Source organism: Arachis hypogaea, chromosome 18 (genome assembly GCF_003086295.3).
Source record: "Arachis hypogaea cultivar Tifrunner chromosome 18, arahy.Tifrunner.gnm2.J5K5, whole genome shotgun sequence".
Taxonomy (NCBI): Eukaryota; Viridiplantae; Streptophyta; class Magnoliopsida; order Fabales; family Fabaceae; genus Arachis; species Arachis hypogaea.
In genome coordinates, this window is record NC_092053.1 from 65,886,838 (window position 1) to 65,958,926 (window position 72,089).

Sequence of the window (72,089 nt, forward strand, 5' to 3'; positions counted from 1 at the left end):
GGAGTGTTCAAGGATCATGCGTACGCACAATCATGCATGCATACGCATGTTTGTAAATTTGTGCAACCATGCGTACGCATGGTCCAGCGTGCATACGCACGAATGGGATCACATGACTTCATTAAATGCAACATGTCGGTCGCGATTTCAGCCCTTCCAAAGCACAATCTAACTCATTTCTGAAGCTATTTGAAGTCAAATTCAAGAAGGATGAAAGGGGAGCAATTAAGGTAGCTTAGAAACATGTTTTAGGGTAGTTTTCTAGAGAGAAAAACTCCCTCTTCTCTCTAAAAGTTAGGGTTCTTAGTTTAAAATCCTATTAGATTTAGTTTTGATGCTTGTTTTGATTTAGTTTCCTTTACTTTTCCTTGTTCAATTGCTTTAATTCTTTTAGTTTCTCTTGTTAATTTCTCATTTGTGCCACTTTTTAGTTTATGAATCCTCTTGTTAATTTTGATTCGTTTAATGCAATTTGATGTTTTCATGTTTATTGATGTTTGTTTGAGTTGTTGTTATTAATTTCTTGCATTTGGTAGATTTAAATTTTATATTTCTTGACATTTCACCATGCTTTATTTTTGTGCCTTCAAGTGTTTGACAAAATGCCACTTTTAGTTTTTGAGTAGATTTCTACATTCTTGACTTGGAATTGAGTGTTTGAGATGATATTGAGTCACAAATGTCCAAGTTGATTAACAATTTGGAGATTTTAATTAATCTCGTTCCCATTAATGAGTAAGACCTATGGGTTGAGATTGATTAAGCCTGGTTGACTTATCTCATCATTAGAGGTTGACTAATTGGGTTTGCTCTTATAATTGTCATGTCGTGGTTACTGACACAAGAGTCGTTCAAGTCCAATATTGATTGGTGACTTAGGGTTGTTAGTTGTTCTTGTTTTCATTGACGAGTAAGACCTATGAATTAAGATTGACTATGCCTATTTAACTTTCTCCCAGTGTTGGGGATGACAAAATGGGATTAACTCTAGGTAATCACCATGTTTGTGGTCAATGACTTGTTAAGTAAGCTTTGATTCTCAATCCATGCCAGGAGTGTCTTTTAGCATTTACATTTCCTTTAGTAGTTAGCTTTATTTTCTTGTCATTTAATTTCTTGCCTGTTTATCTGCAAACCCCCTGATGCTTATAACTGATAACTCGCATACCTCACTGTGACATCTTTGAGAGACGACCCGAGATCTAATACTCTCGATTTTTATTATTTTACATTCGTGACAAACAAAATTAAATTTTGATTAAGGGTTACTTATCGATCTGGACGATGCTTGCAACGGAATTATTTTGTGAAATTCCAAACTGACGTAATGCTTAAAAGCCTCGACGCAGGGTGGAAGGCCCAAAATACCTTGTCAAACAGTCACGCACCATGAGGTGCCCATCATAGTAGGGTGCAATGCTGATCTCACATATAGTTCCAGAACAACAACTCTACAATGCTTGTAGCAACCTCGGCACCTTATTGTAAGACTCCTCCCAGTCACCGTATATCTGTGCAATCGCCTTTTGCTTCGCCATCCAGACATTCCTGTACGAGGGTTTGAAGAGATAGCTCTACCTAACTGCACCTTGTAGGACTGAGATGCTGACAGACGGGTTTGATTGTATCAATGGTAGGATGACACGGTAGATGAGACTGCTGTCTAACTGTCGGTGGTCCTGCGACATTGTGGGTACTAAACACGTGTGCACTCCTCCCACCCTAAACCCTAGCAAAATAGAACAACAGTGGTAAACAGGTTCAACAAGCATAACAACTACAACTGTCAATATAGAAGACAATGAATCTTTAACATACCAGTATCTGAGATTCTGTCAGAGAGGAACACAGAGACTCCAAGGGCAGCCTGCTCTATGTTGTTGGCAACGCACATGGTACTTTAATCGATTCGACTCTACTACTCGATATTCAGCACTTCTGCGAATGCTGTAATTCTTAACACCCTATATTACTGCATCTCTGTTTTTGAATCTGTGACCAACAATAAACTCCACCCCACCGTCCAAGTTGTAATCTTCCTCACCCGTGTTGGAAAATAGGTTCTTCTCTTGCATCACGTCCAGATCCAACGTACCATAGTGACTGGGTACAGATGACAAGGCTAGAATTGGACGTGAGAGAGGCAGAAGATACCTACGTGATGCCTCAACTGGGGTCTCCGGTACAAACTCTTCCTCATCATCATCCTCGGAGGAACCGCTCTCGTTGCTATCCGCAAGATACTCCTCGTTGGAGTCCTCACCGTTGACCTCCATGTCTACCACTGAACTGGCAACATGAATCGATGGTGGTGCGGGAGGTAGGTCATCCTAGACGAAGTCTGACGACCCAGATCCACCGCCACTGACGTCGCCAACCTCCGCAGAAAGCTCCATCACTTGCTCCGCCATAATTTTCCCATAGATGTCAAATATCAGGCGCACATGCTCGTTGCCATGGAGCCAAAATAGATGAAACTAAAAAATTCCATTTTCTGTCGGTGCTAGCAACCTATACCTCATCCTTCCGATCTCTTTTTTCCACTACCACTGACGCTATCTAATATCAGACTCTTCAATTCTGCCAATGAATTTACTGACCAGGTACACAACAGAATGAGATTCTCACACTCAAATGTCACCACATTATCACTATTTACCATACAGGAATTCGGATACACACTTACGACCAAGAAATCACCACTACTATATATTTTGGCTTATTTTTGGAAGGAATATGTAGCAAAGAAGTAGTGAAATATTTGTGGAGAATACAAATGGTTGCACATCCTTTTATAGCCGCTAAAAATTTGTCTTAACGTATCTCGTTTACAGTGTAAACGTCATAATTATTCTCTTATCTCGTTTACATTGTATTAACATATTTCGTTTACATTGTAAACGAGATAAGAGATGTGATGCTTTTCAGTAAAACGCTGTAAAAGGCATATTTCGGTAATTAAAACAATTATTTTATTTATTTAAAAAAATTATTATATAATGTATTCTAATAAGTGTTATATTATTTAGAGATTGATTAGATAATATGTAAACTGATGTTAAATTTAAATTGTTTTATATTAAAAATATTTTATTTAATAATTTATATATAATTTCATACAATTATTCAACTAAATGTAATATAAATTAAATTATAATTTATTATTTTAAAAATTTGAATTTATTTATTTTTAAAAAAGCATAGGTCTTTCATATTAAAATGGTATAAAACGACATCTTCATTTGTTACTTCTCTTTTTACATTTACTTTAGTTGTCATACTTTGTCTTCTCATGCGGTATTCTTTGGGTTACAAATAATTAAAAAAAATTAAAAACAAATGAAAATCAAAAACACAAAATATAAATTAGTTTTATAATAATGATATATTTGAATATACCTAATAAGGAGATGTGCCAAATTTAAATTTATTTGGGTTTAGAAAAATGAATGAGAATGAAAAATATAAAAAATATAAATATAAAATTATTAATTAATTTTATAATTATGATATATTTAAATGTATTCAATAAGAAAATGTGACAAATTTAAACTTACTTGAAAGAGTTTTCGTAAATTGGTATGAGAGATTAAGAATAAAGAATAATGGAGTCTTATGTAACATGTATAAATAGACCAATTAATATAATAGTAAGTATTAACATGTATAAATTATAGAATTTGTTATAAATATATTTATTATGGATGTCCTAGATTGTTACAATAATTTAAATTTCAAGTAGATAGATTCAATTATAGATGTAACCTAGTTGAGTTAATTAGAAGTTGGGAATAAATAGCCTTCTTATAATGTTCTATATACAATATTAATAATTAATAAAGTCATCTCTTTTTTTTTTATTCTCTTTTATCTTTCTTCTCTTTTCAAATCCTAATCTTTATTTTCATAACACTTTATTAGCACGATATTTTTCTATTTTTTTTTTATTTTCTACTTCTCTCTCACGTCGTTGTTATTTTTTCTTATTTCTTTTACACTACACACAAACTATTTTATTCTGCATCAATTTTTTATTATTATCTATGTGCCGTGCTTCGTTGAGTTCATTCTATATGCATATATATTCTTATATACATTTTTTTTTTCTATATGTCTTTTTTTTTTTTACTATATGACATATGATCAATTCCATGATATACTTATTTTATGCATGACTAATTGTGGGTTTGAACGCTGGGCCATAATATTATTCTCATAATAAATTTTTGTGTATTTTATATGTTTGAGATAAATTATATAATTTTTTTTAATACATTAATTTTTCGTGTATTTCATATGTTTGAGATAGATTATATAATTTTCTTTTAATCACATAAATTTTGATTTTGAGTATATAATTTTGTTTAGGTTAATAAATACATACATTTTAATTTTGAGTATATATATATATATATATGTTCCAAAAAAATGTGATAATGTAAGAAAAAGGTTTTAGAATAGAAAAGAATAAAAGATATTTTGAGAAGAATTAAAGGAGAGAGATAATTTTATCAAAAAAATTTTTAAGAAGAAAAGATACAATTACTAATTTTTTTTTTTGTCAATTATATTTCTATTAAAATTAGTAGTATCAAAAAATATTTCAAATTTAATATTATCAAGAAAAAATAAAAAAATAATTATATAAGGACTAATTTGATTAATTTTTTAAATTTTAGAGATGAAAATGACTTATGTCTGAACTTTCAACGACTATTTTGATTATAAATAACTTTTTTACATGTCAATGCCACGTGTCACTGATTTGACACGTCAACCAATCATGTTGTAATACGAGGCATCAACCCACCACGTCATCATGTGCCACGTGGCACTTAATATGACACGTCATTATCCAACTGATGGAAGGACTAACGTGACCAAGTCGTGTATCTTTCGGGGACGATTTCGATTAATTTTATCTTTCGAGAACCAAAATGAAAATCGAGGTATCTTTCAGAGACGATTTTGGCTATTAACTCACTTATCTTTCTTTCCTTCTATATAAATTATTAATATTATTATTCTTAGCTATTTACTTACTTTTATTTATTTTTATTAATAGATATATCATGTCAAATTCGCAAAAGCTTGAACTTGCCGTTCTTGATTTAAAGAGCAAAAATTATTTAGAATTGACACATGATGCTGAAACTCATTTGATATCCAAGAAGTTTGGGGATATCATAAAGAAAGAACTATAATCTTCAAGCGAAGATAAGGTTAAGGCACTTATTTTTCTACTTTTTCACCTTTATGAAGGGTTGAAAGTAGGATACTTGACTGTTAAAGATCCACAAGAATTATGGGCAAATTTGAAAGAAAGGTATGAACATCAAAAGATTGTATTATTGTCTAAATCTCGTTATGAGTGGATACATTTAAGGTTTCCAGATTTTAAAATAGTCTGTAAATACAATTTTGTACTTTTTAAAATAAGTTCTCAACTAAAATTATGTGGTTAAGAAGTCACCGAAGAGGACTTAATAGAAAAAAAAATTTCACATTCCATACTTCCGATGTGCTGTTACAACAACATTATCGCAGAAAGAGTTTCAAAAGGTATTCTAACCTAATAGGTTGTCTCCTATTAGCAGAACAAAATAATGAATTGTTAATGAAAAATCATGAAGTCTGTCCAACTGGCTCAACCGCTTTTTCTAAAGTGAATGCGGCATCTCGTGAACATAAAAGAAACTATGGTCAGAATAACGGTCAAAACCGTGGTCGTGGCCGTAGACGTGGACGTGAAAAATGGAACAATGGAGTTTTTCCTCAAAACCAAAAGTGGAATAAATATGAGAAGCGTGCTTCGAGCCATAATGTGAAAATTTTGTTCTATCGATGTGGATTAAAAGGTTATTGGTCGCGTATATGTCGTACCGCTGAATGTTTTGTCAATATATATCTAGAATCTATCAAAATAAAAGGACAAAAACAAGAGACCAATTTGACTATATAAAGAGATGAAGCTGAAGTTAATGGTGTTGAAATGGAACTGAAATCCACTGATGATATCTTTGCAGACCTTAATAATATTCTTGATAGCAACCCATACACGTCTAAACCAACTCATTTTGGTGACCCAAGTAATGTTACTCATTTAGATGAATCAAATTTTTTTAGTAGAATATTAATTAGAAATCTATCCCTTTTTTTTAGGTGTTTTTCTTTCTTCATAGTTAGTTTTTTTTTTCTTTTGGTTGCAGCTTTTATTTGCTTTTGAAACTTTGGTATTTTCTCTTTATTAATGGTAATTTATTTTTATTTTTGTAATGAAAATATGGATATTTCTCACGCTTCGCTCAAATTCAATAATAAAGAAGTATGTCTTGCTAATAGTGCTTCAACACATACAATACTTAGAGATAAAAGACATTTTGTCTCTCTTGTTACAAAGGAAATAAATGTACGTACAATTATTGGTAGTGCAAAAATGATTGAAGGCTCCGGAAGAGCTACTATAATATTACCTAAAGGAACTAAGTTCTTTATAAATAATGCATTACTATCAAGTAAGTTTCATAAAAACTTACTATGTTTTAAAGATATCCGCCAAAATAGATACCATGTAGAAACCGCAAGAGAAAAAAATAATGAATATCTCTATATTACAATTATGACGTCAGGAGAAAAATGTGTATTATAAAAATTATTCGCTCTCTCTTCTGGTTCATATTACACCACTATTAACAATGTGGAATCACATGTCATAGTAAACCAGAAGTTTACAAATATAAATGTTTTTAGAATTTGGCATGACCGGTTAGGACACTCGGGTTTAATTATAATGAGAAGAATCGTCGAGAATTCATTTAATCATCCTCTAAAAGAACATAAAATTCTTCGATTTAATAAATTTTCATGTGCTGCTTGTTCTCAAGAAAAATTAATTACAAGACTATCACAAGAAAAAAGTGAAAATATATGTTGGTTATGAATACCGTCAATTATAAAATACCTTGAATCAATGACGGGTGATTTATTTAAGACAAAATTTTCTGATTTCACTTTTATGAAACAATTTTTTCAAAATTAGAGGAAGAAAACAAACAGTTGAAAAAAGATATTACTTAGAATACATTGTCATTATTTCATTTAGATCCTTGCACTAGACAATGCGAGCTAGAAGGATAAAAGTTATATTTCAAATCATTTGCCAAACATATTTACTGACCTAAAGAGAGTAATCAAATCTTACATTCCAGCTACAAATGCACCAATAAGAACAAATGTCTTAGAAGGACAAGTTGTTACTGCAATTACGTTAAGATATCTTATTAGTCAACAGTGCATAAAAAACTTGTCATGCATCTAATGGATGTTATTACAGTCTATTTATACGACTCAATTGATAAAGAAATTTATATGAAAATTTCTGAAGAATTCAAAGTGCCTGAAGCATATAATAATTCTCTGAAAATTTGTTCAGTAAGACTTCAAAAATTCTTGTATGGATTAAAATAATCTGAGCTTGTGTGGTATAAACTATAGTTCTGAAAATCGAATCGGACCGGCCGATTCAACCAGATTAACCAGAAACCGATCACCTAACCGGTCCGGGTAAGACCAGAAACTGCTTGGCAAAAAATAGGTGAAAAAATCGATCGAACCGATAGTTAACCGATGAACCGGCAAAATCGTCTGATTTTTTAGCGGGTTTTTTGGTTTAAAAGTAAACCCCCTAAACAGCGTCGTATTGTCTCTTAAAAAAAAAAGAAAGGCTAAACGTAAACGAAGTTGAACCCTAATCAGTAATCACCCAGAAGCCAGAAGAGGAATCAACACCCACAGCAACTATCTCTCCTCTCTTCGCAGTTGCATAGCCACCACCACCAATCGAGCAGCCCACCGCCATCGCCACCGCATCCCGCAACCACAGTAGCGATGACTTTGACCACCGCAACCACCACTGTGTCCTCTTTCATCGCCGAGCTCGCCTCCTCTTTCGTCGTCGTTACTCACCGCCGGTAAGTAATACTCTGTTATTCACTTATTCCTCCTCGCTGCCTTCTGATTTATTTATTTGTTGGATTCAAGATTTTGATTTATTTGTTATCTGTTCATGATTTATTTGTTTGCTGGATTCATGATTTTAATTTTTGATTTTCTGAGGTTATTTGTTCATGATTTATTTATTTGCTGCTTCATGATTTTGGTTGCTGAATTATTTACTTGTTCATGGTTTTCTGAAGTTATTTTTTGTTTTTGATTTTCTGATTGTTACAGATGGAACAATCACAAAGTAACCCACAACCACAAGATAATGCTGTTCAAGATTCTCAAACTAGTTCATCTAGAGGTAAATCTGATCCAGCTTGGCAATATTTTACAGTGAAGTATGACAAAAATAACAAGGCTCAATATACATGTATTTTCTGCTTGAATACTTACAATGGAGGGGGGATATATAGAATGAAATATCATCTTGCAAAAATTCCTGGACAAATTAAAGTTTGTACAAAGTAACTGAAGATGTTGAACTTCAATTCAAAAGGCTTTTGGAGGAAAACAAAAAAATAAGACAGAAAAAAATTTACAAGTGATTGTTATGATGTGGAAACACAAGCGGAAGAAGAGTATGAATCGCCTAATCCTCTACAACCTCCGGCTCCTGCAACAATGGGAGACAAAGGAAAGAAAAGAGCGATTGTTGCTACTCCAATTGGAAGTTATTTTAAGGGAAGGACTACGCCAGGCTCTCAACCAACTTTGAAAAGTGTCTTGGCCAGCAAATTGTGCACAAGGTTAAGTTGGGACTTGCAAAATGGATAATTGATGCACGGATTCCATTCAATGTAATTCAATCGCCTTACTTTCAACCTGCCTTGGACGGCGTTGCTGCAATTGGACCTGGTTTCAAGGGATCGTCATATGATGAAATGAGAGTTCATTTGCTGGCCGATCTTAAGAAGGAAAGTCAGTTTCTTGTTGAAGGATATAGGAGCTCGTGGAAAAGCACTGGTTGTACACTGATGGCAGATGGCTGGACTGATCAAAGGCAGCGTACGTTAATTAATTTTCTAGTTTATTGTCCTGCTGGTATGTCATTTGTTAAGTCTGTTGATGCTTCTGATATGATAAAAAATGCCGATACCTTGTTTAAATTGTTTAATGAGGTTATTGAGTGGGTTGGGTCTAGTAACACTGTGCATGTGGTTATGATAATGCTGCGAATTATGTATCTACTGGAAAACTCATTCATGAAAAGTATCCAAACATTTTTTGGTCTCCTTGTGCTGCTCACTGCATCAATCTTATTTTGAAAGACATAACAAGTATTCCTCACATAGCTGACCTTGCCTCTCGTGCTTCAAAAGTGACTGTGTTTGTTTAGAATCATATGATTTTCTTGTCATGGCTTAGAAAAAGAAAAGATTGGAAAGAAATTTTTCGACCAGGAGTTACACATTTTGCTACTGTTTTCATTACTTTGAAAAGTATATATGATCATAAAGAAGACTTGCAATCATTGGTGGTGGACAAATATTTCACTTCTCATAAATTATCCAAGAGTGTCAATGGGAAGATGGTTAGCTCAATTATCTTGGGTAGTAAGTTTTGGGATGATTGTCTTACTACTGTGATGATTGTTGGTCCTCTTATTAAGTTATTGAGACTTGTTAATGCGGATGAGAAACCTTCTCTGGGATCCGTGTATGATGGCATGCAAAGAGCCAAAATTGCTATCAAGACAATGTTTAAAAATAGAAAAGCTGCATACACACCTTATAGAAGTATCTTAAAAATGCGGTGGGATAACCATTTGAAGCGTGACCTCCATGCAACAGCATACTTTTTGAATCCAGATTGCTTCTATAGTGAGGAGTTTGTTGAGAAGGCAAATATCTTGAGGTCTTTACTTTATTTATTTGATATTGAAACTCTTTGCGATGACTCAGTTGCCGCAATGCAAGAAATACAGTTGTATCGAGATCGAAAAGAAAGTTTTGGAAGGGAAAGTGCTTTGAAAGCAATTAAGAGACTCGAACCTGGTAGGTTATTATATTTCTATGTTCAAACTTCAATTTACTTTGAAAGTTTTTTAAATATTGAATGAGAATTGATGTTTGACTTTCATATCCTGGTAGGTGAATGGTGGAGGTTACACGGTGGGAGTGCTCCTAATTTGCAAAAAAATGGCGATTCGTCTTCTTCATCAAACATCTTCATCATCCGGATGTGAGAGGAACTGGAGCCTCTTTGAACAAATCCATTCAAAGAGGAGGAACCGATTAGAGTATCAAAGGGTAAGTGACATTGTTTAGGTGACTTATAATCTACGCCTTCAATCTAGAATGTATCGCAAGAAGAAGAATTATGATCCAATTGACATTCAAAGTATTGACACAGTAGATTTTTGGGTAATGACGGATGAAGATGATCCTGAATTTACTAATGGAGCATCGAAGGCATTGAAAATTTAATTTACACGGATAATGCTATGCCTTCATATCTTAAAGGTGATTGAAATAGCAAAACTTGTTTCATTTACTAAAGATATCTGTTGTAAAGTTATAACTTTGATTTTTTCTTGGTTTTTTATTTTATTTTATTAGATGGAGATGTGAAAGTTGATGTGGATTTGTCTGATGTCGCTGATTCTTCAAATACCGCTTCTTTTGGTGGTACTTCTGATGATGGTGGCTTTGGATTACCTGTTTATGATGGAGATATTGGAACACTTAATGATAATTATGATTTTTGATGAGTTGCACCTTTGATTAGTTGAAAACTTGCTAGTAATTGTTTCTTTTGAATGTAGAACATTATGGGTTTGTCATTATGTGCGTTTTTTTTGTTTAGTTATAAACTTTGATTTTTGAAGTTGTTTGTGAACCTCTAATATTAAGTTATGGATAATTTATTATGTGAAATTTTAAATTTTATTAAGTTAGAAATTATTTAATTTATATATTTAAAATTATTTTTAGGTTTTTTAATAATTTTATTTAATATTTAATTAAACCGGTTGAACCCCGATTGAACTCCGGTCGAACCAGTGAACCATTGAACCAGTGACCTCATCGGTTTATTGACCGGTCCGGTTCTCGCAACCTTAGTATAAACGTCTCAGTAAATACTTATTGAAAGATGGGTACAAAAATGACCGTGTATTTCCATGTGTGTTCATAAAAAGGTTTGAATCTAAATTTGTTATTATTGCAGTATATGTTGATGATTTAATCATTGAATCTCCTGAAGAAATTCAAAAAACTGTAAATTATTTAAAAAGAGAATTTGAAATGAAAGATCTTGGCAAGACAAAATTTTGCCTTGGTTTACAAATTGAACATTTGAAGGATGGTATATTCATCCATTAGTCAACTTATACTGAGAAACTTTAAAAAAAATTTACAAAGACAAGGCACACCCATTGAGTACTCCAATGGTAGTGAGATCACTAGATGTGGATAAAGATCCATTTCGACCTTGTAAAATTAAAGAAAAACCCCTTGGTCCTGAAGTACCTTACCTTTGTGCTATTGGTGCATTAATGTATCTCGCAAACAATACAAGACCAGATACAACATTTTCAGTAAACTTATTATCGAGATTTAGTTCTTATCCAACTAGAACTAGAACACACTAGAACAGTGTTAAACATATATTAAGATATCTTCAAGGATCTATTAATAAGGATTTATTTTACTCTAATAAAATAGTATTTCAATTAGTTGGATATGCATATCCAGGTTTTTTTTTCTAATCCACATAAAGGTAGTTCACAAACAGGTTATTTATTCACAAGTAGAGGAACAACTATATCTTGGCGCTTAACAAAGCAAACCATAGCTGTAACCTCCTCAAATCATGCAGAAATATTGGCAATTCTTGAAGCAACTCGAGAATGTGTTTGGCTTAGGTCAATCACCCAACATGTTCAAGATATATATAGTTTACCTTTGAAGAAAATACTAATAGTCATATACAAAGACAACTCTACTTGCATATATCAACTAAAAGAGGAATACATCAAAGGAGATAGAGCAAAACATATTTCACCAAAACTCTTCTACTCTTATGATCTCCAACAAAGTGGTGATATAGATGTTTAACAAATTCGTTCTAATGATAATTTAGTAGATTTGTTCACTAAAACACTACCTACTTCAACATTTAAGAAGTTAGTATATAAGATTGGGATGCACCGACTAAGAGATATCAAGTGATGTAATTATCAGGAGAAGTAATACGGGCTGTACTCTTTTCCTTAACCATGGTTTTTATCCCACTACGAATTTTTTCTGGTAAAATTTTTAACGAGACAACTATCTAATATATTATATGGACATCTAAGGAGGAGTGTCATAAATATATTTATTATGGATATCCTAGATTGTAACTATAATTTAAATTTCAAGTAAATAGAATAAGTTATAGATGTAACCTAACTGAGTCAACTAGAAGTTTGGGCCTTTAGCTATAAGGTAGTCCCCTTATAATGTTATGTGTACATCACTAATTAACAAAATCATCTCTTATTCTTCCTAATCTCTTTCATCTTTCTTCTCTTCTCAAACCCTAATCTTTATTTTCATAACAGAATTTTAATATTTATAACTAAAAATTTTTATAATTATTATCATGACACTTTTAATATATTTTTATTGTATTTAATTAGTACTTTATGTTTTAATTGAATAATAATAGATAAACTTTTCTTTTGATTCTTTTAAAATCATTTATTAAAAGATGATTGGTTGATTTTCAAATTTTACCAAGTAAATAAAATTGCTGACATGACATCACTAAAAGAAAAATGACTTAAGAGAACTAAGATATCAACTTTTATTAATGACTTAAGAGAACTAAGGTATCAACTTTTATATAATAAGAATAGATAGATGGGTGTTTTGTTTTAGAAAATTATATTAACTAATATCTACATATTCGTACACTTCATCTAATCTTGAGCGATGATAAATTGAAAATTGTAACATCTTGCACATGAAATCGCCGGAAAAACTCGAGAATAATATCAAGCACCATGAAAATATACAACTTTCGTTGGATACTTTTTAGAAGGGTAACAGGATTAAGAGCACATTTTTGTAGTAAGAAATAAGCAGTTAACAAGAAAACTGTAACGTTAAAGGTACATTCCATGTAGATATCAGGAAAACTCAAAAATTCGAAGGCAATTTTGGAGTTTAACTCCCCTTGTAAACATACCGGTATTCATAAAAACAAAAACACTTTCCCATATAAAAACACTTCCACGGAAGAGTCCAAAACCAACTGCTCAATCATTAAATTCTGAATATTCCTTAACCCAAAAAAGAAAAATCCAAATATTCCCTGTTGAGCCATCAATCACAATGATAAGCAAAAAATAACACGATTATTGGAAGCCATCGTTTAAGCAAAATTCGTGAATAGTAAATAGTACTATGACAACATCAATGTAATCTTAGATCAGATACACATCAATGCAGAGGTAAATAATTCCAAGTACAACCCAGAGACCGAAACAAGAATAGATAACAAAACTTAAAAAACTAAGAAAACAGTTTTTTAATGGGTAGGAACTCAACTAAGACCATAACATGTAATAGCATAAGGAAAATTTTAAAGCTTGTCCTCGTACTCAGAGAGGGGAGTCATTTGCTCCTTCAGACCTTTCCTCTTACGGATATCCATAACAAGCTGTGCAGCTTGTGATCCGGACTCCAATGGGTCTGAAGACATCATGTCCCAGTGATCAAAGACGCATTGTGGGAAAGCTTGACCGGAAGTTGCAGCTCTCAAGGTGCTGGAGAATCCAAAGGACTCGATGACAGGGAGGTAGGCCTTGATGTTGTAGAGGGGAGTTCCCGGCCTCTGCATTTCCTCAAACACATGTCCACGCTTCTGGTTCAGGACACTGTAAATACCACCAAGAGCCTGCTCAGGAGCTTGGATTTCGACCAAGTAGACAGGCTCGAGAAGTCTGGGCTTTGCTGTCAACTGGGAAGCATAGAAGACTCTCCTGGCAGTAGGGATAATCTGACCACCACCTCTGTGGATAGCATCAGCATGAAGGACAACATCACAGACTTCAAAGCAGATGGCTCTCATGTTTTCTTCAGCAAGAGCACCTTCCTTTGATGCCCATTGGAAACCGGCAACCACAGAGTCCTTGATTTCATTCAAGTATTGGACTCCCTTGCACATATCAACAACCATGTTGGGTCCAGTGGTCTCAGGGCCAAAACACCAGATTTTCTTGGCAAGATCCTTGTCCCAACCATACTCTTCAGACAAGATCTTGGAGCGGACTTTGGGGTCATCCCTTGGTCCAATCTTGCCATCATCAATGGCCTCTGCAAGACCATCCTCCATTGGCCTAGCTTCCATGTAGAGACGGTTGTGCTTGTTGGGTGACTTGCTCATCACAGTGCGGCATGACCTCTCGAGAACAGTCTCACGGAAAGACACAACAGGGTCAGATTTGATAATCTCAGCTCCTCCCATGAAATCTTCTTGCAAGTCCTTCAAGCAAATTTCCAAATGAAGCTCCCCTGCACCAGCAACAATGTGCTCTCCAGATTCCTCAATAGTACAGAGAACCATAGGATCAGATTTGGCCAACCTCTTGAGACCTTCAACAAGCTTAGGAAGATCAGATGCAACCTTACACTGAACAGCAACACGCACAACAGGTGAGACAGAAAACTTCATGGCTCGAATGTGGTGGGCATCAACTTCCTTCTCATTTGTCAATGTGGCATTCTTGGTGATAAATTGATCCAACCCAACCATGGCAACTGTGTTACCACAAGGAACATCCTCCACTGTTTCTTGCCTCTTTCCCATCCAAATGACAGTCCTTTGCACACTTTTAACATACAGGTCTTTCTTCTCACCAGGAACATAATTTGGTCCCATAATTCTGACCTTCAGACCAGTTGACACTCTCCCAGAGAAAACACGACCAAAAGCAAAGAACCGACCCTTGTCAGAAGCAGGAATCATCTTAGAGACATAGAGCATAAGTGGACCCTCAGGATCACAGGCTCTAATAGCAGCAGCATATTGATCATCCAGGGGACCCTCATACAAGTTCTCAACACGATACTTTTGGGCCTTAGCTGGAGATGGAAGGTGAAATATCATCATTTCCAAGAGTGCAGTACTTGCTGGAAGCCACGTTTGCATGACACGTTTCATCAATGCTTTACCCATCAAGTCCTTTTCATCAGATTTCATGGTGACTCCTAACTTCTGCAACATAGGCCAGAGCTTATCCTTCTGATCATTCATACAAGTGTTGATAATCTGCTTGATGGGCTCATAACAGAACTGTACAAACCCACGCTTGCATGTGGCAGTACCTGTGTTCTTGCTGGTCCATTTCTTTGTAGCAGGATCAAAGAAGTTTTCACCCCAGAGCCTTTCCATCATCTTTGATTCATCAACACCAAATTTTGAGGCATACATTTTTGCAAAGTTCGTCAAGGTAAAGGCCCAGCCATGCAAACCAGCAGAGAAAGCAACTGTTCCTTTCTCTGGGTACACCTGGCAATCACCAAGCAATGGATCTTCATATGTAGCCATGATCACATTGGCATTCTCAATAACCCTTGAGAATGTCTGGTATGCCTCCTCTCCATCCACCTGGAGCTCTAGGAAGCATCTGTCCATCTTGTTGACAGTCAGAACAGGCCTAATCCTTTCTCCAAGGGCCTGTCGCAGCACAGTTTCGGTTTGCACACAGACACCTTCAATACAATCTACCACCACTAGCGCTCCATCAGTAATACGGAGTGCAGCAGTAACCTCAGATGAGAAATCAACGTGCCCGGGAGAATCAATGAGATTGATGAGATACTCATTTCCTTGGCGCTCTCCCTTGTAATTCTTGAGAGCCTCATCACTCATTTCATAGTAGAGAGAAATACCAGTAGACTTGATTGTAATACCACGCTCAGCTTCATCTGCCCGGGTATCAGTCATGCGGACATCCCCTGCCACTTCTTGTGCAATAATTCCAGCAGCAGCCACCAGAGAATCGGTGAGGGTTGATTTTCCTGCAATTTGTTTGGAAAACTATATATAGTGTAGTTCATATAAACCAACCATAGAAACTATATAATATAACAAAACAATACATTACAACTCTTATAAAAAGGAAAAACAGTAGCAACAGATGTGACAAAAGCATTTGTTGATGTTGTATACACACCAAAAAACACACACAAGGAGTATTAGAAAAAAACATGTTTTCTCTATCAAATATCCAAGTAAAAAAGTTAAAAGTCGCTACATAAAGGCATTGTTTGTGTTTGCAACAGTATGTTTTGGTTGAAAAATATATGCCTGATTTTTGTTTAAGAAAACATATTTTTGGTTTAAAAAAACCTAAAGAAAGAAACTGATGTGGTTTAAATCACGTAAAAAATAACTTTGAAAAATAAAAAGAACTTGGACAAATTTCATATATCATGAAAATAACATTTTAAACTTGATCAAACACAAAATACCAATACATATTAAATACGCATAGAGGGGGAACATCATGTAGATGCTGAAAGTGCACCACAGAGGAAGTAAACATAACAAAACAAGCTATCGAAAGAATCCATACCGTGATCGACATGAGCAATCACAGACATATTACGAATGTTGTGTTTGTAGTCCATAATACGACGGAGCTCTTCAGCTGTGAACTTCACCTGCAAATACATAAGCAAAAACACAGTTAAGATATTAAGCAAATTCATCCTATAGAGATGAATAAATCGAATGTTAAAACCCATGTTAGTATTCAACTTACCATCTTGACTAATCTTTATTTCCCACAGAAGAAATCCTTCAGAGCTGAAACACCAAAGTCAAAAAATCATTAGCTAAACAGTAAGACATCACAGGCAAAATAAATTAAACGAAAATAAACAATTTATGGTACACTTAAATATGACTCTGCTGCGGTCTAACAAAACTTAAAACACAGATGAAGGAACTATACCTAGTTTCAAAGATATTTTATATGAAAAAGAAAATCATCACTTCCAAAGACGCAAGTGAAAATACTTTGTCAAAGGCTACATATCATATACGTATATCCAACCACAATCTATCACTCACAATGAAAAAGAAAAAAAAAAGTATTAACAATCAAAACAGTGAAATTACAATAACAGAAAAAAACAGATCTTGTAAACTACAGAGAGCTTTTAAGAAAGTCACATCGGAAAAGGACGCATGTAAGAACTGAATCTACAAAGACAATTCAATTTAAAACATAAGAATCGAATCGACACAAATAAACACATTCGGAAGAGGCAGGAAAAAAAAAAACAAAATGAATCAGTATGAAAAGATGGAGAAAGCATCGAAAAGTAAGAGAAAAAAAATGGAGAAATTTTGTAGGGAACGAACCTGAAAGAGTGAAAGCAAAAATTGAGAAGAGAAGAAGAAGAAGACAATATAGAGCGGCGGCCAAGGGTTACGGCTTGGCCTCTCTCTAAATTGCGTTGAGAACGAGAGAATAGTATGAAGTGAGGTGTGTGAGGAGGCTATAATGTCTACCAAGAAAACATAATCCACTACTTTTGGGCCTTGGGCTTTTTATTTTATTGGGCTTTTCTTTTGATCCGTCGGTTCTTAATTTTTATTAGGACTATAACTATTAAAAAAAAATAAACAACCACTTTTATCTACAAATATTTAGAGCTTGTTTGGGTGAGCTTTTTAAAAAAGATCTTTTTTTTTAGTTATCTTTTTTTAAAAGATCTTATGGAGAAGTAAAAGTAATTTTATGTTTGGATATCTCATGTAAAAAGGTCTTTTTATCAATCAATTATGTTTGGGCATAACAATATAAAAGTACTTTTTTGTTTATTTATTACATGAAAAACATCTTTTTTTTTATTTTACTAGTGTTTTTACTTTTACTACTAGAAATTTGCCAAACACGTTAAAAAATAAAAATAAAAATATCTTTTTTCATTGAAAAAAGATCTTTTTTTAACAAAATAATGGCGCCTAAACATGCACTTAGAACACTAATAAATTTATACATAAAAATACAAAACTGACTTTATACCCATAAATGATAGATTTTCGCCGACAAAATTATCCAAATCTTAAAAATTATTTAAAATACGGTAATTACCCCTCTTAATCTAATCTAACCTAACTTGCTCTGTCCCATTTTTAATCCTCCACTCACCAACACCATTATCGCCATCCCAAACCTCAACCTTTTATCATCACCCCACCAAATCTTCTTTCCTCCAACTCTCATCCCATTTAACACTACTCACACGGCCACTGTCATTTGTCGTTACCATTCCTACCACTACACCACTTCTTTCTCTTTACCATCACCATTACTAATTTTTTTTAGGAAATTCTTTTGCGAGTTGAACTATTTGTAGAGTTGTACATAAAATAATCAAATTGTGATTAACCAATTAAAAAATCTTAATCAATTTAATAAAATAATTTTAAAAATTATATCCATATTATTAAAAAGTAGTTAATCAAAACTAAATTTTAAAAACTAGTTTTTAACTGATTAACCAAAACTAAAACTAAATTTTATGTAATTTTTGTGATCAAATTAGTTAATTGATTTTTTTATAAAAATTGATTTTTAATCGGTTAAAATCAGTTTTTAACCAATTAAAAACTGGTTTTTTATTTTAATTTTTAAAAAAATCTAATTTTTTTTATAAAAAAACCATTTTTTTAAAAAAACGATTATTTTTTAAAATTAATTTTTATTTTTATAATTAATTAAAAACTATTTTTTAAATTTTTTAATCTATTAATAATCAATTTTATCATATAAAATTAATTTAATTAGTTAATTAAATTATATTTTTGATTAATAAAAAATAAATTTAATTTTTTAGATTAACAAACAATGTACCATCCTAATTCTATTTGTGCAGGTTGGACCTTACGAGGAGTTTAGGAGAGTCTGAAAACGACGACAACATGGTCTTGAGGGATGCGATGGGGTGATTTGGTGAACTCTGTGGGGATATGCGGGATTTTTTCTGCTGCTTCATTTCCTATAAAGCAGCCAGGTGTCCATTGTGCTTCAAAAGCACAAGGCCGGGCCCAATTATGATGAGGGGGGTGGATTGCACACGCATTGCACCTAGCCATGTCTCGCCTTTGGCACCCTCACAGTCACTAGGTACTTTGGCGTTGAACAACTGGTTCATTAAGATGCCCCTCTTTTCTTTTTTAATTATTGTTTTTCTTACATAAAAAGTAGGGCTGTCCATGAATCAGATCATATCCGCAGATCCGCGGTATTTATCCGCATACGATCCGATAATTGCGGATATGATCCGATCCGCACCTATTAAGAATCGGATCGCGGATTTCTGTACTGTATCCGCGTATCCGATCCGCGGATCTGCAGATCCGCACAAAATAATTAAAAAATAAAAAATAAAAAATATATATACGTTAGTTACTTTGTGTTGCAGCCACCTAACCTAACCCTAATCTCATTTTCACATTTTGCACTTCACGTCTTCACCCTTCGTCCCTTCCCTTCCAGCCTTCCTTGTTCCTTCCTTCACGGCGCTGAAATGTGAAAGCCTGGAACAAAGTGAAACCCAAATCTCCAGACCCCAATCTCACCCATTCACCTCCAATTTCTGAAACCGTTCACCCTCTGACCCCCAATCTCTCAGACTCTCACCTATTCTGTCGTTCACCCCGCCGTTCACCCCCTGACCCCCAATCTCTCAGATTCTCACCTATTCTGCCGTTCACCCTGCCAGATCCCGCCGTTCACCCCCGCCGTTCCTGCCTGCGCTGGTCGGTTTTCTCGTCAACGTTGACGACGATGTTCAGATTCTTGAGCAGGCTGTTATGGCGTTGAATCTTGGATATGGATCCGGATAAAATCGAAGACGGCGAGCTCTAGTGGAAAACCTTGATGCTCAAGAACCAGAGCAACACTAGCAGCAGCTGCTTGGATTCTCTGGTGAAAAACCCCCAATCTCTCACCCTTAGGCCCTAATCTCTTCACCGTGTTCAGGACTTCAGGTAATTTTCATGAGTAACCTGCTGAATTGAAATGCTCTATTTCTCTGTTCTGTATTTGGACTCAATTTTTTGACTTATTTTCAATACATAATAGTAACTTGTTGTAATTACCCTTACTGTTATTGTGTTTTTTTAAAGAATTCTACTCATGTTATTGTTTATATGAATTATGTGAGATGCTGGTATTCTATTCTATGTTTATATGATTTATGTAATTATGTGAGATGTTTCTTGTAGGATTGTGTTGCTTGAAATGGCTGATAAGTAAGCAGTTACAAACAATACAAGTGGATCTGAAGTAGGGAGCATTCCTACTCCACCAAATGTTGCTGCATCGACACCTACTGAGTTAGCAAGGGGAGGAGAATCAGTGACTAATCCAACCTCAAGTGATGCTCCTACTGCTGGGACAGAGACACAGACAGGCCAGCCAGGTAAACGAAAGGCTAACAGGCCCCCTTCTATTGTTTGGGATCACTTTAAAAAAATGCGGAAGAAACTAAAGCTCAATGTAGACATTGCTTGAAATGGTTACAATGCCATAGTCGTAGGGATGACACCTCTAATCTAAAAAAACACATTGGAACTTGTGCGAAGAACCCAGATAATCATGTTGATAAAAAACAAAAAACCCTTGTGTTCACAAATTCTAATTTAGATGAACCACTAACATTGAAGGCAGTAGACTTTAACCAGGAGCGGTGTAGGCTTTTACTTTGTAAGATGATAATAATTGATGAACTCCCACTTAGGTTTGTAGAAAATACTGGATTTAGGGACTTTTGTGGTGATATGCAACCTCAATTTAAAATCCCGAGTCGTCAGACAGTTGCTAGAGATTGTATGTAATTGTATATAGAGGAAAAGACCAAACTTAAATCCCTCTTGGAGTTGAACCATCAGATGATTTCCCTAACCACTGACACTTGGATGTCTGTTCAAAATATGAACTATATGTGTGTAACTGCTCATTACATTGATGATGGATGGACGTTGAAAAAGAAAATATTGTCTTTTAACTTGATTGCTGATCATACTGGTGCTACCATAGGAAAAGCGTTAGAGAAGTTCCTGAAAGATTGGGGTATTCTGAAGCTTTGTACTGTAACTGTAGATAATGCTAGTGCCAACTTTGTTGCTGTGAATACTTTGGTTAAAATTATGCGAGAATGGAATGGTTGTACTATGTTGGGTGGGGAATTTGTCCATCTGAGATGTGCTGCCCATATTTTGAACTTAATTGTTTGCGATGGTTTAAAAGATTTAAGCTCTTCTATTGCTAGGATAAGAACTTCTTGTAAGTTTGTGAATTCCTCTCCATCTAGATTAGCAACCTTTAGGAGGTGTGCACTTGAGGCAAACATTACTAGTCGTCAAATGATTATTCTTGATGTGCCAACTAGGTGGAATTCTACTTATATAATGTTGGAAGTGGCTGAAAAGTTCGAAAAGGCATTTGCTCATCTTGCGAGAGAATATGCTCATTTTGAGAGATATGTTGACGATGAGGGGGCCTCCTAGTGATGAAAATTGGAGTAGAGCTCGTATTTTCATGCGATTTTTGCAAATTTTCTATCATGCAATTCTTTCATTCTCTAGTTCTTTGAATGTCACTTCAAATACTTTTTTTCATGTATTGTGTAAGATATTATGCACTTTAAATAAATGGATTGTAAGTGATGATTTGGTGTTGCGTGAGATGGCATCAGCTGTGAAAGCTAAGTTTGATAAGTATTGGGATGATTCTGATCACCGTTACTCTTCTTCTTCTTTCACTTCAAGTGACAAAGTCAATAAACCATCTTTAAATTATTTAGTGCTTGTTGCTGTGTTCCTTGATCCCCTTTATAAGTTGGAATATATTCAGTTCACTTTGTCTGAGATGTATGGTGAAGGTGAAAAGTCTTCAAGGATCTTCAAAAAATTGAAGGATATTATTACTAAATTGTTTGAGCAATATACCATATGGAATCCTCGCCCCCCTGAAGATACTCAAGATACTAGCTTTTCTTCCGATACTACACCAAATCCTAGTTTAGACACAAGTGACATTGATAGCATTATGATTGAAGACTCTATGAGCAAGTGGAAACAAACACAAAGGATAAAGTTAAGTGAGCTCAAGAAGAATGAGATGGATAGGTATTTGGAAGATGAAGTGGCAGAAGATTTTAGTGGATTTGATATATTGAGATGGTGGAGAGGAAAGACTCTGAGGTATCGAATTCTGTCTTGCATGGCTAGAGATATATTAGCCATTCCTATTTCTACTGTGGCGTCTGAGTCAGTTTTTAGCACCGGAGGTCGTGTCCTTGACCTTTATCGTAGTGCTTTGAGTCCCACCACTGTAGAGACTTTAATTTGTACTCAAAATTGGTTAAAACCTACTAAGATTTTGGTTGAGCTTGATGAAGGAGATGCTGCGGTTGATTCAGGTATATAATGAATTGGTTCATTTATTTTTCGTCATTCTTTATTCTTTATTTTATCCCATTGGCTTTGACATATTTGGTTGTTTAATTGAATAGAATTTTCTGGAGTTACTAGTGCTGAAGATCCTGAAGTTCAAAGTCAATTACATCCTCTTGAACCATCTTAGGTATTATAAGTTTATAACTAAGTACTTGTATTAGTGTATAATAACTTAGACTGTTTTTTTGTTCAATTTATTCTAACATGTTTAACTAATTTTTCAATATGTATTATTTTAATAGGAATACACGATTCATGGTTGCCTGATGTCTGCTGCCTGCTGATTTAAGAAGGGATGAATCAAGTTGTTTTATTTTTAAGTAGCAAGAAACTTCATTCTCAATGTTCTTTCAACAATCTTAGATTTTAGTGTGTTATAATCTTGGATCAAGTTGTTTTATTTCTGCTAATGGTTGATAAGCATTTGCAGATTGTTTAGATTTTAGTGTGTTATAATGTTGCTGTTTTATTTTAAATGAGGCTTTTAGTATTTTAGTGCTTGTTGTTTTCACTTATTGGAAGTGTTTGTTGGAAATGTTTGTTATTATATTTACTTATTTGTTAGTTTGTATGTTTTAGTTAGTAGTTGTTAAACTTGTTATTTATGTGTTGTATTATTTTATTTTTGTTATTTAGAAAAAAATTGATTAAAATTATTTTAGGAACAAATAAATTTAAAAGTGTGAAAGAAACATTTTTTATTGAATTTTTTACTTAAAAAGATAATAAAAAAAGAGCTTAATCATACGGATATATCCGCAATCCGATCCGTTCTGATCCGACACTAAAAAACGCGGATATTGTATCCGATCCGATCCGATAGAAATTATGTAGATCGGATCGAATTTTCGGCCATATCCGATCCGATCCGTAGACAGCCCTAATAAAAAGTAACAAGATTTGGATATTTATTTTTTTTTACACATCATTCAAACCCAAATCTCAATTCTTTCATTATATTAATATTTATTATTAGGTAAAAATTTTGGTGCAGTTAACTTTACATAAAGTTTATAATTAAAAATTATTAAATAATTTAATAAATTTAATTAAATTATCATCTAATAACTTCCAATTATTAACTTCACATAAGGCTAATTGTACTTGAGTTTCTATCTTATTATTATTGAAATGAGAACAAAAAAAAGATGGAAAAAACTTGTCAAGTAGTTTATTTACTAATTATTTCTCGTCTCTTTTGGTTCGGTGTCTTTCTAATTTTGCGTGAACAAATCATATATTTTTCTGAATTTTTAGAATTTAGATTGTCGCTTGTTAGAAGAATAGGAAGGTCTGACTTTTTGGAAATGGAGAATTACTGATGGTGGTTGTGGTAGTAAAGAGAAAAGGACATCAATAATGGTGATGAGGTAGCAGTGATGGTAAATAAAAATGGAAGTTTGATGAGAAAGAAGTTGGATGGGGTGATAAGAGATTGAGGATTGGAATGGTGGTGCTGAAAGGTTGAGCATTAAAGGTGGGTTAGATTATGCTAGGTTAAATCGAGATAATTTTAGAATTTAGGATAATTTTTTAGAATTTACATAATTTTGTTAATAAAATTTATTTTTTATGAATATAAAATTAATTTTATTTTTTTGTAAATAAATTTATTTGCGTTTTGAACATTCGTTCATAGAAATAATAGTTTACTTTAATTATAATTTATAAATTTCTAACCATGTGAAAAATATGCCAAAATTTTTTTCACTAATTTTCTGACATTATTGGGCAAAAATGTGGCCATTGCCATCAACTCGATTTTCATTGATTTAGAGGGAATAAAATAATGACTCTGTGGTTTAATTGTTTATCAAATGGTTCTTTCTTCTAGTTTATTTATTTATTGATTCAACTATGGTTTAATTGGAATAATCATTATATAAAAAATAATATATAAAATACAAACACACAAAATGTTATTATATTCTAATAAAAAAAATATTTATATAAGATCTATGAAGTATAAACACTTTGTTAAATTTTCATATTCACGTGTCAGATACATTTTGGATACGACACTCATCAATATTTGTCTAACACGCGTGTTTGCTGTGTCCAATCGTATCTTAATAAAAATAAAAAATTCTTTTTCGGACACATTTAGACACAAATAAATTCTATTAAGCTGCGTTTGTTTTCAAAGACAGGACAGAACATGACACTGAGACACAGAGACAAGAAGACGGAGACACTAAAAATTATTGTTTGTGTATTGTGTTTGGATACGATGTACAAAACACTAATATAATGTCCAGTGGACAAAACTAAAATATTATATGAAATGACTAAAATAATCATATGATTTCAAATTTTCTACATCAAGTACAAACTAATTTAATAGATAATAAGAATACGTAGGAGTACAGACGAAACTTGAAAAAATGTTTGAAGAGACAAAAAATTTTAATAAAAAATATATATAATAGTATTTATATTAAAATAAAAATTATAAATATATTTATTTTATTTTTAAATTTATTATTAATATGTAGGAATACATATGGTTAAGATTAATAAAAAAATAGATCTAAGTTTGATTAATAAAAAATTTTGTTTAGGTTAATAAGCCAAATTAATTTTAAATAAAAATTAATTTTAAAAAAGAATATGTTTTTACATGAAAAAAAATATTTTTTGCACATAAATTTTTTTTTTATTTAGAAAACTAATTTTTTTATCTAAAAACTGATTTTTTTAAATTATATAAAATTAATTACAACTTATAAATTATTTTTTAGTATTTTAAAAGATCAATTTTACCTTTAATAATATTTATCTTTCAAAAGTTTCAAGACTAATTATAGGAAAAATAAGAAAGGATAATAGTGGAATAATAAAAAATATCTATGGATAAAAAGGAAAACAAAATTTATAAAAAGTCCGTGTCCACCCTTCTAAATCTCGTGTCCATCATTATTCTTGGTAAAAAAGTGGACACAAAAACATGAAAAACTATCTCGAAAACAATGTGTTCGGTGTCCATATCTTTGTATCCTATCTCTGAAAACAAATATTACCTTGCATATCAGTATGTCCAACCTTATTCTTAACATATATTATAAATAAAACCCAAATTTTTAGAAATTAAATAATAAGTTATTTATGATTTATTATATTTATTCAGAATTGTATTTTCAAAAATTTTATATTAAATTGGATAACTTCTTTACTATAATTTAAAATTTTAGTAAGTGAAAAGTAATAAAAATTTTATATGTTTTAATTTAAATATTTAAACCTTATTTTATGAATAAAAAAATTAATTTAATTATTTTTAATTTTTAGATTAAAATATTTATTTAAAAATAATTTATAAATTGATAAATAAATAATATTTTTATATATAATTATCGTTAAATTAAAATTACTTTTTAATTATTATATTTTTCTTATTTTTATTTAAAATTACCGATCTACCCTTACTCCTTTTTTTTCTCAAATTAAAACCTAACCCAAATTTACAAACAAAACACTAAGCCTAGCACCCCCTCACCATCAGCAGCCGCCACTCCCTACCCCCTTTCACCCTCAGCACACTAAACTCACATACACGGCAAAATCGGAGAGGGAAAGAAACCCGAGGGAGGAGAAGAAGAATGAAGGAGAGGGGGAAGAAGGAGAGGAGCACAGAGTTCAAGGAGAGAGAGAGAAACTGAATGCGAGGAAGGAGAAACTTCCGTCGTCGCGTCCTGGTGCCACTGCTGAGCCGCCGTCGACGCTGTTCAGAGAGAAGCAGAGGAGAAGAAGAGGGGGAGGTCGTCGCCACTGCCTGGTCGTCGCCATCGCGTCCTGTTCTGTCATCGTCATCGTCGTGAGGTCCGCGTCGCCGTCGTCGAACTCTTGTCACCCTGCGCCATCGAGTTTCCTGTCACCACCGCCGCCCCTGGAAGCCGTTCCTGCTGCCACCGAAGCTTCAAAGTCGCCGCCATCGTAGTGGTGGAGGCCCAAGGAGAGAGAGAGATGAACCAGGAGCCCAACGGGAGAGAGAATTGGGAGCTTCGCGGGAGCTTCGTCACTGCCCAGCCGTCGTCGTCACTACGGGTTGCATCGCTGAGCCCCTGGCTGCTGAAAAACGGCGTTGTCATCATCAGGATCCATTGTCAGTAAGAGTGTTCTTGATTCTAGTTTTCGTTCTTTCAATTTCTGGGGATACTGTTGTCACTGCATTGTTGCTACAGTTGCCGCTGAGGTTTTCCACCATCACCGGAGCCGCTGTTGTTCTGTTGTCACTGTTGTTGGAGGAGGCAGTCAAAGCTGCTGCTGTGTCATTCTGGTTGTTTCTCATGATAAGTCATTGTTTCTGTGATCTTGCTGTTTATATTGCTTGGAAATCAACGAGGTTGCTGTTGCGAATTAAGAATAAAAGGGAATTGTCGCGTTTAATTTCTGGATTTTGACTAATCGAGTTAGGGCCTTTTTTTAAACTAATTTTACATTCAAGAATTGTTACAAGTCGATATTAATATGAAAAATATATTTTTATGGTTACGTGAGTCTTATGGATTGAACTGAATTGTTTTGGATGGATGTGAATATTTATCTGATTGATTTATTGAATTATTGAGAAGGCTGGTTATTCTTATTTGTTGATTTAGTTTGTTGAATTAGTCGTTGTTGGACTGGTTTCTTGAAATTGATTTCTGGATTATGATAGAATAATTTGAGATATTAGGATTGGTCTGATTTTAGAAATGATGTGAAAAGAGTTTGAGAAATGGTTTGGTTGGGAACTGAGAAGGGTAGCAAAGTCCGAATTTTAGGGGAGGTGTTACCGAAATTTTTATGAGAATTCGGAAGTTTTATTTTTGGTTAATTTGATTGAAGAATTATTTTATTTGATTTTGATTTAACTAAAAAAAGAGTTATGATTTAAGAATTTTAATGAATTTAAAAGAAAATGAGTTTGGTTTGATTAATTTTAATCAAAAGGGATATGTGTTGAGTACTTTTAAAGATTTTCGAGCTATTAAAGTAATGGATTTGAGGATAAATACTTTTGGGATTTTTAATTAGGAGTTTCAATTTCTAATTGGTATGGCTTGAACCTTGTTGAAAAAGTTTTAAAACTTGAAATGGTTTTGAAGTTGGTTTATGATTTAACTTATTTAATTTTGAGACGACGATTGGAGTCCGTGAGGATACTTTAAATTGAGATTTTGATTCTTGAGAAAGTTTTGTAAGTTAGTTTAAAAAGATGAGATTGGTTGTCGCTCTCCTAAAGTCTAAAAACCTTGTTGAGTGATTTAACTAATAAATAATTTTCTTTTGTCTTTTGAAAGAGGTTTGAGTTTGAAATGGTTTGACTTAGTTTGGAAATTTTCAATTAAGTGAGAATTAAGTTTTGAAAGAAGAATTGATTATTGAAGTCGATTTGAGACTTTTGGATTTGGAATAAAAATGAGTCTTATTGAATTGATTCGAATCATAGATGAGGTTGAGAATTTTCTCTCTTGTTATGGTGGACAACCTTGAGGTTGAGGATTCCCTCGCTTGTCACACCGGAGAGTTGGATAGAAGGTCGAAGATTCCCTTCAGTTCAGTTTTGTATTGTTAATTCGATTTGATTATGTTTGATTGAAAAGAGATTGATTGATATTTGAGCTTTCGGGGTAGATGCAAGGATTGTGGTTTTGTCTCGCTTGCTCCTAGATGGTATTTGAGTTTCTTGGTTAGACGCAAGGATTGTAGTTTTGTCTCGCTTGCTCCGGGTTGGTATTTGTTGACGTTCCATCGCAAGATGTGGCCAGACACTTAAACCTTTTCGGATAATTCCTCCAAGGAAAGTGAATTTCCCTTGGGGTTGCGCGCACCAATGGACTGTCCAGGGTTCGCTACTGTACATATTGGGTTTGGCTGTATATCCGACAGATGAGCTCATTGGCCATAGAGCAGGCATGCATCATTTGTATTTACGTGACATTGTTTGTGTGTGCATATTGTATTTGGTTTGCCTATGTGAGTATCTCTGTTTAACTGCTAATTGTCATACTTGCTGTAATTGCTCTTGATTGTGTTTGAACTTTATTACTTGTGATTGTGACTGGTTGGTCCGGAGCGTGGTGGTTTAGTTGGTGATTTGGTTATGCTTTGGGTAGGAGGCCATGATTTGATTTTGTGTTGGGCCGGAGGATGTGATTTGGTTATGTTTGGGTCGGAGGCCGTGATTGGATGAATCGGTGGTGATTTGGTTAGTATGGTCCTTTGGTCTGTAATGAAACCCTTTTGATATTATGTTTGAATGGCCTTTATAAAATTTAAAATAGAAATATGGATTTTTAGATAATTAACCATTAGTTTTCAAAAAAATTCATAAGACGAACGATGATCATTGCTTTTGAGATTCATTATTCTTTTCATTCGTATCCTCTTATGACAATTCTGAAATCCTCTACTGAGAACCTGCAAGGACGATGTTCTCACCCCCCGATAGACTTCTCTTTTCAGGACGGACGAGAAAGCTTATGAAGTTTTTGTTGAGTTCTTAGCTATTGTGTTTTTGTTTGGATATATTAGTCATAGTTTACCTCTCGCCTTTGTTTGTAAGTTACTTGAATGAGAAGTCTAGTATGTTTATATATATTTATATATGTATATGAAGATTGTGATTGAATTTGGTTATATATGCATGTTTGAAAATGAAAAAGAACCTTTGGTTTTTCAAAGAAAGTAGCGATACGGTTTTCGAGTTAAATGTTCATATTTTAATATTAAATATATGGAAGTTGTCGTAATATTTCTTGCTATTAGAGTACACTACAAGAAATAGTCTAATTATCGACACAAAAAATCGATGGTTAGATTTTCCGTCGATAATTTTCGACGGCTTGTTGTCGAATTTTTATCGTCACATTATCGACGAAATGGTGGGTGAAATTTTTTTTCTTTAAAATCAACGGACTGATTGTCTATTTTAATAATTATAATATCAGCATCTTTTTCCGTCGATAAATTTAGACGATTGAGATTTCTTTCTAAAATTAAGTGGAAGGTATAAATTTATTATATAAAATAGACGGCTAGAATGTTGATTTTTATTTTTATTAAAATCGACAAAACTACCGTCTATTTTTATCAATCAAAAATCATACCCGCATTTATTTCCTGCATCCAACGTATCACTCAATTTCTCCAAAATTAATCCCAAACCTTCAAAGATTCAGAACATACATACACTAATTAACCCCAAATCTCAGTGAGGTTGCTTCTTCTTCTCCAACCCGAGATTAGACGCCAAAGATGGAGTCACGGTCACGGAGAGAGGCAGAGAGCTGCCGGAGAGCAGAGCTTCTTCTTCTCCCCCGCCGAGCCTGCCGCCGCGCCATCCTCTTCATGTAAGTTCCTCTCTCTCTCTCTCTCTATCGCTCTCTCTCTATCTCTATCACATTGTGATTTGTGAATCTGCATGTAAGTTCTTCCACAGATTCGTCGTTGCAACATCTTTGCCGGTCGCCGTCGCTATGGGCCTGTCGCCGTCGCAGCTTCTTGTAAGTTCCTTTCTGTCTCTCTCTGATTATTATATTTATTTTTTCAATTTTTGTATCTACTATTTTCATCATGAAATTCTGAATTTGCGTTTGTTAATAACAATCGCATCAATATTATTGAAACCTAGTTAGCATAATCAATTCTTCTTGATTTGGAGATTCAATTTACCTATTGAGTTTTCATCTTTTTTTGCTGGTCACTGTGATATGGTAGGATTCCTATTTTATTTGACATTTGCTTTGGTGAATTTATGCTCTGGATTTACCAGCTTGTTATTTATTTTGTCGTTGTTGATGTGGAATCTAGAAACAAGAATCAGAACAGTTTCGGCAATAGAAAGCTTCTAGAGAGAAAGAACTTCTGCAAGTATGTCAAGCTTCCTCATTTTTTCATGATTTTGTTTAATTTGTTCACAATACTTTCAACTAACTTAAGGTGATAAAAGTTTATTATTTTTTTCTTCAAAAAAAAAAGGAAAGCGTGAGTAAGCACGAGTTAATACTTAATTTAGGGTACAAACTATTTGCTTCTTCGAAGTTTTCAAACAACTCATATTCAATAGGTAGAATTAGTATACAGAGATGGCCATGTTTAGCTGGACTTGTGTCTTGTGCTAGTATGATAGCTGATCATGATCAATCTAACACTTCCCAACATGATTTACCTACCTGCACTGCATTATTCTCTATGTCCTTTACTGGTTATATGTTTTGTGAAACAGTTAAGGAAGGAGGGAAGGAAAAACGAGTTTGAAAGGCACAAGCTGCAAGCATTAAATCAGCGCCAAAAACTGGTGAAGGTTCCTAGTTGTTAGATGATAGTTTTTATATAATTTTTAACTTGAACTTTTTTGTTTACACTAGAGATAAATATACTAAGATTGAAGATTTTGTGGTGGTGATGGCGGCTTTATGTGCATTTACTTTTTCACCTTTTATACGCAACACCTGTACTTAAAAATATAGGAAAAATTACTTCTTAAAGAATGAAATCTATATGATGATATGTTTCAATTTAGTGGTAAATAGCTAAGACTCTAGCTATTTAGGCTCTAATGAAAGTTGTGAAGATGGGCAGGCAGGCAGCAACATGATGGTTATGTCACTGCTGTTAATTGGATCAAGTATTACTTCAAGGGCATATTGGGTTCTGTCATCGAGTCTCATTTCAAGGAGGGTCTTGTAAGAATCCATTGCTCTGTTACACTTTCATTTCCATTCCTTGTTGTTCCATTTTGTTTTTTATGCAACACTGTCTATTTTATTTTGGACAATGAATTTCTAGAATTTTTCCTAGATTTAATTTACTTGTCTTTAAACATCGATTTGGTGTAATGCTTATAATCTTTTTATTGGATTTTCCCTGTTAGACATGGTGAGAGATTGAAAAGCTATGCTTCACTGATAGTTTTTTTTAAATCTTTGTTTAATTTTTCTATCTTCTTGTTCATTCTTGCCTTTGTCTTAGTAATATTCTTCTTTTATTCTAAATATGAAAAACTACTCTCATTTATATTTGAATGGTGGATAGTTATATGATGCTTTTGAATATCTTTTAACCCCAAAAAGATTATTGATTTGTTCACTTTTATAAATATTTTGTTGGCATGCTGTGCTACAAGAATGTGAATAAATGCTTACAAAGTTCTTCTATTTGCTTACAAGTTGTAACAAGGTAGTTGGATCTATGCTTTCTTTGATAATTAACATTTATATAATCTTTAATAAAAACTGTGGAAGAAACTTTTAGGAAAGCTTAGATTTAATTTGAAGTGACTTATCTCTTGATATGTTTTATGGTAAAGCACAATAGTGTTGTTTAATCTAAGTAGTTAACTCCACTTTGTTTTTGTTCTTAATTCTTTTAATGGTCGGAAATAGATATGGAAATTGAAAGGTGTGCTCACAGGCTTTATTTGTACTTCTCCTATACTAGGTCCAAATGGAGGACCCAATTTCTGACAATAATTTATCTCAAAATGAAGAGCCCAGGAGACCCTTGCGAAAGGTATTAATTTTTACTGTATACTTTTTCATTTTGTATGACGAACTTTGCTTTTGATAGTTTCATATATGTATGTTTTTTTTTTCTCAGTCAAATGCTTATGATAATATGCTTTGCTTTTGGGTTTAATAATACTACAACAATACAGCTTCACTACAGATTAGACCTAATGAAGTAATAAAGCAAGGGGCAAGAATTCATATCCCTGTGCCAATTGCCGAGGCTAGAATTTCCAAAAGATATGATGTTATACCAAGTGGAACACTATATCCCAATGCTGATGAAATTAAGTATCTGCAAAGGCTTGTCATTTATAAGGCATGTCTTGCATCCAATGTCAAAATTATTTTATTTTATAGTTTCTTGTTACTATTCTTATTCTTCAAATGCATGGCAATATATTTATTGATTGCATGTTATGTTCAATGTATTATTCGAAGGACTCAGCTATCATGGTGCTAAATAAACCCCCAAAATTGCCGGTTAAGGTTTGTAAACCATTTTTCAGATATACAGAAATTCATTGAGTATGAGTTTAGTGGGATTCTCATTTCTTGCTGATGACCTTCTTGGGGGAGTAACTATCTTTTTGTAGTCTTCTTTTCTTTGGTGGTCTTATCTGAGCACTTAAAGATTTCTTGTCAGCCATATATACTACTTAAATTTTACTAATATTTGTTTGTATTATATTTTGCTTCCATGTTAATTCTTGTGTTCCAGTTAGCTATTCGACCTCTACATTTTGCATTTTTGTATTCTTGTAAGAATTTTGTATCTACTTAATTTCATCATTTTGCATTTTTGGATTCTTGTAAGAATTTTGTATCTACTTAATTTCATCCATGATCGCTTAGTTGGCCATTGAGATTTAAATAGTTATATTTTAGACAGAATTTGTTCATTACTATTTTGCATTGAAAAGTTTACTGATCATTTCTTCTTTAGTCTCTTACAAAGTTTGCTGATCATTTCTTGCACAGTTCAAGTGACTGGATACACGGAAGCAGTGTCAACAAGACACCTTCAGTAAGCTGTTTTGATTAAGAGTCTGTATCTCCTTTGAAAGCTACTGTGAGGCACAGAATGTTGAAGTGTAATAAGCTTATATTAGTAGTCCATCAATCCATTTATGTGTAAATTCATTATCTAATATTTAGTATAAATTATATTTAAAAGTTTATTTGTCTTGTTATCTAATATTTTGTATAAATTTTATTTGCATTAGTTGTCTACTATTTTTCAAATAGAAAAAATAATTAAAAAAATGTGACTATTAAAATCGACGGTAAAGTTGTTGCTTTTTAAATAGACAAAAGGAAACAAAATATAGACAACGAACTTGTTGGTATTTTAATAATTAAATCGACGGTTTTTTTGTCGATTTTATTGAATCAAATATCGACGGAAACGGTGTTGATTTTATATAATAATATCGATGGATTTTTTGTCGATTTTATTGAATCAAATATCAACGGAAATAGTGTCGATTTTGTATAATAATATCGACGACAAAACTGTCGATTTTATTAAGGTGAAATTCTCACACTCATATTATAGACGGGAAGATCGTCGATTTTAATGAATTATTATCGATGGCCTGGTAAGCCGTCGATTTTATTAGAATTTTGAAAAATCGACATGCTTAATAGCGACCTTGTCCATCGTGATTTTGCCGTCGATTTTTAATATTATCGACGGCCTAGCCGGCGATTTGGCCGTTGATATTAAAGGTGTTTCTTGTAGTGGTAGTGTAGCCGGAAGCGTGACATTCTGATAGTAATTGTGTTATATGTATTCTTGAAATGAGTTTAGAAATAATATTTATTATTATTTATTAAAACAAAAAGTATTTTAAATACTTGATATAATTGAAAGAGGACATTAAAAATAGTTAAAGAATTATTTTATATTTTATATATATGCCGTGTCTCCGTATCTTATAAGATTTTAAAATTTGTGTACTTGCGTGTTACATATTATATCGTATCTTGTGTTCATGTTAGTGTCCATGTATTATAGAATAAAATATTTAATTATATATATTAAATTATAACACAACACTAAAATAACGAAAAAGTTTTTTAGATAAAATATTTAATTATATAGTAAAAGACATCAACTGATTTAACTGAAATTTAATTATATTAATCATCTAATTATAATAAAAATAGGTTATAAGATAATTAAAACCCTTCAATTGTAATTCTAATAACTACTTATCTATTTTTTTCTTTGGTAATATTTTTTTGGTTAAATTACACAATTGGTCCTTATACTTTAAAAGTTTGTAATTGGGCTCCTAAAGAGAATTAAAATTTGTAATTTAGTCCTTACTGTTCAAAAAGTGTTGATTTAACAGAATATTCTCAAAATATGTTGAGAATATTTTGTTAAAATAGAGAATATACTGAGAATGTTCTATTAAATTAAACACTTTTTGAACGACGGGGACTAAATTGCAAATTTTAATTTTCTTTAGGGACTCAATTACAAACTTTTAAAGTGTAAGGACTAATTTGTAATTTCACTGAAAGTGTAGGGACCAACTGTGTAATTTAACCTATTTTTTTTTTGGTATTGTTGGTCATAAATAGTTTTTTTATCATACAAACTCATTCATACACACTAACCTAGTCACTATTGTTAGGATTTGAACTAGTATGACTTAGTTTGAGGCAAACACCTTTGCCACTACATCAGATATCACAATTTAAGCAATTCTCTCAATTAAAGGAATTTTCAAACATATGCAATTAAGTTAGTATCCTCTCATCTGATTGGCTAAGGAGAAGGATCATGGATCACCACTGTGGGGAAATCATCTGGTAAGTTTCGATTAAGCATGCGAAAGATTTTTCATATCTCGCGTGAAATCATGATGGCAATGGCTAATGTTTCGAATGGCTCAAGCCAGCAAGTTGATCGAGTTGTGGATGTGAACCCGTCCAAGCTAGCATGATCTCTGGTGGTTGGAGTTGTTTGAATGTATGAGGTTCCAAGTCAATGGAATCCAGACGAAGTGTATAGCATTGAAATGGTGCTTCAGGATGACTGGGTGAGTGATCGGTTACTTAGTCCTTGTTCTGAATTTATTCTATGATGAACCGTGTTTTTCATTTTTGTGTCGTGGGATTTGTCTCATTTAGTATTATTTTTCATTGCATGCAGGGCGACTAAAGGCATTGTGGCGTTTCGAGAAAAAGTGTAATAATATTCAAGAACGTGATTCGCAAGCATCAAATATACTCAATAAGGAATTTCATTTTGCAGGGTTTCGGGAAATCAGTTAAGACAATTCCTTTCAAGTACAGATCAAGTTTCTATATCAAGACTTTTGTTAGTCTCCTTTCTTGTGAGATATTTCCATTCAGCCCTTACAGCTTTACCAAGTACGAAGATATTGAGTCAATGGCTTCGCTGAATCAAAACCATCTTCTTGGTCAGTTTATACGCGCTAATAAAGATTAAATGTTTTGTTGTTAGTCTTTTTATTAGTGGTCTTGCTAGGAGGATCACTAACAAGAGAATTTTGTTCTTGTTTTGTAAACTGTATTGGTCATGTGGTAGACAAGGAAGATGCAAAATCCAAACAACAGAGTAAACACATGGAGTTTTATTTGGAGGACCTAGAGTTTGTTTTTTGGAGACTTTTTTTTTGCATGGATAAATTGATATTGTTGGATTAAACTTCATCAGATCAAATATTATTTTCGTTGCTTGATTTGTGCCCTTATTCTTTTCTTATATGTATTTGTTTAGGTGAAATAAGATGTAGTGTACACTATTTGGTAACTTCGTTGATCAGGTTGTTGCAATTAGCTAGGATTGATTGTGAGTCGTTTGTCCTTGTGGCCCAGTTTTTTAAACCCAATGTGTACTTGAATGATGTTAATACTCAGAGTAGCTTTGATGTTTCTCGAGTTTATTTCAATGTTGATTTTTCTGATGTTGTTTCTTTTCGAAAAAGGTGTGGGAATGACACATGATTTTTTTCTAGCTTTTTGTCGTTTGTCTTGCAAGCTGTCAACATATGATATTGACTTACTATCTCATTTTGTCCTTTTTAAGTTTGTTTGTCCAAGGAGATCTAACCTCTCAAACAATTAATGTTATTGAGAACCAACCCCAACTTTCTGTAGATGATGAAGTATCAAAGGGTACCATTCTAATTAGGACCAAGTGAAATCCTTTTTTAAGTTGTTGAATTTTCTTTTTTGATTGTTTGTTGAAAGCATGGTTCTGAAAATCAAACCGGACCAGCTGATTTAACTGGATTAACCGAGAATCGGTCATTTAGTTGGTCCAGATAAGGCTAGAAACCGCTTGGCAAAAAATCGGTGAAATGAGAGTTCATTTGCTGGGCGATCTTAAGAAGGAGTGTCAGTTGCTTGTTGAAGGATATAGGAGCTCGTGGAAAAGCATTGGTTGTACACTGATGGCAGATGGCTGGACTGACAAAGGCAGCGTACGTTAATTAATTTTTTAGTTTATTGTCCTGCTGGTATGTCATTTGTTAAGTCTGTTGATGCTTCTGATATGATAAAAACTGCCGATACCTAGTTTAAATTGTTTGCTGAGGTTATTGAGTGGGTTGGGTCTAGTAACATTGTGCATGTGGTTACTAATAATGCTGCGAATTATGTATCTGCTGAAAAACTCATTCATGAAAAGTATCCAAACATTTTTTGGTCTCCTTGTGCTGCCCACTGCATCAATCTTATTTTGAAAGACATAGCAAGTATTCCTCACATAGCTGACCTTGCCTCTCGTGCTTCAAAAGTGACTGTGTTTGTTTACAATCATATGATTTTCTTGTCATGGCTTAGAAAAAGAAAAGATTGGAAAGAAATTGTTCGACCAGGAGTTACACGTTTTGCTACTGTTTTCATTACTTTGAAAAGTATATATGATCATAAAGAAGACTTGCAATCATTGGTGGTGGACAAATATTTCACTTCTCATAAATTATCCAAGAGTGTCAATGGGAAGATGGTTAGCTCAATTATCTTGGATAGTAAGTTTTGAGATGATTGTCTTACTATTGTGATGATTGTTGGTCCTCTTATTAAGTTATTGAGGCTTGTTGATGCTGATGAGAAACCTTCTCTGGGATCCGTGTATGATGGCATGCAAAGAGCCAAAATTGCTATCAAGACAATGTTTAGAAATAGAAAAGTTGCATACACACCTTATAGAAGTATCTTGAAAATACGGTGGGATAACCATTTGAAGCGTGACCTCCATGCAGCAGCATACTTTTTGAATCCAGATTGCTTCTATAGTGAGGAGTTTGTTGAGAAGGTAAATATTTTGAGGTCTTTACTTGATTTATTTGATATTGAAACTCTTTGCGATGACTCAGTTGTCGCAATGCAAGAAATACAGTTGTATCGAGATCGAAAAAAAAGTTTTGGAAGGGAAAGTGCTTTGAAAGCAATTAAGAGACTCGAACCTGGTAGGTTATTATATTTCTATGTTCAAACTTCAATTTACTTTGAAAGTTTTCTAAATATTGAATGAGAATTGATGTTTGACTTTCATATCCTGGTAGGTGAATGGTGGAGGCTACACGGTGGGAGTGCTCCTAATTTGCAAAAAAATGGTGATTCGTCTTCTTCATCAAACATCTTCATCATCCGGATGTGAGAGGAACTGGAGCCTCTTTGAACAAATCCATTCAAAGAGGAGGAACCGATTAGAGTATCAAAGGCTAAGTGACATTGTTTATGTGACTTATAATCTACGCCTTCAATCTAGAATGCATCGCAAGAAGAAGAATTATGATCCAATTGACATTCAAAGCATTGACACAGTAGATTTTTGGGTAATGGCAGATGAAGATGATCCTGAATTTACTAATGGAGACATCGAAGGTATTGAAATTTAATTTACACGGATAATGCTATGCCTTCATATCCTAAAGGTGATTGAAATAGCAAAACTTGTTTCATTTACTAAAGATATTTGTTGTAAAGTTATAACTTTAATTTTTTCTTGGTTTTTTATTTTATTTTATTAGATGGAGATGTAAAAGTTGATGTGGATTTGCCTGATGTCGCTGATTCTTCAAATACGGCTTCTTTTGGTGGTACTTCTGATGATGGTGGCTTTGGATTACCTGTTTATGGAGATATTGGAACACTTAATGATAATTATGATTTTTGATGAGTTGCACCTTTGATTTGTTGAAAACTTGCTAGTAATTATTTCTTTTGAATGTAGAACATTATGGGTTTGTCATTATGTGCATTTTTTTTGTTTAGTTATAAACTTTAAAGTTTGAAGTTGTTTGTGAACCTCTGATATTAAGTTATGGATAATTTATTATGTGAAATTTTAAATTTTATTAAGTTAAAAATTATTAAATTTATATATTTAAAATTATTTTTAGGTTTTTTAATAATTTTATTTAATATTTAATTAAACCGGTTGAATCCCGATTGAATTCTGGTCGAACCAGTGAACCAGTGACCTCATCGGTTTATTGATCGGTCCAGTTCTTGCAACCTTAGTTAAAACTGAAAACCGAATTGGATTGACTGGTTTAATCGGGTTAATCGGGAATCGGTTTTCTAATCGGTCCAGTTGAAATGAAAAATCGCTTGACAAAAAGTCGGCAGAAAAACCGGTCGAACCGATAGTAAACCGGCAGACCGATGGAACCGAACGGTTTTATAACAGCATATAAAAAGGGCAGGCTGAAAGCAGCATCCTTCTCTATTCCCCTCCCTCACACAAAAACGGAACCCTAACCCACTACCCCTCTCTCTCTCAGCCATCAGCAGCAGCAGCCACCGCCTCCGTCGCCGTCGAACTCTACTTCTCGTCAGCCAAAGGGTGCCGTCACGCCGGCAGTGACGGACAGAGGGTCAGATCGATGTCCTTGGCCGTCGATCCTCTTCTCCTCCACGCCGTCGCCTCTGTACCTGCATGTCGAAGCTCGTGGCCGTCGTCTACTCTTCTCTACGTCGTCGTCGTGGTTGTGGACTTGCAGATCGAGGAGCTGTCAGTTTGAATCCTATCCAAGTCTCCGTCTCGCCATTCTACCCTCCCCGGCAGATGAGTTTCGTTCCTCCCTCGTCTTGGTCTCTGTCTCTGTCTCGCCATTCCTCCCTCGTCTCTGTCTCTGTCTCGCCATTCTTCCCTCATCTCTGTCTTTGTCTCGCCGTTCCTCCTTCGCCAGCAGTTGAGTTTTGTTCTAACCTCGTCTATCTCTGTCTCGCCTGTCTATGAGTTTTATTATTCCGAGTTTCTGTTTTTGTATGATTCTGGAACTGAATAATGTTCATGATTTTGAGTATGCATGGCTGAAATCTATGTTTGCTTCCATTTATGTTTGTTCATTTTGTTTATTTTATTGATTCTGAGTTACTGTGATTATTGAGTTGCTGTTCTCTGATGATCGAGTTGCTGTTCTTTTGTGTTTTCTTTTGGATCTAAGTTAGGGTTATTGGGGGTGTGATTTGTTGAATTTGAATTGTTAGTGTATTTGGATTGTGAGTGTATCTGAATTTCAATTTCTGATGGTTGAGTTGCTGAATTTTTTTATGCATTTGGATTCTCTGGCTTGTATAGTTGTATGTATTTGGATTTGGGAGTGTTTATTCTGGGTATTTATATTGATCATTTACTAGAATTTGAGAGTTAATTAGAAATTTTTAATATTTAAAATTATTGTTTATGTTAATTATTTTATTTGAACATTTAAAATTATATATTAAATTTTTAATAATTTTATTGTATATTTAATTAAACCGGTCTAACCACAGTTTGACCCCGATTAGACCATTAAACCATTAAATCAGTTATTTGACCAGTTTAATGACCGGTTCGGTTTTTGCAACCTTGGTTGAAAGTCATGTATTTTCACATGTTCTTTCTTCCAGTAGGAAACATCTTGCTAGATTGTTGGTAATATTGTTTCTGTAAAAGCTAGTCACAAGGATTGGTTCTATATTTCATGCAAAATCTATTCTGAGTGTTGCGAAGAAGAAGAGCTCTATGTTTGGTGAAGAAAAGAATGCTGCTGCTGATGATGATGGTGATTTTGATAAGCAAGTTGATATCACTCTTCTCTTCTTTGGAGGTGGGGGTGAACTTTTTGTTGAGACCTCTAGAATTTTGAACCTTTTAGTCTTTGGTGTAACACACCCACTTCTTCTTGATGATAGAAAAACATTTTCACCATTGTCATGATCCTCATTGATAGTAATAGGCATTGCCATTATTGTTTTAGAAGATGATGATGATGATGTCATTTCTCTATCATAGTAACAACTAAATTCCAAATAAATATCAAAGATAATTATGAGTTAAAACTACTTAATCCTCCATAATTTTAACACACTTAGAATTTAATTTGCATACACACAACTCTAATAATAAACATTACACTTAGATAATTTACAAAAACCAGACAATTCTACTACTATACTATACTATATATTAAGAATAAGATAGTCATCATTCCTAATAATGAAATCAAAGTATCTAGTTTTGCATTCTATTTAACAATAAATCAATAATACACTATCATCACTTGAGAGGATCATTAGCAATTTCAGGTAGTAATACTAAATTAATTAATAATAATCACCACCTCTAAAATTATTCAAGAAGTTAAGCAGAGACATTTTTGAGTGCTGAGAAGAAGAAAAATTCTATGCTAGGTAAAAAAAAAAAAGAATGCTGATGATGATAATGATGCTGGTGATTTTGACAAAGTAAGTTGGCATCACTCTTTTCTTCAACTTTGGAGGGGAGGATGGATTTGTTATTGAGACTTATGGAATTTTGAACTTTTTAGTCTTTGGTGTAACACACCCACTTTTTCGTGATGATGCACAACCATTTTTACCATCATCATGACCTCATTGATAGTAATAAGCATTGCCATTATTGTCTTAGAAGATGATGGTGTTGATGATGATGATGATGGTGCCATTTCTCTATAACAATAACAATTAAATTCCATTCAAATTAATAATGTTAATGGGGTCTTATACTCTGAACTCTATCACTCACTTGCTACTTGCACAACTATTTAGTTGTGAAATCAATATGCATGCATAATTGCATATTCTGATCTAGAAAGAAGCATATATCAAAAGAGTTATACTAGGTATCTAATGACTTTCTTGAACAACATGAACAACAACGGGTCTTAAAATTAGTTCAATTCAACTAAAACACACTATCACCAATTAAATTTAGAAGTAATTTACTTTCTTAACTGTATTGTACACATTGTTCAGTAATATTGTTGTTTACCTATACTTTTTCATATCAAAATCATAAGATTTTCAAAGCCAACAGCCATAATAGTGTTAGACGTGTTGAAAAATATATCCTCTGATCTTCTCTCATGCCATAATAATATATAACCCCGAAAATTGAAAAATCAAAAGCTACTACCACTATCTAGAAATAATAAAACTAATAAATTTTATTACAGATCCTCCAAATACCAAATGAACATGGTCTTTGTTATAACTCTTGTAAAATTCTGAATTTTTGAAAAATTAAATGATAAATTTTTTACGATTTATTTTATTTATTTATGATTTTATTTTAAAAGATTTATTTGCAAAAAATAATTAAATTAAAATTATGAGACTTTGAATTTAAAAATTAGGATTTATACATATATTTATAATAATTAGATATTTTTTATTTAGAATTTAAAATTTTAGTAATTAAAAATAATTAAGATTTGAAATTTAATATTTTAATTTTTTAAACTAAAATAAAATTAATTATATTATCTCTAATTTATAAATTAAAATAACTACTTGAAGCTAATTAATAAATTAATCAATAATAAATATTCTTAAAATAATTATTTTAGAATACAATTATTACTCTATTTTTTAATTTTATTAAAATTCTTATACTACTTTAACCTTCTTAAATCAAAACACAAACCCTAACCCTAATTTTATGCTAACACACTTTCTCACCACACATTAGCTGCCATCCTCTCACCCTAACATACCCGTCCAATAGTACAGAGAAGAGAGTGAGAGAGCACAAGAGAGCAGAGAAGCAGGAGAGGGTGATGGCGCTGGAGAGGGAGGAAGATATGCCACTGCCACCATTGCCATTGACACCGTTGCAAAGAGGGAGGAAGATATGCGCGAGAAGAGCAAGAGAGTGCGCGTCATGCTTGTTGCCATGTCTTCACTACTAGAAATTAGTATTTTTCGATGTCTTTATCACTACTAGAAATTAGTATTTTTCAGACGAATTTTGAGACGAAATTAAGATAAATTTTAAACAAATTAGAGATAAATTTTTCTTTCGAACAAAATTGAGACATTTTTTTTTTGTCCCAAAAACCTTTGTTGCTAATCTACATTTTGTCCGAAGTTTTATCCGAAAATTTTTTCAGACGATTTTGTGATAGATTTTGAATAGGCATTTAACTGCTAGATTTTCAACTATTATGATGTATTTTAGACATTTTAGACAGATTAGTCAACACAAAAACAATGTATTTTAGAAAAATTTCAAACGTAAAAATATTTCATTTTAGACAAATTTCAAACAAAAAATATATTTCATTTTAGAAAAATTTCTATCGAATTTAGTCAAATATAATAGATTTTTTTCAAACAAATTTTAGACAAATCAAATATTTTTTTCAATTAAATTTCAGACAAATTTAATTTAATATAATTTACGTATTTGAAACAAATCTCATACAAAACAAAAAATTATTTTTGCACAAATTTTCTACAAATTTAATATAATATATCAAACAATTTTCATACAAATTAATTTGCTATTTAATATATAAATATTTTAAAAAATAAATTGTATTTCATCTACTTTTTATATTAAGACCATCATAATCAATTTTTTTATATTACATTATTGAAATTATAAATACATAATAAAGTCATGAAAAAGTTAATTATCATAAAAGAGTTAAAAAAATATTTATTATTAAAATACTTTTGCCTATAAATGCAATCAAACTAAAATAAGAAAAAATAGTTAAACTAAAACAGAAAAAGTCTTTAAAAATGTCAAATATCATGAATAAAATAAAATATACTAACTAATTCACCTAAAAATTCCTAAATCTAAATAAAAAATTATATACTCCAGACGCCAATCGAAGAGCCACGGTTGAAGGAAGTGGGAGATTTAACTTTTTATACAAAGCATGAAGTGTCTTTTCAGTAGAATCAATTCTTTTCTGTTAAACTTTTAGTTGACATCCTTGATCTTTTAACTTATACTCAGCATCATTCAACTTAACCTTTTGCTCTTCATTGATCATTTCTTGCTCCTTTGCCTTTTCTTTTCACATGTGAAGTTCTTGCTCAATATTTAGATTGTCTTTGGATGTTTCTAAGCAATTTCTGGAATCCAACTTTGAAGAGAAATCTAAATCAAAAGCAGCTTTCTTTTTCACTTTTGTCGCAATTTCGTTCCAAATAATGTAATCATTTGACATATCTAGATAAAACATCAGAACCAGCAATAATAGAAGTATTTTAACCAAGTTTAATGCTGCTTGACACCGACTATTATTATACACCCTTCTACATGACATAAAAGTGAAACATGAGAAAGTATCTCCAAATTTCCAACACCAAATATGTTAATATCATGATTCAAAGTATGAGTTGAGCTTAGCAAGCATGTGGTATCAAAAGATCCTACACCTTCTAGGTCCTCACAAGAAACTGATTCAATCAATGAGAATGAAAAAGTTGATGATTCAGCAAATGCAGAACCACTGAGTTGAGATGTATATCTTAAAAGTGACCCAGAATAACCCAATCAATCCTCTAAACCAGTACTCCTATTCAAACTCTGTCCTGGATCAAAAGAAAGGCAACATATATGAAGATACCTAAATAGAATACAGCACCAGAGGCACCTATGCATCACCACAGCTTGCATCACCACCTAGGCCCAGTATATATAAAATAGAAATTAGAATGAGTATAAGCTTCCAAATGGATCAGCAACTATATTATAGACATAAGTTTTACAGAAAGCTAGATCCATAGGTACTGGCACTCCAGGCAACCACTTTGATGTTGTGTTCTGCGACAAAATGAAAATGAAATATCAATATCAAGCAAGTAGACGAACAGAAAGATTACAATACTTTTTCCTTTCATGTTTTTACGTACAGAAACCATATTCCATAAAAATAAAAATAAAAAATAAAGAAATAAAAAAAAAAACTAAAGTGTCATGTATGTAGAAGCTTAAAAAAATTCCAAAGTTTCACCGAGAAACTTATCCAATGAAGAACTTGGAAGCAAAGAATTACATTAAGATCGTCAAATGGACAAGGGATATCATTATATTGTTCTTAAACCTACTAAGAGCAAGGCAAGTCAATTTTATTATTTAATGGCTTAAGAAGTCCCTCTTCTGTGAGGTTTCCTCCACTGTTACTATCATTTATTTAAAATTATTATGATAAAAACATCTTAAATTTCATAGTTTGCCATTGACTAAAAATAAAATAAAATAAAATAAATAAAAGAGATACATATGTGAGAGAGAGAGAGAGAGAACATAACTTCAAACATATAAGACTGACTAAAATACAAATTAATCTCTGTAGTTCCCCGGGTCAAAGTCACTCTAAATTCTACAGCACCTTATCTCAAGTGGGCACCATATTGAAGGTTGAGTCCCGTTGATCTTCTCTGCTAAAAACTGTAATATAGGAGACATATACCTCAAACAAATCAAACTTTGAACCAGGGAGATTACCAAATGAATATTGAATAGCACAATATATCCAGCAACAACATTTACATATCGATCCATATATCTAGATATAGCAACATCTTTACTTTTTATTTTTTTTATATAACTGATGAATGATACACAATCTACATAGATGCATCTTCTCAATCTCAGTCTCGGCATATACACACATTGAATTGCTTGGTTACTCGCACATAAAGATTGAAATATTATTGAAATTGAAAAACATGCATAAATAAAAGAATAAAACCACAAATCAAGCTGGCAGAGGACGCACAAAAATTAGCAAGCAAATTAATAATGAACAAAGTCGAGTAACAATCAAATAACAATGAATAAAGCTAAGTAACAATTACTACTCACAAAAATTAGAAGCTGGCAGAGGACACACAAATAGAAGAACGAGGCAAGGGCAATCTAGGGAAGCACGAGGGTAGTCGCCTCAGAGGCGGGTGTCTGGGGCTGGCGGGGGTGTGAGTTCTGAGACCGGAGGAGGCAGCCACATGCAGGAGGCAGAACGGTGTGAGCTCAAGCAAATCTAAGATCACAATCATAAAGGAGTATAACACACAAGAACAAAGTTTGTGGTTGAAAATGTGCAACCACACAATTAAAGCTCAAGTCTCACTAGGTATTTTGTACAGGCTCTTTTCTATGTTCCATAAAAATAATACTTCAAGCAAGTTCAAAAACAAGTTTTCAAATCTAATCAATGGAACGCCCTAAAAGAGATTTCTTGAAAATTCCTTGTTGTTTTTAACCATACTTATTTCCTATACTAAGCAACATGCAAATATTTACTACTATAAAACTATAAGCAAGCTAAGATATATACAAGCAAGCTCAGCAAAGTGCATTGTAATAAAATACTAACAAATATTCACAAAAACATAACTACTAAAAACTAGAACATAGTGCAAAGTGTTGAGAAAGAGAAATTTACGCCCCAAGAATTGCGGATCCTCCCCCACACTTAAATGTTGCACGGTCCTCCGTGCATGCACTGCATCCGGGGGTGAAGAGATGTGAGGCTCCACCTTCAGCTGGTGGGCACTGGGGCCAGACTGCTGTATAAAATAAATAAACAAGGATTAAGGAAAAGTTAGATGTGTGTGGTGTGATAAAAGACAATGTGTGCATTCTAAGTATGCACGGTTTAGGACACACACATTGGCCGAGTAAAATGGTGACCACACTATCAAAAGAAAAATAGCATGTGTTCCTCAATTAAGTAGCCTAGGTTGCAAGTAAAGAATAAGCAAGAGATACGACACAAACAAACCTAGGTAACCACAACTCAAGTGAATTGAATATATGAGATGTTGGTTATTGAAATTGTGCAAGTGAAAGCGCAACATGAATAGAAAATGGCATAATCAATAATAACTAATTCCGTGATGAAAAGAAAACTCCTTATTCATCTTGACACATAATGCAATAGTCACAAGATACATGTACTTATTGCAAAAAGTGATAAGCTTGACAAGAATCAAGTTAAGTCACTCAAACAAATGCAACGCATTAAAAACAAACAAGTGCCTTGTAATGTGCTTGTATTGATTTTAAAACCATGATGAACAAGTAATTCAACTCAACTCACTAAAGGAAAAGTGCACAATTTATGATTAAGATGCCAAACAAGGATATAGTTTAGTGCATCTGGTAGCTACAACATATGAATCAAACTCACGATTCTTTTAGGCAATCAAACAAAGACTTAATGCTCAGTGCACATATTCATCAAAATAATGAAGCCAAGATTCAAGTAAGAAGTAACCCAATCAACATCAAACAAACACTTGCAACTTATTCAATTAACAAATAACTAAACCAAACCATATATAATTACTAAAATGAAAAAGAGATGCAATAAAGACTATGTAAAACAAGTAGAAAAAACATGAAAAAGGCAAGAGAAGAGAGGGATGGAGGGGTTGAAGTGCGTTAGGGCTTGGTTAAAAGAGCAATGAAAAGCATGCCCAAAACAGCACTTTTGCGTACGCACAGACATGTGTGCGCACGCACACTAGGCGAAACAGGAGAAGTGAGCGGATGCACAAGGGTGTGCAAATGCTCTGGACAAAAAGGGAATTAAGAAGTGTGCATACGCACAAAGGGGTGCGTGCGCACAGAACACTCTTTTTTTTAAGGGAAAAGGATCATGTGTGCATGTGCACACAGGTCCGTGCACACGCACAAAAACAAAAAGTGGTAGGGGTTCATACGCACAGGGCATGCCAGCGCTCCCAACAGAGGGAGTGTAATTGAGTGTGCATATGCACGGATGGGTGCGTACACATGCAATGCGCGAAAAATGATTAGTGTGTGTACGCACAGTGGCATGCGCATGCACAAAGCGCAAGACACAGGGGAATGCGCGCGCACAAGGCGTGCGAGCGCTCCTAGCAGAGGGCATAAAGGCTGGTGTGTGTACGCACAGGCGGGTATGCACGCACAAGATGCGGATTTTAGTGATTGTGGGTGTACGCACAGTGGTGTGCGCACGCACAGCGCCCTGTTTTTCCAAAAATTTTTCTTCAAATTCCAAGAAACTAAGCCTTAGCTCAACAAATGCTCAACCTCAAAACATTCAAAAATCCATAAGTTCATGATCCATACAGAAATTAACCTAAAAAATCTCAAAATTAAACTAAATCTAAGCTAACTAAAATAAGCAAAATGCAATAAACTCAAATTATAAACAAAAAGAGAAGGTAAGAACAATGTACCATGGTGGGGTGTCCCCCACCTAGCACTTTGGGTTATTGTCCTTAAGTTGGACTTATCGAGAGCTCTAATCAAGGATACTTGTGCTTGTATTCATCTTGGAGCTTCCAACAATGATTGAATCTCCAAAATTCTCAATTGATTGCACCAAGCTTTGATGGAGTTTGCAACAAGCTATGAGCTCCCAAAATTAACCTTCTACACAAACAAAATCAAGAAAACAAACAAAAATTAAGATATTCATATACTAACATATTCACAATAGCCAATAATATAACACCATTGTAACTCCTTGGCAACGGTGCAAAAAATTTGATGGGAAAATTATTGCCAGTTTAGAATTAATCAAAACAAGAATCACTTCGTTAATAGCATAGTCCAAACCAACAATGAACTCTCACAATCAAATTTTAATTCCAAAGATGTCACAATCAATACAAAATAACCGGGAGTTTTAAGTCCCGGATCGTCTTCCATAGGAGTTGCAATTGAGTGCTCAATTATTGGCTATGGAGGATTTGAGAATTTTGGGATAGCAACAAACAAGAAATGTAAATAGCAAGAAAAATAAACAAGCATGCAAGGAAATAAATGAAAGTAATTAAAGCAATAAAAAGGGAAATAAATGGCAAAAAGAGCTCTTGGCAAGAATTAGGGAATTAAGGATTCCTATCCTAGTTATGGACCACAAACATGGTAATTGTGTAGAATTAATCCCAATTAGTCAATTCTAACATCGAGAATTAGTCAAAAGGGCATAACTGATCTCAATCCACAAGTCCTAGCCAACTCTATTAATGGAAGGCTTAGAGTTAGTGGAAACCAAATCAACTAACAATCCTCACACAATGTAGAATGGACATCCACCACTCAAGTTCACCTAATTACCCAATTTTCCAACCAAGAGTGTAAAAAACTAGGCAAAAATCCAACTAAGCATTTTATCAAACACTTGGAAGGTATAAAAGAGAAGCATGGTAAAATAACAAGAGATAATAAAATCTAGAACTACCAATTGTAAGAAAATAATAATAACAACTCAATTAAATAACAATAAACATAAAAACATCAATTTGCATTAAATGAAAATTAAAATAACAAGAATGTTCATCAACATAAAAAGTAACCAAAATGAGAAATTAACAAGATAACCTAAGAAAATTAAGGCAATAGAACAAAGAAAGCTAAAAGAAACTAGATGAAAAGAAGAATTAAAAGGAGAAATTAAAGAGAAATTAAACTAATAACCCTAATTTCTAGAGAGAAGGGGGAGCTTCTCTCTCTAGAATGGCCTACTACATGATACTAATTGCTCCCTCTTTGACATGGAGTGATGCCCCTTTGATATAGCACTCAATCAGCTTCAGAAAGTCCAAAACTGGGCTCTGGAGGCCCAGAAATCGCCCCAATGTTTTCCTTTAAGTGAGTCACGTGACTTGCTGATTTTTTTCTTGTGCGTACGCACAGAAGGTTTTGCGTACGCACACTTCAGTGTGTGCTTCTCCTTTGTTTTCTTCATATTTTCTCCCAATTGCATGCTTTTCTTCCCCTCTTATCAAGCCATTCCTGCCTATTATACCTAAAATCACTCATCAAAAACATCAAGGCATCGAATGGGATGAAAGTGGGATAAAATTGACTAAATTAAGCACAAAATAGCATGTTTTCCTGATTAAGCTCAATTTAGGGAGAGAATACAAAAGTATGTTATTTGGATGAATAAATGTGGGTTTATATGATGAAATCCACTCAAATCAATCTAAAATTTATCATCAAATATGGATTCATCAGTCACAATGCAAACCCAATAAAAACCGAGAGTATTTAAACCTCGGGTCATTTCTCAAAGAAATTGTAGGGAAGTGTACTTATTATTGGTTGTGGGAAAGTATTTTTGGGGTTTTTGAATGATGAATAAGGAATGTAAATAACGAGAAAATAAACTAACAACTAAGAAAAGTCCTAGCGAGGGTTGAGAATTGGAATTCCTATCCTCATTATCAACGTTAATTGTGATGGTAATTGCCTTTTGCTCTCACTTAGTGAACCTCTAACAATTGAAGGAAAGTCAAGTGAGCAAAATCAACTTAAGTCCACAAGTTCTAATCAAAGACTAGATTTAGTGAAGCTTAAGCCAACTAGCGATTTTCAATCACCAATCAACAAGAGACTTTGTCAATTCAAGAGTCTCTAAATTACTCAATCCAAGCCAAGAACACAAAAATCTATTTTAAAATCCAACCAAGTATTTTATCAAACACTTGGAAGCCACAAAATAAAAACATAGAAAATTAATAAGGAATAGTAAAATCTAAGACTAACAACTGCAAGAAAACACTAACAACAAATTAAAGAAAGCAGTAATAAATATAAAATACCTCAAAATGCATTAAAAAGAAATTGGAATCAACAAGGAGTCATGAACAATAAAGCAACAAGGTAAAGGCAACAACATATAAAACTAAGAAAGCAAAGAGGTAATAACAAGGAATTAAAAGAAGAACTTAAATCAAGATAAGAAGTAGAATCTAAACCTAGATGGAACTGAAAATAAAAGAAGAAACCCTAAACCTAGAGAGCTCGCCTCTCTCTCTAAAATCTACATCATCTAAAACTAAAGTGTGTGTGAATGGAATGGTTGGAATCCCCTTCCAGCTATACTCCCCAGCTTCTTGTCTTCATTTTCGTGCTTGAAACTGGGCCAAAAATAGCCCAGAAATCCCCCAGCATATTCCCTTTATTGAGGCACATGCCGCTTGTCACGCGTACGCGTTATTTACGTGCACGCGTCGCTTTGATAATGCACTGTCTACGCATACGCGTCAGTCACGCGTACGCGTCAGTGGACGCTGTACTTGGTCACGCGCATGCTTCAGCCATGCGTACGCATCGACACCAGCTTCTCAAATCTTTAATTCTTTGTGTTCCTTCCACTTTTGCATGCTTCCTTTCCATCCTCTAAGCCATTCCTGCCCTATAAACTTTGAAATCACTTAAGAAATACATCACAACATCGAATGGTAATATGAGAAGATTAAAAATTAGTAATTTAAAGGCATAGGAAGCATTTTTTTTCAATCAAAGCACAAAATTCGGAAGGGAACTTAAAGACATGTAATTTATATGGATAAGTGTGAGTAAAGTTGACAAAATTCACTCAATTCGATCCAAAATAAGTCATAAAAAAGTGGTTCATCAAATCTCCCCACAGTTAAATATTAGCATGTCCTCATGCTAAACTCAAGGGAACCAAAAGAGTGAAGGGAAAATGGTAGGACTTATGCAATACGACCTATCTATATGAATGCAACTACATGCTAAATGCTTCTACCTACTTGGTTAAAAGTAAATCAACCTCCAAGAATATGTGAACAAGTAGGGCTAACATAGTATAATTATTAAAGAATTACACTAATTTAAATATAAAAATGAAGTACCAATAGACTTGCAAGAAGAAAGCTCATGAAAGCCGGGAACAAGGAATTGAGCATCAAACCCTCACCGGAAGTGTATCTGCTCTAATCGCTCAAGTGTTTAAGGGTCGGTTCTCTCAATTCTCTTCCAATCTTGTTTTCTAAGGCTTTCTCTTCTTCTACCAATCAACAAAAATTTAATGCATGAATACAAATATCAAGAGGTCTTTTCATGGGTTGTAATGGGGTTAAGGCCAAGGTAGAAATGTTTTTGTTTAAGTGGACTAAAATCTGAATCTTTGATTAACCTAAACTTCCCACCTAACCTAAGACAATCCATATAATCAAAATACAATACCTAACTACCCATTAACTATGTTTTCCACATATTCATGCATCCCAAATTTGAGTACAATACATATGCATTACAACCACCATTTACTTTGGGGTATTTTCTCCCCTTTTTATTGTTTTTTTTCTCTTTTTTATTTTTCTTTTATTTTTCTTTCTTTTTTTTCAGTTTTCTTTTTATTCTTTTTATATATGTAGTGGTTAATATACATATATGAGAAATCAATGCATATGATTAAAGTATTGAATGCAAGAATATGTGCTCAACTATCTTTTTCATATTTTCACAAAAATATACAATACCCAATTTCCAAACCAGATGTTCCCATATCCAATTTCTCCACACTTAAATCATGCACTCTCTCACTAGTCTAAGCTAACCAAGGATTCAAATTAAAGACATTTATTATTTTTTGCTTAGAGTTAGTGATGTGCTAAAATAAAGAATAAATGGGGTTAAATAGGCTCAATATTGGTTTGCAAAGGATGATGAAAGGGTATGGCCATATGGGCATGTAAGATTAGTGAAACAAAGGCCTCAATCACATAAATGAATTCATACATCAAACAATAAAAATATAGAATCAAGCAAGACAAATATAACAATTTTAGAGAGAATAACACACAGCAAAACAAAATATTGGTTAATAAGACGCAACCAATCAATAGGCTCAAAATCTCACTGGGTTTGTGTGTTCTAGCTCTAAAACCATGTTCCAACATAAATTTCTTCGACCAAGTTCAAAAATTTTAATTCAAATTAGTGAAATGCCCTAAAATAGTTTCTTGAAAAAGAAATTATCACTTCAACCAAGTAGTGGTAAAATATGCACAAACTCTAACTATAATGCAATCTATCATGAAAATGACTAACTACAAAAGGTAATTTATACTAACTAACAAAGAAAATTAAGATTTGGTATTGGAAAAAGGAAGTAGTTACCCACGGAAGTCGGTCTCGACCTCCCCACGCTTAAAGATTGCACCGTCCTCGGTGCATGCAAAGATGAGCAAGGTGGATTAGGGTGGGTTGCTACAACTGATGAGCTTCTTCAAAAGATTGTGTAGAGAAACTTTTTTGTTGCCCCATTTGGAAGCTTTTTCTTTCCCTTCTCGGTGGCCAGCCTGAAAGGGGAGAAAAGACGGAAGAGAAACAAGTCACGAGGTACCAAAACAATGCAAGAAATGTTAAACAGTTGAGTAAAAAAATTCAACACCAATGAAAAGATAGTAAACTTAGAAAAGAAAATAAGAACATGCACAAAGTTAAAATGCAATGAATGAAAGGATGCGAATGCAATAGACAAAAGAAATGAAAGGGGATAGAGATGAGAAGTGAAACTTTGAAAAGAGGGAGAAGAAGAAAGTAAGAAAGGAAGAAGAAATAAGAAGAAAAGAGAGAAGAAAGAAGAAGAAAGGAGAAGAAACAGGGCAGAAATGGGGGAGCAGAGGTCGTGAAGTCGACGTGCGCGCGTGAAAACAAAAAAAGGCAGGTGACGCGTACGTGTCCATCACGCTTACGCATGAAATGAATAAAAAGATACCGACGCGTACACGTGAGAAGCAAAAAAGAGAAGGTGACGTGTACGCGTCAGTCACGCACACGCGCGGAGGCTTTTCGTGCTTGATGCCCGAAACCTGCATAGTTCCATCACAACTCTCTGGTTTTTGTACCATGCGGCAGCATCAAAATTTTGGACGTTGACGTGCACGCGTCGGCCACGCCTACGCTTGACAGCCTTCTTTTTTTTCCAAAAGCTTATTGAGAAACTAAAAAGCTACCAAAACAATGCCAAATATTATTAAACAAGCTAAATCACAACTTAAACTAAATAAACCTAACTAAAAATGAAAATTTGAGTTATTATTAATACGAACAAAAGGGAAAATGGGAAGAATTTACTATGGTGGGGTGTCTCCCACTAGCACTTTTATTTATTGTTCGTAAGTTGGACATTTTGGTGAGCTCCTTGTCATGGTGGCTTGTGCTTGTACTCATCCTTGAACTCCCACCAATGCTTGGACTTCCAATAAGCGCCAAAATTCAAATTTAATAGCTCCAAGCTTTGATGAAGTTCCACACAAGCTAAGGGCTCCCAAAGTTGATCCTCTTGTATGCCGGGATCCCAGACCTTGTTCTTACACCCATCTTCAAGTTGATCATTACAATTCCAATCGGGTGACAAGCTCTTAGAATTCTCCTTTAAGCACCAAACTATCCTCATAGACTTAAGCATTTGAGCACCACACCAACCCATGCACTTAGACTTCGATGACTCAACCATAATGAACCTTGAATTATGGTGCCAACCACTAACCAACTTCTTCTTGCTTTCCATTCCACAAAGAGCTCTAAGTTGACCATCCGTTTCAAGTAAACCATATTCAAGCAAGAAGTTAAAGTTTAAGGAGAAGAGATTTACCCACTTGAATGAAAGATTGGGTGGTGATGTAGGCTTCACTCCCTTTGACTCCTCTTTGATGATCTCCACCTCTAGACAAGCTTCTTCAACTTCAACCTCTTCCACTTGGTAGCTTTCTTCCAATTCAATCTCTTCTTCGTCACTTACCAAGGGTCTTAGAGGTTGTGCACCTTCTTCCTTAACCTCTTTTTCAAGTCCAATGGGGGAGGATTCAATTGTAGATAGAAATTCATTAATTATTGAATCTATCTCTTGATCAACCTCGTCAAAGTCTTCCACCATGATATGCTTTGGAGGTTGTACACTCTCCTCAACATCAAATTCAAACTTCTTGGAAAGAGGCTTTATGAATTGAGATTTCCCTGGAGGTTCCACATCTCCTAAGTCTTCAACCACTTCTTTCGCTTCAACCATTACGACTTCCTCCACTTGCTCTAGTACAAAGTCCCATTCCTTGGTTTCCACCGGAGTCTCTAATCTCTATCTCATGCTCCGTTCTTCATTAGATTCTCCACATGGAGCCATGGGAGTTCCTTGAGTATCCAAATATATGGAGGGTAAATTATTTACTACCTCGATCAAGGTAGCCATGAATTCCAGTGTCGTCCTTTGCATCTCTCTTTGCCCTTGAAGAATAAGACTAAGGGTGTCATCCATTGGAGATTGGAGTAGATATGAGAGTTCATTGTTTGGGAGGAAGGGTTCATGACCAGAAGGTGATTCATCTTGATAAGGATATAGAGATGGTGTATATTGAGGTGGTTCTTGGGAGTATGGGTATTGGAATTGTTGTGGTTCTAAGTATGGCTCATATAGTGGTTGGTATGGTGGATAAAGATTAGGATCATATGAAGGTGTTTGGTGGTATGAGCTTGAGAGTATAGTTGAGAGCTATGTTGTGGAGGAGGTTCATAGCCATATGGTGGAAGTTGTTGATAATCACAAAGAGGTCCACTGGTGCACGAATCCCTACACTTTTGTATAGCTGTACCAGCAATGTATTCATGTATATATATGTATGCATGTTTGTACATACGTATTTTGAAAAACATTTCCAGATTTTTGTAGAAAATGTCTATGAGGATTTTCAGGTAAAGCATTCTAATTATTATATTTATATATAGAAGTCGTCATAATCTCCTCACTATCAGAGTGACGTAGCGGAAAGTGTGATATTCTAGTAGTAAGGGGTGTTATCACTGCAAATAAGTTAAAAAACTCTTTATTTTTCATTTAAATATTAATCTTAGTCTGACTACATGAAAGTGACCAAAGTTATAAATTTAAATAAACACATTTCCTACAAATTTATTTAGTACATCAGCGCTACTGAATCTCATATTCTAAAACATTGTCTTGTTGCATATCGGATTCTTCCAGCAACGACCTCTTGTATTGAAATAGAGGTGGTGGTGGATCAACACTCAATGCTTTGTCCATTATTATCATTACCTCCACCAATGAAGGCCTTCGACGTTCATCGCTTTGTGGGCATCAGAATACAATTCTTAAATCGCACTCAATCATATTGGCAATATTCCTTTCTATCCATTCTTTATATGACCTCTCACAAAGATTTTTGTGATCCCTACATCTGGTCAAAAAGTTTAGGGCTATAATGAGCGAAAATTAAAGCTCACGGATATCAGAAAGTGTACCGGATAATTCAAGTAATACCACAGTGAGTTGATATCATTCCTACAAGTTTATTTGATTCTGTTTTGTACTTTTAGAATCTCTCCTTTTTATTTTGAAAAACCTTCAATATGATGTATGTAAATGTGTATTTTTCAACTTGCCTATAGAGGCAATGATGTATCTTTGGGAGAGATAGGAAATATTGTTAAACCGATTTTAATTCTGTACCCTAGTCGGGCTAAACTTCACAGGTCACGACTAGGCTAGTTTACTTATGGTTATGTCTATATATATTGTCCTTGTCTTATTCTTTCTTAATGTCTTAATTTCTTATTGCTTTCCGAGCGCGCTCTATCTTCCTGTTATTGTTATACAGACGTTATTCGTTCGTGATTTTATTCTACTCTTTTTTAGGGTTCTCGTTTAATAATTCTTTCAATTACGTGTATGTATATATACTTATTATTAATCCACCTTGATTCGTGCCACCGTAATATCGTTGACTTATAACTCGAGCATAAAAATCTATATATTAGGGTGTTACATTATGATATCAGAGCAATTCTTCCTCGTGAGCCTGAGGGATGGACTGTTTATGCTTCAATGCATAATCTGAGTCTATGCATGTGCTAGTTAGGGTATCTAACTGATACGTCTAGCATGAAGTTCATGAGCATACCTTTGGTAATTGAAGCACTTAACTTGGGATATTGAGATTGGTCACCTTGGTATCACTTGCTTAGTGTAGACAGGACCCGAATGGCGTCTCATGGCTGGACATGAGCGAGGTACTCGAAATGGGAATCTTGGTTGTGGGATATACGAGATTGGTGTGTTGGTTTTGGATTATTGAGTGAAATACTTGGAGTCGAATAGTTAAAAATGATTTGTTTAATTAGGCATGAATTGATTGGATCTTGATGATTGAAAAGAGAGAAGACTTATAAATGGCATTGGTATATTTTGAATTTGAGCAATTATGTAGGAATAGGATAATGACTATTGTTAGAAAACCGATGTTATAAGTTTAAATGATTAGATAATGTGAGTGTTGAGGTTAAGGATTTTTAAGAGATTGTGATGGAGTCTTTGGGTGAGCATAAGCATTATTTAGGTCAGGTCGAGAAAGCTTAAAAGTGAGCCTAGGTTTTGTGATATGATAAAGGAATATGACGTGAATGCATGATTAGATTCTTGGTGGTTAATAATCAGAGTTGCGCTATGGAAGCACGGTGATTTTGGTGGCTTTAGAGTTGTAGTGACGTGGGAAAGGAGTCGTGGGGTATGAAATTGTTTCGAGGATTGACGAAGGATCGAAGAATGGAGGATGTGAGTGAGTGGTTTAGGTTATAGTAGACTGACTTAGACTAAAGTATTAGGAAATTGATTAGTGTTTGAGATAGTTGAGAAGAATCAGAGATTGATTTGATTTAGATGGAACCCATAAAGTATAAGGAAATTTATAGTCATGAGAGAGAGTTAGACAAAGCTAAGTGTAACACCTTAACTTTTAGCACCTCATGATCGTACCAAAAGTAAGGTGTTACTAACCTAATTCCTTTTATTATCTATTTAATATTGAGCCTTTACGCATAAATCTATCGATGGTTTTACTAAATCTACAACTTTTTCAACAAGTACAAACAACACATATTCACATACTTAATATTAATAATACGTTGTAGTGTTATATACAAAAGTAATTACAGAACCTACCCCTCTGAATAAAACTCTAACTAACAAGGCAAGGGAGAAATAAATTCTAACAACTCAACTCGTAAATATATTCGTCTGTGCTCCCGCAGCTTCGCAATAAGCCTTCGCACCTGTAGCTGAAAGGGGTGGAGATAGGGGGGTAAGAATTGGGGAGTTCTTAGTAGGATCGGGAGTAAGAGTTAAGTTCATTCTATATATACTTGGTCAGCAATAACAGTCAACAAGGTACCATCTAGTTCAACAATTAAAGAACACAGAACTCAAACAGTCATTTAGCACACCCATAATCACAGAAAATTACACTCACAAACAAATATGCGCAAACAAGTGTGATGCATGTCTATCCCAAGTGCCGGTAATGAGCTCATCTGTCGGTTTCGACCCGCTCCTGACGTAACTCAGCAACCTTTGTCTGAGTTTGGTTTCCAGTGTCATAACCTCTGTAAGCAACCTCTGTCTTACAGGTGCGACTCTCTTGAGCCGATTTATGCAAACATAACCACTGTAAGCAACCTCTATCTTACAGGTGAGGCTCTCTCTAGCCAATGTATGTAGCGATAACCTCTGTAATCAACCTCTATCTTACAGGTGCGACCATCCCCTGGATTGGCCGATGTATCTCTGGAAAGCAAATCTCGGTGGACTCACCACCATATATCTGCTCGTTTTAAGAGGTAAACAATCATCTCTGCTTATCTCCTTTTCTTTTCGTTCTTTCGTTCTTTTAAAACCAAAATCAGCTCTCTGTGACATTCTCCAAAACCTTTTAAAACAATTTCACTTAAACTAATTCTTCTTTCAAAAGACAAAGAGAAACTATTTATTAGTTAAACCCGTCAGTAAGGCCTCTAGACTTTAGGGGAGCGTCAACCAATCTCATTCTCTTAAGTTCATTATAAATCCTTAACAATAATTGTTTTCTTAAACTGAATTTAATCAAATAAAGTTTCTAAATGAAATCAAAATCAAATCATACAAATTATAAGTTTCGAACCAATTTCAAAGCCAAAACCAATCCCAATTTCATCCTTAAGACTAATTCTTTAACTTTTTCCAAGGCATCGTAAAACGAAACCATTCAATCGAAATTTAATTACTTTTAAAGTTCACTAAAACTCCTCTGAATGAAATTTTTAATTCAAATTCAAAAGATAAGCCCTTTTTATATTTAAATCAACCTTAAAACATAATACTTCTCTTAAATAATTTAAAATTGTAAAATAATTCTTTTCTAAATAAATCAAACTCAAAACATATACTTTTCTTAAATGAATTAAACTCGAAACATAACTATTTTCTTAATAAATCAAATAATATAATTTCTCAAATCCAATCTTTTTCTAAATAACATTTCAAACAAAGTCTTAAATTTTATAACAAAACTTCGGCAGCATCTCCCCTAAAACTTGCACTTTGCCACCCTTATCGGGTCCCATCCAAACTATTTCTCAAACTCTTTTAAATCATTTTCAATAAATCAAAACCATAATATCAAAACTTTTATAAAATCAAAACAATTAAAAATCAAACCGCCTCCAAAATCAAACCATTTTTATATCTCAAATCATGTCATCAATTCATCAATTCATTTCTTATTAAATCTCAATGTCATCATCAAATTTTACCAATTTCACTTGATCACTAACAACATTTCAGCCCCGAATTCATCAAAATAATTCAGTTCTTGGCTGCATTTAAACCGACCATACCCCCAAATTAATCACAAATATCAATATATCACAAAAATTCAACATAAATTTTGTCAAATTCAATCAACAATCAATCACAACATCAATTCACTTATCCAATACCAATTTAACCGATGATAAATTACCAAAACTACCTTCGTATGAAATCAAAATACTCGAGGCTACGGAGAAGCTTTCTGAGTGAGCTGCCGAAGAAGAAAATGCCAGAAATTGTTTGTGCTTCCTAGAACTCCAGTTGGTCGAACTCAAGAGGAAGGGGAGCTACGTCACCGTCAGCTTTCACTGAATAAAAGTAACGCCAACGTGTAGAGAAGGAAGATACAAACACTTTTATCGGATTAGATTTTTTAATGAAGTTACGAATCTCAAGAAATCGAAAACGAAAGTTCTTGGTGGGGTCACGGTTCTCTCATGCAAGCTTCGGTCTCTCTCTCTCACGCTCAGTTCCTTTCTTTTCTTTCTTAATTCCATTCGGTGGAATGAATAAATGAAGCTATATATATATATATATATATATATATATATATATATATGCTTATAAATAAGCCAAGTTTAGCTTTCTTTCTTTTACTTTCACATTGGCTTCGGCAATTAATAATAATAATAATAACAATAATAATAATAATAATAATAATAATAATAATAATTATTATTATTATTATTTTATTTTTTTTGAAATATCTTATTTTAATAAAAATAATTTAAAAATCTTAATAGATGTTAAATTCGAAGTATTATAAAATTTAATTTAATTACCTTTTGTAAAAAATAATTTTTTTAAAATAAAATTCTCAATAAATATAATAAATTGTAAATCATTCATTATTTAATTTTTAAAAAGTCAGTTTATTATATTCTACCCACCTTATAAAAATTTTTGCCCTAAAAAATTGATACAAGATGAAAAAAGTTCAAACTAACTTTACTTTTGAACACATTAGAAAAAAAAAGCAAAATATTTTGGCATATATAAGACATAACATATAAGGAAGAAGCTTTAAGGTCTCAACATATATATATATATATATATATATACTTATACAGTTTTCAAATCCAAGATATTCTTATGGCTAAAAAAATATAGGGAAAAAGTCTGGTGCAAAGCGGAAGATACAAGATAGGCTTGACGCAGAAAGGTTACTGATAAACCACTATTTTATGATATATTTTGGACTGAATTGAGTGGATTTTTTCAACTATTCTCACACTTATTCAAGTAAATTGCATGTTTTTACGTTTCCTTCCTAATTTTGTTCTATAATTGAAAACATGCTTCCTAGGCCTTTAAATCACTAATTTTTAATTTTCTGTTATTATCATTCGATGCTGTGATATGTCCATTAAGTGATTACAAGATTTATAGAGCAGGAATGGTATAGAGAATGAAGAGGAAGCATGCTAAAGTAGAAAGAACATAAGAATTTGAAGATTTGAGAAGCTGGAAGCGACGCGCGCGTATGGCTGAAGCGTACGCGTGATCTAGCCAGTTTTCCAGTGACGCGTACGCGTGACTGATGCTTACGCATGACCAAGAGCATCAACCACTGACGCTTACGTGTGACTGATGCGTACGCGTGACCTTGTGCAGAACCCACCGATGCGTACGCGTGGCTGACGCGTACGCGTGACGAGCGTCACGTGCTGCAATTAATAGAATTTGCTGGGGGCGAATTCTAGGCTGATTTTTGGCCCAGTTTCAAACCCGAGAGCGCAAACTAGAGGCTGGGATGGAGTTGAGGCGAGAGACACTTTTCACTTTAGCTTTTTTTTAGATTTGAATTCTAGTGAGAGAAACTCCTACTTTTCTTTAGGGTTTTTGGGTTTTCTTAGTTTACTTCCACTTGGATTCTGAGAAAAGCTGTGGTTACCTTCATTTGGAGTCATTTTTCTTATAGTTTTCTTCTCTAATTCCTTTATTACTTTTTTCCATTTGATTATTTTGAATTCATGTTTGGACCTTGTTACCTTTGGAATTTGTTCATGCATTGAGAATTTTCATATCTATTGTTATTACTTGTTTTGCTCTTGTTGATTATTCTGTGTGGTAATTTTAATTGAGTTATTTTATCATTTTTTATCATGTCTTTTATCTTTGCTCACCAAGTGTTCGAGGAAATGTTATCCAATATCATGGAGTAGATTTTCTTGCTTGGTTGGGGTTGAGTGATCGGAGCCACTTGAATTGTCATATTCAAGTGTTGATTGGTAAATGAATATTTCTAATTAGCTTGAAACTCACCAACTCTAGTTCTTCTCTACGAAGTAAATAGGACTTGTGAGCTAAGGTTAATTATTTCACTTGACTTTCCTTCACTTGTTAGAGGATAACTAAGTGAAAGCAATGAGCTTTTACCATCACACTAGGGGAAGACAATAAGGATAGAATTTTTAATTCTCACCCCTAACCAAGGCTTTTTACATTGATTATTTTACAACTCCTGCTAATTATTTATTGCTATAATTTCTAGTTATTTATTTCTCTTGTTCTCAAGTTCGAAAAATCTCCAGAAAAATCCTAACCAATAAATTACATCTTATGTCAACTCCTAGGGAAATGACTCGGGATTCTACTCTCGGTTATTGAATTTAAATTGTGAAATACTTTTTAACTCTGATTAGCAGAAATCTCGTCGGTTAAGACTAGCGACTTTGATTTGGAAAAATATTTTTGGTAATCTTGACCGACATTTATCGGCTCGTCAAGTTTTGGTGCCGTTGCCAGGGAGTTGCATATGTGTGCTAAGTTATTGGTTGGTGTAAATATTTTCATATTTGAATAGTTGCATCTTTTATTTTTGTCTTTTTTGTTATTAGTAGTATTTATTAGTTAGTTTGCTTAATATATTTTGTTGCCATGAGCTCTATGTTTCTTTTATTGAATGACACGTTCATTACTAGATCCGAGCTTAGCCCCATTTGATCCTGAAATTGAAAAAACGATTTCACATATTAGGCGAGCTCGGCGTCGGTTAGCTTCTGAGGGTAGTGAAGGGGTTTCTCCCAATTCACCAATCTTACCTGAGGTTGAATCCGAAGCATCATTTGAGGAAGAAACAAACTCCTCTCCTACTAAATCTATTGACGTCTCTTCTATTGATTTAGGTACCGATACCATGGCCGCTCCTAGAAGAATTACTCTCAAGGAGGCGGGAGCTCCGAATTTTACTCTTCAACCATTTCAAGCGCACCATCCGAACTTGAATGCAGATTTTGAGCTAAAGACTTCATTGATCAATCTACTTCCTAAGTTCCATGGTCTACCCACTCAAGATCCTATCAAGCACCTCAGAGACTTTCGAATTGCTTGTTCAACTGCTAGGCAGTATGGTGTGGATGAGGTTGCTATCTGGTTATATGCCTTCCCATTTTCTCTTGAGGGAAAGGCAAAGGAGTGGTTCTACACCCAACTCGAGAATGTTGTCACTATCTAGGATTTGCTTAGAAGGAAATTTTTGGACAAGTTCTTTCCACCGGAGGTCACAGATAGATTAAGGAAGGAAATCTCTTACGTCATTCAAGGTGAATCAGAGACTCTCTATGAATATTGGTAATGTTTTAGGAAGCTCCTTGATTTGTGCCCCATCACATGATTGACGAGTTTGTTCTTATTAGTTACTTTTCCCAAGGCATGAAGCCTCAAGATAAGATCCTTTTGGATGCTTCGACTAATAGTTCTTTGACAAAGTACAAGATGGCGGCGGAAGCGTGGCAGCTTATCACCGATTTAGCCGAGTCTACTCAACATGCGAGGCACAGGAATAATCATCCCAAGGCTATTACGGAAGTCTCCTCTAGTACTGAGTCCGCTCTCACCAAGACTTTGGGGGAGATGACCAATATCCTCAAGCAACTCTAACTCAATCAACAACAACCTCCACCTCTTCCACCACAACAATGTCAACAGTTAGTCCCTCAGAGAGTATGTGGGATTTGTTCTTGCTATTCTCACTATACTGATGAATGCCCACAACTCCAAGAGGACAACACCTTGGTGGCTACCAATGTTTATTACAACCGTCCGAATCAAGGGTACTATCAAGAAGGCAATAACTATAATTAAGGTGGTAACTACAACCAAGGTTGGCAAGATAATTCCAACCAAGGATGGAGAGACAACTACAACCAAGGAGGAAGAGACAATGGCAGAAACCAAAGGTGGAATAATAATTACCAACAAAACCGGTATCAACAAAACCCTCCTTACCAACAACAAAACAAAGGCCAAAGATACCAACCACCTCACCAAAGGCAAGCTCAAGCACATTAACTCAACTAAGCACAAGTCCCCCAAATTACCTACCATCTTCTTCCTTCAACTAAGATAAAACACTCCGTTCTATTCTTCAAGGACAAAAAGAGCTTCAATCCTCACTTACCTTTAGCCTCATCGGTCTCACATCTACTCTTCAAGCTCTTATATCCCGTATGGAACCACCCTCTACCTCTAATACTCAACCTTCAAGCTCTAGTTCACTTCCCTCTCAATCTTTACCTAACCCCAAGGGTGGAATCAATGCTATCACTTTAAGGTCTGGCACTACATTACAAGAGAGGAGTTCCGAGGAGCCAAGCTCAAGACAAGCTACTCAAGATGAAGATGTTGTTGAGGTAGAAGATGTGGAAGACGAGGATGAGGTACAAGAGGTGGTTGAAGAAGAAGAAGTTTCTCAACCATGGGATGGAGTTGCTAGGGAAGAAAATGTTTTGCAGGAGGCTATTCCCATCCCTTTTCCACACCTAGCTAGGAGGACTAAAAAGCAAGTGGAGCTAGATCCCAAGATGGTGGATATCTTCAAGAAGGTTGAGGTAACTATTCCCCTTTTTGATGCTATTCGTCAAGTTCCTAAGTATGCTAAGTTTATAAAGGATTTGTGCATGAATAAGGAGAAGATTCATGATTTAGAAACTATTCCTTTGGATAGCTCGATTTCTGCTTTGATGGGTGCTATACCGGAGAAATGTGGTGATCTCGGTCCTTGTATGGTTACTTGCACTATAGGTGGTATACAATTTGTTGATTGCATGTGTGACCTAGGTGCTTTTGTTAGCATTATGCCTTTATCTGTATATGATGCATTGAAGCTTCCACCATTCAAAAAGGTCGGCAGCTCATTTTGTTTTGGCGGATAAAAGCATAATTTCTGTGGTTGGCATTGCGGAAGACGTCTTGATGAGCATTAAGGGGCTAATTTTTCCTATTTATTTCTACATTCTTGAGATGTCCCCTAATGACTCAGGAAGACCATCATCTATCTTGCTTGGGAGGCCATTCTTGACGACCTCTCAGTTTAAATTGGATGATTTTTCGGGTACCTATTCCTTTCAGTGTGATATTATTGATGAAATTGTGGCCGAAGTCAACCAGGATATAGTTGCTGAGAAGAACATGATTCAAGGTGCAAGTGTGGAGAAACTCCCTGAATATGATGAAGACGCCTTGCCATCTCCGATGCTACCAGATAATCAAGTGCCAAGCCATGAGCTGAACATGGAATTGAAACCCCTTCTACCCCATCTCAAGTATGCTTATCTTGAAGATAATCAAAAGCTCCTGGTGATCATTGCAAAGGAGCTTACTTCCCAACAAGAGGAGCGATTACTTGATGTACTGAGAAGAAACAAGAAAGCTATTGGGGGGAGTTTGGCGGACATAGTAGGTATAAGCCCTCAAGTTTGTGAGCACCGCATTTTTCTAGAGGAGGGAGCCAAGCCTATTCGTCAACCTCAAAGGCGGTTGAACCCCACAATTCTAGAAGTTATGAAGAAAGAAGTGACTCGACTACTTGAGGCCGACATTATCTATCCAATCTCGGATAGTGAATAGGTTTTCCCAGTACAAGTGGTTCCGAAGTAGTCCGGTGTCACCATAGTCAAGAATGAGAATGGGGAATCATGGCTACAAGGGTGCAGGATTCACGGTGAGTTTGCATCGACTACAGGTGCTTGAACTTGGCCACTCGCAAGGATTACTATCCACTGCCATTCATCTAATAATGCTTGATCGCCTATCAAGTAAATCACATTATTGCTTTTTAGATGGCTATACTGGTTATTTTCAGATATTGCTCCAGAAGACCAAGAGAAAACTACTTTTATATGCCCCTTTGGAACGTATGCATATAAAAGAATGCCTTTTGGTTTATGTAATGCACCGGCTACGTTTCAAAGGTGCATGATGAGTATCTTTTCGGATCTTCTTGAGCATTGCATGGAAGTGTTTATGGATATTTTAGTGTCTATGGTGATTCTTTTGACCTTTGTTTGGATAATCTTGTTAGAATATTAGAAAGATGTGCTAGTTCAAACCTTGTGCTTAATTTTGAAAAATGTCACTTTATGGTAAAGCAAGGTATTGTTCTGGGTCATGTTGTTTCTAATACTGGTATATCTGTTGATCCTGCAAAGGTTGATGTTATTTCTGGTTTACCTTACCCCTCTTCTGTGAGGAAAGTCCGTTTTTTTCTTGGTCATGCAGGTTTCTACCGGTGTTTTATCAAGGACTTCAGTAAGGTTTCACTACCCCTTTTCCGTCTGCTACAAAAAGACGTAGAGTTTGACTTGAGTGAAGACTGCATGGAAGCATTTGACAAGATGAAGATTGCCTTAAACCAAGCTCCTATTGTGAGAGAGCCTAACAAGAGTAGGCCGTTCGAGATAATGTGCGACGCATCTAACTATACGGTAGGAGCAGTGCTGGCTCAGCGCGAAGGTAAGGATCCCTTTATTATAGCTTATGCTTCTAAAACTTTAGATGGTGCCCAGTCTAACTATACTACCACTGAAAAGGAACTTTTAGCAATTGTTTTTACCTTGGATAAATTCTGGGCTTATTTACTTGGAACCAAAGTGGTAGTATATTCAGACCATGCGTCTTTGAAATACTTACTAGCTAAGAAAGAGTCAAAACCAAGGTGAATCCGTTGGATATTACTATTGCAAGAGTTTGATTTAGAAATCAAAGATAGGAGTGGTTCCCAAAATTTAGTGGCAGACCAGTTGAGTCACCTAGAGCATATAAAAAGTGACTCCACTCCTATCAATGATGCATTCCCACTTGATAGCTTGCAGGCAATATCTGAGGTGGTTCCTTGGTATGCACCCATAGCTAATTATTTGGTTTGTCGCACCTTTCCTTCAACTTTTTCTAAACATCAAAAGGACAAGCTCAAGAGCGAGTCCAAGTATTACATATGGGATGACCCATATTTGTGGAGATGTGGTGCTGACCAAATAATTAGAAGGTGTGTTCCACAATCCGAAATCCAGTCTATCTTAGAGGCGTGCCACTCTTCTGAGAGTGGTGGCCACTTTGGTCCTCAAAGAACTGGAAAAAAAATTTTTAGATTACGGATTTTGGTGGTCCACACTTTTTAAGGATGCTAATCTTTTCTGTAACTCTTGCCACCAATTCCAAAGGTTTGGAAACATATCCAAGAGGGATGAGATGCCTCAACAACTCATGTTGTTTTGTAAAATTTTTTATGTTTGGGGTATTGACTTCATGGGTCCATTTTCAAACTCGAATGGTTTCTTATATATTATGTTAGTTGTTGATTATGTTTCTAAATGGGTGGAAATAATTCCTACCCATACTGATGATGCTAACGTGGTTGTTTCTTTTGTGCGAAATAACATCATTTGCCACTTTGGATCACCACGAGCAATCGTGAGTGATCAAGGCTCTCATTTTTGCAACAAAAGAATGACAAATTTGATGAAGAAGCATGGCATTATTCACAAGGTGGCAAGGACTTATCACCCCCAAACAAATGGCTAGACCGAGGTGTCTAATAGAGAGATCAAGTGCATACTTGAGAAAATAGTTAAACCCCATAGGAGGGATTGGAGCTTTAGACTTGGAGATGCGCTATGGGCTTATCGGAGAGCTTACAAGACACCGATCCGCATGAGTCTGTTCCGCCTAGTCTACGGAGGCTTGTCACCTTCTGGTAGAGGTGGAATACAAGGCTTATCAGGCTGTGAAGGAATGTAACTCAGGATTGGGAGGAGTCGGAGTCGAAAGGAAACTGCAACTAGAAGAATTGGAGTGCATTCGGCTAGAAGCTTATGAAAACTCAAGGCTCTACAAAGAAAAGGTGAAGGCAGTACATGCCTATAACATCAAGAGAAGAGAGTTTAGAGCTGGGGATAAAGTCTTTCTCGATAACTCAAGGTTGAGATTAAAGCCAGACAAACTGAGATCAAGGTGGGATAGACTGTATGTAGTGGAGAAGGTTGAACCGTATGGAGTTGTCCACTTAAGTCACCCCTCAAGCCCTACCTTCTTCAAGGTCAATGGCCACTGTTTAAAGCTTTATCATGGTGAAAAAGTGAAGAACAACAAGGAGCTGGAGATCTTTCTCTTGAAGGACCCGGCCAAAGAAGTGGATTGAGCTTATAGACCGTCCAACTAAAGGACGTTAAAGAAAAGTGCTAGGTGGGAGGCAACCTACTATGGTATGATCTTCCCTTTTTACAGTTCTATTTTATTTATTTGCTTGTCTTTGTTTCATTGGGTGTTTGTGCTAATTTTCAAATATGCATGTTCACCTTTGTTTTGATATTTTCATATATAAAAAAAAGAATCTCACGCGTAAGCGTCCCCCACGCGCACGCGTCATAGTGATGCTGGCGCTTTCTGGTACAAAAACGAGAGAGTTGTGCTAAAATTGTGTGGATGGGGTGCCTGGGCGTACAACCCACCCCACGCGTACGCCTCGCTGACACGTATGCGTCACCCAACAATTTCACCTACCCACGCATAAGCATCCCTGACGCGCACGTGTCGTATGCCATTACTGCAATCCCTAGTACAAAAACCAGAGAGTTGCGCTGGAACTGTGCCAGCTTCGTGCGTCTAGCACGAAATGTAGTCACGTGCACGCGTGACTGACGCTTACGCTCACTGTGTTTTCTGGTTACCCACGCTTATGCATGACCGACGCGCACGCGTCGCCCCTTAATGTTGCCTCTGGTACAAAAACCAGAGAGTTGTGATGGAATACTGCCAGTATTGTGTGTCTAGCACGAAAACCAGTCAAGCGTACGCGTGACCGACGCTCACGCATCACGTTCACTTCTGGGCCTTCCACGTGTATGCGTGGTTGACGCGCACGCATCACAACACGGATTTAACTTAATCGTCGCGCCGCCTAGCCCGTTCATTCTCCTCATTTCTTCTAAATTCCAATCCTTCTTCTTTCTTCTTCCTACTTTCTTATTTCTTCCTTCTTCCTTCCCATCTTCCACCATTACCGGCGGACCACCACCAGCGACCACCTCCGGCAGCCTCACCTTCTTTCTTTTTCTTTTCTCTTATCACCCTTCCCTTTTTCTTCTTACTTACATTCAATCCCCTCTTTTCATCTTTTTTTCAAGGTTTCTTTTCTTACTTCCTTCTACTCTTTAATTCTTCTTTTGTTTCTTGCATTCGAATATTTTAATTATTTTTAATTGCATATTATTTTTGTTATTTGTAATTTTCTTTTAATTCTTTTCTCTTCTTGCATTTTTGTTTTGGTGTTGGAATTTCATCTTGAATATTCTGTGAATTGGTAGATTATTGATGAGCGGATATTTTATACGCTTTTTGGCATCATTTTCATATAGTTTTTAGCATGTTTTGTTTAATTTTTATTAAGTTTTCATAGGTTTTAGTGTTAAATTCACATTTTTGGATTCTACTATAAGTTTTTGTGTTTTTGTGCAATTTCAGGTATTTTCTGGCTAAAATTGAGGAGCTAGAGCAAAAGTCTGATTCAGAGACAGAGAAAGCACTGCAAATACTGTCTGGATCTGACCTTCTTGCACTCGAAAGAGCTTTTCTGGAGCTACAGAAGTCGAAATGGAGCGTTCTCAGTGGCTATGAAAATCTGACTTCTAGAGCTTTCCAGCAATATATAATAGTTTATACTTTGTTTCAGAATAAAAGGCCCAAAACTGGCGTCCAACGCCAGCCTCCTGCCCCATTCCAGGCGTCCAGCGCCCAATGGAAGAGACCAGCGTCCAAACGCCCAAAGAGGACCCCCTAGCCAGCTTTCAACGCCCTAGAAGCCTTCGAGCACGTGGATCTCATCAAAACTCAGCCCAAACACTCACCAAGTGGGCCCCAGAAGTAGATTTTAGTACTAAAAAGTCTGTTTTACCCTTTATAGTCATTAGTTTAGTATTTAAAGTAGAAGATCACTCTTTGTTAGGGATCTTCGTCCATCCTTTACCATAATTTCGTTTTTCACATTGTATTTTCTATCGGTATGAATTTCTAAACCTCCTAGGTTGAGGAGAGGAGCCTTGTTGAGTTTTATGGATTAATAAAAGTATTACTGTTTCTCTTTAATCTATGTTTGATTCTATATTCTAAGATGTGTCTTCGTTCTTCATCAATATGAATGCGTTGAACTGGCATAAGGTTATCATATTCTACATGGGTTCAGAGTGCGTCTTTCATCAGACAATGATGAACCACCAGCTTGATTATACATCTCTTAAACGGCTAATTCACAACTTCGTTGGGGCTTCTCGAGACACCAGTTCAGCCGAGGTATGGGGAGATTAGGGTCACTGTGGTAGAGGCTAGAACCAAAGGCACATCATCCTCTGATCCGAAAGATTCAACCTTGTCTGTGGCGTTTTGAGTAGGATCACTAAGGAGAATGATTGTAGGAGCTTCACCCTCAATCAGAATGGATCCATACTAACCCTGGGGTTCAGATCTGGAGGAGTATTGGCGGCTGCTCAAACCAGCGTCAATCACATACAGCCTACCATAGAAGAAATCATTCTCAATTGAAGAAGACAGTAATACCAGAGTTAATCCAGAAGGACAAAGCATCTCCAATCCTTAACCACCTTCTTATCATAGTTTACACTACTTCTGAGTTTTGATTACCCTTTTTCTTTATTTACTTTTAAACAATCAAACTGCATTTAAACAAATCCAACAACTCTTCTATCTGCCTGACTAAGACTTACAAGATAACCATAGCTTGCTTCAAACCCCAATCCTTGTGGAATCGACCCTGAATCACTCAGGTATTACTTGGACGACCTAGTGTACTTGCTGGTTTAGTTGTACGAAGCGTGGGAATTCATGCACCAAGTTTTTGGCGCCATTGCTGGGGATTGTTCGGGTTTGGACAACTAACGGATTATCTTGTTCCCTAGATAAGGTATTATCTTTAATTTTGTTAGCTTTTCTTTTTATTTTCTTCTTCTTTATTTTCGAAAAAATAAAAAACTTTTTAAAATTTTTTTTCTTTTCGTTGTTTAATCTTTGTTCTTGGTTTGAGTCTTTTGTCCTTGTTCTTGTTGAGTTTTTCAAAAATTTTGAATATTTCTTTCTAAAAATTTTCAAAAATAGTTTCTTTGTTTAAATCTTGTGTTAATCTTTAAGTTTGGTGTCTTCTTGTATCTTTTCTTTTGATTTTCAAAAAAATGTGTTTTGGTTTCCAAAAATTTTAAGTTTGGTGTTCTTTGCATGTTCTTGTGTTCTTTAAATTCTGAATTTTGTTCTTGGTGTTCTTCTTAATCTTCAAAGTGTTCTTGTTTTTCTTTTTGTTTTGATCTTAAAATTTTTAAGTTTGGGGTCTCTTGGTGTTTTTCTTTGCAATTTTTGTGGTGATTTGGGATTGAATAGATTTGGGCTATGTCCCTTTGTTTGGGCCTACTTAGGCTTCTTTGTGGTGATTTGGCCAAACTCTTTGAGAAGAGGTTAGGAGACCTGTCCTGAGGAGGTCGGTCGCTTTGTCTTCAACCAGTTCGGGTCACATAGCTCGACCCAGGGTATGAACAGTGGCCCTGCTTGAGCTCGTTCTTTCCTTTGAGGTCGTGTCTTTTAGACTTTTGGCCCCTTTTGGGGAAGTCGAGCTCGAGAATTTTTACCTTTAGTCGATCTCTTTGTAGAACTCCTCTTGTGGCTTTTTTGAACGCGAAGCGTTTCTTTCCTCTTTAGTTGTGGCGCGCATTTTGCTTTTTCTTGGAAACGTGCGAGGGTTTTTAAAAGCTCATAAATATCCCTTCGCTGTTTCCTTTTTTCCTCTTTGCTACTTCATTTTTGAAAATTTCAAAGTGTCATTTGGCAGTTTCTTTCTCTAATTCCTCTTCGTCTTCTTTGCTTTATCGTTTGCAAGGCGTTTTTGTTCCTTTTGGTATCTTCTCGTTTACACGCCCCCAAGCTTTTCATATCCTTTGCTCGAGAGCGTTTTGTTGGCGCAGATTTGGTTGCTTGCTTCTTCCTGATCGTTCTCTTGCGCTTGCTTCTTCTTCCTCCACAGGTATTTTCTTCCCCTTTTACATTTTTGATAGTCGCCTTCTTGTATGTCTTCTACTGTTGCGTGTGATTTTCACTGATTTTGTCTCCGAGAATCTTGACTCATTCGAAAAAAGATTGTGTCTTTCCTTTCAAAATTTTGTTTTCCTGATTTTCTGAAAAAAGCTTGCATCTTTGTGGTGATCCCTGCATTCTTTTGCTGTGTGCTTGGTAGTTTTTGATTCCTTAGGGTTTTATTATCGCTGTTCCTATTTCTTTCATCCTTCCATGTTCTCGTCTTTGGGTTCACTTCTTTTGTTTGAACTGTTGGTAAAGAAAGGTTGTAGCTTTGATGATTTTTGTTGATGGGTTTCTTGCTGCTTTGTGTGGAGTGATGTTAAAGGATTATGTTTGAGATGTTGGGGCATAGACCGTCGATTTTCTTCTTTCCTGGTTCTTGCCTTGTTACTGCCTCCAAAGGGTGCCCCTGGACTTTAGTATGAATCCTGGGGTTTCACTTTTGACTCTTGATGTTTTGTTGTTATTTGTCCGAGTTATTTTCATGGTTTCCGAGTTGTTTGGTAGTAACCCAATTTTTCTTTTTTTCTTACTGTAGGAATAGTTGACCTATGTCTTCTCGCAAAAACATTGTTGAGATGTCTACTAAGATCCTGGATGGCATGTCTAACTGGCTGGACTCCATCGTTTTGATGTGTGTTACCGTGGCTGATCCTGAGTACTGTGTGCGACTTAGGAGGCACCATATAATTTGTAGTAATAGGGATCAGGAGAAAAATTATGAGTTAGTATCACCTGACCCTGAGGAGAGGGTTAGTTTTCCTCCTTTGACTCAAGAAGAACGTCCCTTTTTCTATGCTTATGACTATTTCTTTAGTCAATTGAATATTACCATTCTTTTTACCCCTTTTGAGACTGAGTTGTTGTGGTCCTACAATGTAGCTCCTTCTCAACTTCACCCGAACTCTTGGGGCTTCATAAAAATCTTCCAATTGTTGTGTCAGGAACTGGATGTCCGACCTACCCAAACTCTTTTTCTTTATCTTTTTGTGTTGACGAAGCCTGGGGCAGCTAAGAAGAAGGCTTCCTGGATTTCTTTTCGAGCTACCCAAGGAAAGAAAGTGTTCTCTATGTATGA

At 34.8% G+C, this 72,089-nt stretch overlaps 3 protein-coding genes across 15 annotated transcripts; 2 read left to right on the top strand and 1 right to left on the bottom strand.

The window, feature by feature from the left end:
- Nucleotides 1-13,361: 13,361 nt before the first annotated feature.
- LOC112769026 (elongation factor 2) lies at nt 13,362-17,533 on the bottom strand. 2 transcript variants are annotated; one of them, XM_025813418.3, is made up of 4 exons: nt 17,365-17,533; nt 16,760-16,803; nt 16,571-16,658; nt 13,362-16,013 (listed from the first exon to the last, which is right to left on the bottom strand). In XM_025813418.3, exons 2-4 carry the CDS (start codon nt 16,760-16,762, stop codon nt 13,573-13,575), a joined length of 2,532 nt encoding a protein of 843 aa, XP_025669203.1. In that variant the 5' UTR covers nt 16,763-16,803; nt 17,365-17,533; the 3' UTR covers nt 13,362-13,572. The 2 variants fall into 2 exon arrangements, with proteins under 2 accessions (XP_025669203.1, XP_025669202.2); XM_025813417.2 differs by lacking the exons at nt 16,760-16,803; nt 17,365-17,533 and having other exon boundaries at nt 16,571-16,670.
- Nucleotides 17,534-25,936: 8,403 nt separating this feature from the next.
- On the top strand, nt 25,937-33,157 carry LOC112772624 (uncharacterized). 12 transcript variants are annotated; one of them, XR_011875918.1, is made up of 10 exons: nt 25,941-26,575; nt 26,655-26,749; nt 29,670-29,807; nt 29,897-29,960; nt 30,268-30,327; nt 30,683-30,754; nt 31,031-31,142; nt 31,897-31,968; nt 32,114-32,283; nt 32,946-33,157. XR_011875918.1 is itself a non-coding variant. In XM_072224173.1 (9 exons), the coding sequence occupies exons 2-7, from the start codon at nt 29,713-29,715 to the stop codon at nt 32,127-32,129; spliced, it is 429 nt and encodes a 142-aa protein (XP_072080274.1). In that variant the 5' UTR covers nt 25,937-26,575; nt 26,655-29,712; the 3' UTR covers nt 32,130-32,283; nt 32,406-32,453; nt 32,946-33,157. The 12 variants fall into 12 exon arrangements, 7 of the variants coding, with proteins under 7 accessions (XP_072080274.1, XP_072080271.1, XP_072080273.1 ...); XR_011875917.1 differs by having other exon boundaries at nt 25,943-26,575; nt 31,039-31,142; XM_072224173.1 differs by lacking the exon at nt 30,268-30,327 and adding an exon at nt 32,406-32,453 and having other exon boundaries at nt 25,937-26,575; nt 26,655-29,807; nt 30,683-30,760; nt 31,039-31,142.
- A 3,150-nt stretch (nt 33,158-36,307) lies between these two features.
- Nucleotides 36,308-38,980, top strand: LOC112770073 (uncharacterized). The gene is made up of 6 exons (XM_025814494.1): nt 36,308-36,430; nt 36,526-36,957; nt 37,036-37,266; nt 37,517-37,838; nt 37,985-38,085; nt 38,663-38,980. The coding sequence occupies exons 1-6, from the start codon at nt 36,308-36,310 to the stop codon at nt 38,978-38,980; spliced, it is 1,527 nt and encodes a 508-aa protein (XP_025670279.1).
- The last annotated feature ends 33,109 nt before the right edge of the window (nt 38,981-72,089 follow it).

Excerpts from the sequence above, each read along its gene's own strand:
- LOC112769026 (XM_025813417.2), bottom strand. The coding sequence starts at position 16,670 with ATGTATTTGCAGGTGAAGTTCACAGCTGAAGAGCTCCGTCGTATTATG. Across the intron at positions 16,014-16,570 it reads GATTGCTCATGTCGATCACG|GAAAATCAACCCTCACCGAT; the intron begins GTATGGATTCTT and ends AACAAATTGCAG.
- LOC112772624 (XM_072224170.1), top strand. The coding sequence starts at position 29,713 with ATGGAGTCACGGTCACGGAGAGAGGCAGAGAGCTGCCGGAGAGCAGAG. Across the intron at positions 29,961-30,682 it reads TGTCGCCGTCGCAGCTTCTT|TTAAGGAAGGAGGGAAGGAA; the intron begins GTAAGTTCCTTT and ends TTTGTGAAACAG. Across the intron at positions 30,761-31,038 it reads AGCGCCAAAAACTGGTGAAG|GCAGGCAGCAACATGATGGT; the intron begins GTTCCTAGTTGT and ends GAAGATGGGCAG.
- LOC112770073 (XM_025814494.1), top strand. The coding sequence starts at position 36,308 with ATGAGAGTTCATTTGCTGGGCGATCTTAAGAAGGAGTGTCAGTTGCTT. Across the intron at positions 36,958-37,035 it reads AGAGTGTCAATGGGAAGATG|TTATTGAGGCTTGTTGATGC; the intron begins GTTAGCTCAATT and ends CCTCTTATTAAG. Across the intron at positions 37,839-37,984 it reads TACTAATGGAGACATCGAAG|ATGGAGATGTAAAAGTTGAT; the intron begins GTATTGAAATTT and ends TTATTTTATTAG.